Source organism: Saccostrea cucullata, unplaced genomic scaffold, assembly GCF_032062105.1.
Source record: "Saccostrea cucullata isolate Sc308-1 unplaced genomic scaffold, CSIRO_AGI_Scuc_v1 ctg942, whole genome shotgun sequence".
In the NCBI taxonomy this organism is placed as follows: Eukaryota; Metazoa; Mollusca; class Bivalvia; order Ostreida; family Ostreidae; genus Saccostrea; species Saccostrea cuccullata.
The window spans coordinates 382-71,873 of NW_026923157.1; the positions used below are offsets into that span (position 1 = coordinate 382).

General features: G+C 32.8%; 1 protein-coding gene and 1 long non-coding RNA gene across 2 annotated transcripts; one reads left to right on the plus strand and one right to left on the minus strand.

The window, feature by feature from the left end:
- Positions 1 to 7,545: 7,545 nt before the first annotated feature.
- LOC134263329 (heat shock 70 kDa protein 12B-like) lies at positions 7,546 to 16,958 on the plus strand. The gene is made up of 2 exons (XM_062745663.1): positions 7,546 to 7,845; positions 16,731 to 16,958. Exons 1-2 carry the CDS (start codon positions 7,546 to 7,548, stop codon positions 16,956 to 16,958), a joined length of 528 nt encoding a protein of 175 aa, XP_062601647.1.
- An 18,095-nt stretch (positions 16,959 to 35,053) lies between these two features.
- LOC134263328 (uncharacterized) lies at positions 35,054 to 35,748 on the minus strand. Its single transcript, XR_009991239.1, has 2 exons — positions 35,647 to 35,748; positions 35,054 to 35,349 (listed from the first exon to the last, which is right to left on the minus strand). It is a non-coding gene; the product is annotated as an uncharacterized LOC134263328 (long non-coding RNA).
- Positions 35,749 to 71,492: the final 35,744 nt, after the last annotated feature.

Below are 71,492 nucleotides of genomic sequence, written 5' to 3' on the forward strand. Positions count from 1 at the left end.
TCTGTTAACGAATATCTCAGTCAAAATCACATCTCATCTTATCGAGAAATTCAACGGAAGACCTGCTCGTTGCTCGCAACGAGATCTCATCTAGTTATTATTATTTTTCTTCTTCTTCCTGGGTACTTTTTTGTCCGGGAATGATCTTGTAAACTGTTCGTCCGAGGTAGGTAAAACCTTTTTAGGGTAAGTAGACATGTTATGCAGATTTGCGGAATCAAGGTCATTTTGCGCGCACGTGCTTGCAAGAGCGCGCACGTGCAACACTTGAAATAACCAATATAATAGATATAATCGGAACTTTTCTATTTTTTGATAAACTGCTTTGAAACTCATAATGTAAGGATACGTTAGTAGTATAGACAAGATGGCATGGTCAAAATAGCAAGATCTCACGCGCATGCACGTGCGCTTTGCTCTGATTGGCTGAAACTAAAGTCTCAATATCTTTCTTGTTTCTTGTCATAATCCTTTGAAATTTTGAACATAGTCCTACATTATGAATATCTACAGCATGATATAAAAGAATTTTCATGAAAGCATGCGCATGTGCGCGTGCTGTAATCTGATTGGCTGAAACTTTATATGGCTATATATCCTTTGTTTTTTGACGAAATTCTTTGAAATTTAAAATATAGTCATGTATTAGGATAACCTACAATATGGTATAGAAAAATATTCATGAAATCACACGTATGCACGTGTGCTGCAATCTGATTGGCTGAAACTTGAAATGGCTATAACTCTCTTGTTTTTCAACCAAACCGGATGGGATTTAGAACAGAGATAGATGTAAAGGACTCCTACAAGAAGGTATGGTCATCATGCACGTGCACGCACGTGCGTGCATTTAGAACGAGTATAATTAAAAATACACTTGAATGAGTGATTTTTATTTCTTTTGGACTGAATGCTTTAATATATACTATATTTAAATATAATAGTGTAGACAAGATGATATGATCTTAACGCACATGCATTCACATGCGATTGGATGCAAAGCTAAAATATGAATATAATTGGTATCCTTTTGGGAAAACGTTGTTAAAGTAAAAAATACACAGAATTTGTCTTATTTAATGAAGCTTACAGGGAATGTGGCACCAAAAGGGAGTTGGGGAGCGTTTGGGGAACATCTTAACGGTGCCCGTTACAATTAGCACTAGTTGCTTTTTACTTTTGTAACGTGAAGCGGTCACCCATCCAAGGGTTAAACAGGCTGACCGTTGCTTAACTAGCCTGAAATAGAGGGAGACTCTACCGCATCACCAGAAAAGCTAGCTCACTAGCGAGGCAGTATAAGTTCCCTAAATACTGTCCGCTACACTTTTGAACAAACTGACATTTAAAATAAAATATGTCCAGAGTTTAAAATCTATGAAAAAAAAAAATAAACCGATTTAATTGTTGATTTCAATTTTAAAAACAACCAAAACATGCTTGCGATCTTTTGTATGCTTCCTCAGTTGAGGTAGAAATGATATCTATTTATATTATTAGAAACCATAATTTTAAAATCTGAAATTAACATTTTGAAAGTACATGTATACAGTGCTCGAAGACGGGACTGGACGACTATTATTATGCAATATAAATAAGAAATGGCAGGTGTCAGTATTTATGCGTGGATCCGAATCCTGTAATAATTTACATACGTACACATGTGCGTATATGTATACCCCTCGGAAAACAGCCCTGAGGGTGAATCTTACAATAGATTTTCTATCCTCTGCATGTGTATCTATAGAGTGGTTCGAACATTCTCTGTGCGCCGAAGTAAACAATGGTTGAATATATGTGCCCCTCTATCGTACCTAATATATGCGATTTCCATGCATTAGCAATATGGGATTCAGATTATTTATACAGAATAAAATGTATAAAATTTATTCTATCGAATAGCAATGTAGCATGTTGTTATACCATCTGGCACAACACAAAACATTTGATAATTGATAGTTAAATCTTTCAATTAAAAAAAAAAATCATGGAAATAAAAAATAAATAAACTGATGTTTCAAGCACGTGGCATCGTTTTTCAAACGGGGAGTTAGACAATTGATTTTTATTTTTTACTTACGTGGACTGGAAAAGTTGACAAGCAAAAAAAAAAACAAAAAACAAAAAACAAAAAAAAAAAACATTGCCTAAACTCGAAAATCCTATTGGGGGGGGGGGGGTGTTAGAGGCCACTTTTTCAGATGCCAACTTCTTTCTGTACCATTTTTTTTGCATACCATTCTACATTTCCCGTATATTACTTTACCGTTGTATTAACAAGGGGGGGGGGGGTAACTGTACTTCAATGAACATTTTCAATAGAAAAAGAAACATATGCTTGTAACGGTAAATTAATCATGAGAAAAAAAATATTAAAATAAAAATAGACCAAATTGAGCAGTTAATATACATTTGATATAAGAAAATTTATAAAAATTCCAACCAAAATGAATAAATAAATCTACTGCAGTTGGGTTATCATCTATTCGGACTGAACGCTAGGTCAAAAGTCGGCCTTTTAGTGAACACTTGGTCAAAGTCAAATGAGCGCTTTACAAGAAGACCACCTGTCTGGATGTCATGGAAGTAAGAAGTTAACTTTATTTTAACAAGGGTTAATTCACGCAAGTTTTCAAATCAATTTGATTGATTTAGCGTGTGTGAATTACTCCATTTACATCATCCCCATGTCCATTGGAATTCTGCTGTCAGTCAGTGTCTGAAGAAAGTTTGTGTACGAAACTGATGAGTGATGTAAGTATTACTAGCCTATTACATATTTTCTTTAGAGAAGTGGACAGGCTTTCGCCTACATCCAGTCCACTTCTCTAAAGAGAATAGCCTATTACACTGTATTAGCATGCTATGAATTTAATTGGGGGTTATTTCTGGGAAAATGGAATCAGGGTGCTGTATGTGGTAGATATTACCACATAGAGACTGGAGATTTTTGGGGTGTATACATGGTCAAAAATGAAATTTTTATCACGTTTATTAGTTTACTGTCTTACCCAAGGGAGGAGAAATATGTTTTGGCATGGAATATTTTCCCCACAAGTTGCAACTTTGTCAAATGCAACTGAGATCTATCAGTTAGATCATAATGACACATTGTGCCTGTCTAAGGTTAATCAAGTTCAAGTTCATTGTATATTTATGAATTTAATAAAAGTCAGTCATTGGGAATAAATTCAAAAAAATTAAGCCCCAAATGGGAGAGGGGGATGTACTTTTATGGGGTACTCACAAGGGTGGATCTGTTCAACTGCTGCAGTGGTATGAATGTGAAATCTCTATTTTTCTTTTTTTTAAAAACTGTGTGAACCAAAAATTATCACATCAAAAACAAAGAACCAATCATACGATATGTATGGAAATACCTTATTATGGAATCTTAATTTATTTTTCTGTATCATGTGAATAATTCATACCTGGTGAGATGTTATTATAATAGTATTTGGATTAAATGATCAGGAATTTTGGTGCTCTCTGATTGGTATAGACACCATTTCCTGAGACGTACCTCGATCAGAGTGACTTCACCTCATATGTCTACATTCGGGGGGGGGTTGGTTATTCATGTTTTTTCCTCTTGATCAACCATAGATGTGTTTACAGTTTTTTGACCAATCAGATTGCGTGTTTTTAAGCATGTGTTGGTGTGAATGTAAACATGTCAGACGCCAGTACCAAGGAGATTAAACACTTTTGATAATAAAATAAAATGGTTGAGTATTGATTGTTTAATAATATTGTTTTCCATTTTTAGCTAGTAGTTGTTATAAGCTATTGAAGTATAACAACATGTGAAAGTTTTGTTACACTTTGCATTTTATTATGAGTGTTTTTATTTGATGTAGACAAGAACGAAAATGTCAAAAGTGTGGTAAAATTCCTGATCATTTAATAAAACGGTTATTGACTTCGGCCTCGGTCAACCAATACCTGACCAGGTCTGTATAGTCACGAGTAGACCTTATCAAAATTCAATAATTGTATAATATGACATATTACGTCAAATATGAAAGCCCTATCATATGTCATTGAAGAGTTAATTCAATGTAGCACCATTTTTTTAATTAGGTCAAACATGAAGGTAAATATCAAGGGGTCAGAAATCATAGCATGTTCAGAAATATAATGCCACAGTTAATGCACATGCATAATATGAAATCCCTATCTCTTCTAAATAAAAAGTACCATGGAAGACTGATTATTTTTGAAAAGTAGGTCATACTTCAAGGTCAAGGTATCATGGACAAAATCATAATTAAATACATACATGTACTAGTTCATTAAGAAAGGAATTGCCTCAGGTAATGCATGTATAATCTGAACATTTCGAAAGCCCTATCTCATCTCATTCAAAAGTTTTGACCAAGGTTTTAAGTTTTTGTGACAGATGAACAGACCAACAGACTTACAGATGACAGATGAATATTAAGATACAATTAATAAACTCTTTGTATTCGCTAAAGTGGAGGACAAAAATCAAGAGAACCATACACTAAAAGGGATTGACTGATCTTGACATGATGATGCAATGCTTTCTATAAAAATTTAGGTCTTCTTTTAATTAATTAACAATAATTTATATTTAGAAAGTCTAAGTAAATTCATAAGAAAAAAAAAATCAAGTTTGACATGCATGTAGATCTATTTCAATGAAAAAAGCGATATTGATCAATATCGCCTGACTGCACCATGCAGGATGAAAATTCAGTTTTCTTATAAGGTCATACCCAACATATTTTGTTTTGTTATATAGTTTGAACTTTATTAGGTTCTTCCCTGGAGTTTAAGAGTGAGTCTACACAAAAATGACTTTCATATATAAATGTAAATATAAATTCTAATATTAATTATAATGAACATAATTTATGTAAAACCTTAATTGATTTGTTATCCAATGTAGTTTTAATAGTCGAGCTGGTGGATGTGATCATGGTGATAAATTTCAAAAACTTACTAGTAGTAAATAAAGTACCGTAGTATATCTATGAATGCTTTTATAAAAATGTTGTCTTATTTCATCATGTTCATTGTACCTGTTTTTTGTTTGTTTGTTTTTTTTTGTTGCTGATATTAGAAACATACAGATGCAATTAAATTTCATTCTTATTGTTATTCTAATTCATTCTAATGATTATTGCAAATTTATTTCAAACATTTAGGTAATTTTTCTTTGTGTGATATAAAGTGATGGATCAAAGGCATGTATATTTTACCGATAAATGTTTTGATAGTTGTGGTGGATTCAAGGGGCGTGGATAGATATATTTTTAGATTTTTGTAATGAGTCAAAGGAATCAATAATGATCATGTGATGATTATGGTTAATTGATTTAAAACATTTAACTTATATTTTATATGTGATCAAAATCTAAACTTATAAGTGGTGGATCCAAGGGGGTGGATGTTAATCTTTTTAAAATATTTGTGGTGGATGCAGGATCAAATAATATTAATGATCAATGATTATGGTTAATTTATTTCAGACATCTAGCTTATATGTCATGTGTGATCATGATCTTAAATTTAAAGTGGTGGGTCCAAGGGGGGAGTGGATATTAATTAATGTTATATAATAGTTGTGGTTGATCCAAGGGGAGCTTCGAGTGGATATTACTTTTAAATATTTGTGGTGGGTAAAAGAATATTAATGATTATGGCTAATTGATTTCAAACATTAAGCTTTTATGTCATGTGTGATCGAGATCTAAACTTATAAGTGGTGGATCTATGGGGAGTGGATATTAATTTTATTTTGTTTAAATATTTGTTGTGGATCAAAGGATATACTGTAAATCATTATGGCTAATTGATTTCAACATTAAGCTTATATGTCATATGTGATCAAAATATAAACTTATAAGAGTTGGATCCTTGGGGAGTGGATATTAATTTTATTTTGTTTAAATTGTGGTGGATCAAAGAATATTAATGATTATGGCTCATATTGAGTTCAAACATTAGGCTCATAATTGTCATGTGTGATCGAGATCTAAACTTTTAAGTGGTGGATCCATGGGGAGTGTATATTAATTTTATTTTGTTTAAGTTTTTGTTGTGGATCAAAGGATATAAATGATTATGGGTAATTGATTTCAACATTAAGCTTACATATCATGTGTGATCAAGATCTAAAGTTATAAGTGGCGGATCCATGGGGAGTGGATATTTATTTTATTTTGTTTGAATTGTGGTGGATCAATTAAGGATATTAATAATTGAGTTTAAACATTAAGCTCATATGTCATGTGTGACAAAGATCTAAACTTGTAAGTGGTGGATCCATGGGGAGAATTTTAAACCCCACTGGGTTTTTGTGGGTTTTTTCATGGGGTAATTTTATGTACATGTTTCCCCATGGGGTTTTTATTTTCGACACTAAATATCTCAAACACTAGCAGAAAATGTTGCATTTTTTTATTTCAGAAATTCATTTAGGTAGAAAAATCCCACCATTTAAAAAAAATTCCTAGAGGATAGCTTCAAAGGAAAAGGGTGCACAAGTTCGGAAAAATGTCCATTCCGAAGTTGTCCGTCCCACTGTTCAATATTCATCTGTAAATTTTTTTTCAAAGTGATTCTTTCTTTGGACTATGTTGACACAATATAAGTTATATTGCTGATTTTTAGCTGTAGCTAAATGCAGTTGAATCAAATTCATATAGGAGAAGAAGAAATCCTATAGGAATTTAAAATTTCCTACAGGATATTTTTCTCCCTTAGGAGCAAGTAAATAATTCAAAAGTGAACAAATTTCCTACAGGAGTTTCTGACTGAAAAAGAGAATCCTACAGGAATTTAAGAAATCCTATGGGAAATATTTTTCCTAAGGGATTTTTTCTCTCTCCTATAGGAAATTGTATTCCTACAGGAGATTAAATTCTCCCATAGTAGTTTAATTTCCTGTAGGATTTCTTAAATATCCCACAGGAAATTAAGAAATCCTGCAGGATTTTGATAATATCCCTCAGGAATTTTATTTTTCCTATAGGAACTTTATTTTTCCCATGGGAATTTTTTGTTCAAAGGTGATTATCTCACCTGACAGGTGAGATTTACCTGTAACAAAGGTAGTTATGAACTCTGTGAGTGATGGTCTACCACTTGGTATACATGATTTTTATGTGAAATGAGGATTTGGCGGGCGCCAAAATGCCACTTTTGAAGTGGCATAATTATCCGGCACAGTGTTTATAGTTTACAAACGTGAATTATCAACAAATTCTGTTGTAAACGCTTTATTTTAGACAGATAAACTTAAATTAGCATTCGTAAACTATATTTAACAACCGTTAAAAATAGTTTTACAGATGAAAACTATATCATACGAATTGTTAACTATAGTTAACGGTTTGTAAACTATAGTTTACAGTCGATTAACCTAGTTCATCAACTGTGAAACTAGGTTTATCTCATTTTTGTCAATTTGGCGTGCCATAGGCATGATAGGTATCATTTTAAATTGTGAAACCGACATGATAATAACAAAGTGAATGTAGATTTTTTAATGTAGTGAATATTTGCACATAAATAATGGCGGATAATGATGACTGGCTGGTCGGGGCAGCATTAGATTTTGGAACCATGTACAGCGGATACGCATTTTCTTTCCGAGATTCTCCAAATGATATCCATACACCACAAACTTGGTATGCCGGATCTACCACGCTTGCCTCCTCGAAAACTCCAACTTGTCTACTTTTAAACCCAGACAAGACTTTCAACAGTTTTGGATATGAAGCACAGGACAAATATGCCGATTTGGCATCTGAGGAAAGACACAGAGAGTACCTTTACTTTGAACATTTCAAGATGACGCTGCACTACGAAAAAGTGAGCATTAATTTATATAAAGAAGAGGCAAAATGTGTATTATATATATATGTTACACTAAGTAACTGAGGGCTGTTCGGGAATTATTGAAACGCTGTGTATATTGAACGTCTAATGAATATCATTCGCTGAAGTTATGCATATACATGTACATTTGAAAAATATAAAGAATTTATAAAAGCAAGAAATAATTTACAAATATTAAATATCTTCTCTTCAATGGTATAGAAATATGTCAATGGTACGGATACTCTGCACAGTCACAAATTCAGATATTGAAAATATATATATTACGAACAATCTAAATGATGGACCCAAAATAATGAAAATAATTCAATTTATGTATTTGATTTTTTTAATTTTATTTTGACTTCATTTCGTGCAAGTTTGTTAGAATTCTGATCAGAAATACGGATATCATTTAAAAAAAAGATAGATTAATAAAGAAATCTAATAACGACGACGAATTTGACGTCAAGAGCAGCGAGAGACCTAAAATTTTGTTTAGCACTATGTAGAACTCTACCAGACTGAACAACCTGCTAAAACAATAAATACGAGTTTAAAACAATGTCTAACTAAGGGATCGTTATCTTATTGTTATTTTCGAACAGTTCTAGTATGTGAGATCAGAAATTTCATGTATTTCCTTAACCATTTAGTGAATACATATAATACTAATATAACTGGCTGTTCTAAGAAACATGTATAATAACTGAATAGACTAGGAATTTCATGTTTTTACTGAAAATTAAAGTTTAGTCAATTTTACTCGTTTTTACTATGCAGAATGACTATTTATGTTTTAAGATATTCCTTTTTATAGAAACCTGACACTCATCATTAATTATACCCCCCGCAAACGTATGTAGGAATCACCTTGTTCGTCTTCCGTCTGTCTGTCTAGCTGTCTGTCTGTCTGTGCAATCGTGTCCGGTCCATATCTTTCTTACAGAGGCACATTAGAATCTACTACTCCACACTAAGATTGCCCATGACCTAAGGGTGTGTCATTACCTTGACCCAAGGTCGTTTGGGTAAGTTCAAGGTCACTGGAAGAAAAATTTCATAATTCGTGTCCGGTCCATATCTTTCTTATGGATAAACTTGGTAGGTTCTCATTTCACACAGAGATTGCCCATGACCCAAGGGTGTGTCATGACCTTGACCCAAGGTCAATTGGGGAAGTTCAAGGTCACTGGAAGAAAAATTTCATAATTCGTGTCCGGTCCATATTTTTCTTATGGATAAACTTGGTAGGTTCTCATTTCACTCAAAGATTGCCCATGACCCAAGGGTGTGTCATGACCTTGACCAAAGGTCATTTGGGGAAATTCAAGGTCACTGGAAGAAAAATTTCATAATTTGTGTTTTATACATATCTTTATTAAGGAAAAACTTACTTCTGAAAAACCTAGCGGGGGTATTTTATCCCGTTAGGACAGTTCTAGTTTGTTTTTTTATGTAGAAAATTAATCAATTTGATGGTATTGTAACTAAGTGAAAAGACTAGATTGCTGTTTCTTCATTAAAACAGAAAAGAGATGTCGAAACAATTTTTTCCAAGTGCATTTATCATAATCTTTGGAGTAAAGTTTGCTCTCTAAATTTTTATTGTGTACAGCTTTGCATTTGATAGGTATTTTTCACAGCATCATCTAACATATTGAATTTGCCATTTCCTGTTCATTCTCGTTTTCCAATAATCATGTATTTAAGTGATTCACTTCAGTGTAAATTCGATGATTGTTCCATTTTTGTGTAAACAGCTAAATTGCAGTAAAACTTAAAGCTGTACACAGTGATTGTAGCATCTCATTTAAATATCAGTTCAAACTGAATTGTGCTTTTATCTGGAAATAAAAAATAGAACAGAACTGCCCATAATTCTTTGTATTCTACTTGATTTTTTTAATGCCCCTCTATGAATATTGCCGGGGCATATATTGTTTGTCATGTCCGTCTTCCGTCCTTCCGTCCTTCTGTCCTTCCGTCTTCCGTCACACTTTGCGTTTAGCTCCGTTCAAAGCTAAGTTTCAAAGAAACTATCCGAGATATTTTCATCAAACTTCATGTGCTGATAGATATTGATGAGAGCTATGCAACTGCATCAACATCAACATTTTTGACCCGACCTTTCCTTTGACCTTGATCTCACTTTATTTAAATTAGTGTTTAGCTCAGATTTAAACATACTTTTCAAGATGGTATTATCAAACTTCACATGTTGATACAAACATGCACAGATGTTGCATCTAGGGATGAACACTACCAGACTTGCTTCGGATGCTTGATCTGACCTACATTTTCCCTATGAGTGACCAGGTTAAAGTTTTTGGAGCAGGTCCATTCCTAAGGTACTATAAGCCCTACCCAAACCAAACTTGCATGGATGATGCATATAGAAATGGACACTACCAGACTTGCTTCGGATGCTGGATCTGACCTATATTTTCATTCCCAAGTAACTATAAACCCTGCGTAAACCAAACTTGCATGGATAATGCATCTAGGGATGGACACTACTAGACAGGCTTCAGATGCTGGATCTGACCTATATTTTCATTCCAAGTAACTATTAGCTCTGCCTGAACCAAACTTGCAAGGATGATGCATCTAGGGATGGACACTACCAGACTTGCTTCGGATGCTGGATCTGACCTATATTTTCATTCCCAAATAACTTTAAGCCCTACCTGAACCAAACTTGCATTGATGATGCATCTAGGGATGGACACTACCAGACTTGCTTCGGATGCTGGATCTGACCTATATTTTCATTCCCAAGTAACTATAAGCCCTACCTGAACCAAACTTGCAAGGATGATGCATCTAGGGATGGACACTACCAGACTTGCTTCAGATGCTGGATCTAATCTATATTTTCCAAACAAGCAATTCACCTGCATCACCATTCAAGATATTCTGATCAAATTTTATGCACATACAAATTTTCATGCTTTACTAATATATCCTCGGCGGGGCATTCATGTCCTATGGACATATTTCTAGTTGATTTTTGATTCTTGACCTCTTGACAAACTCGACCACTACACTGTCTTTCTAAATTTTCATTCTTTAAGCTAAGATTTCTTCTTCATTGAAGTACCAACATTAGATTCTTTACAATATACATTGTATATATTAAAGAGATATTTGGAAACAATAGATACAAAATCTTATGCGTGAAAAGAAGAAAACACTTGCTGTGGCCTTCAACTCGACATTTAGATATATCGACGACGTATTGTCAATTAATAATGATAATTTCCATTCCTACGTCGATACGATATATCCTGGTGAGCTTGAGATAAAAGATATCACAGAGTCCGACACTTCTGCTTCAAACTTGGATATTTTACTTGAAAAAGACACTAATGGTAATCTAACAACCAAGCTATATGATAAACGTGATGACTTTAAGTTTTCTATCGTCAACTTCCCTTATTTATGCAGCAATATACCTTCATCACCTGCATACGGAGTATATATATCTCAGTTGATTCGATACGCAAGAGCGTGCTCTACGTATGAACAATTTCTTAAACGAGGTAAATTATTGACAAGCAAGTTGATGAAACAATAATATCAACAGTCTCGTTTAAAGTCATCATTTCGTATATTCTATGGTCGATACAATGACCTTGTCAGCAAATGCAATTTATCATTGAGTCATATGCTGACTGACGTTTTTCATGCCAATTGTTAGTCCATTATTTATACACTGAATTGACGACGGATTTTTCCTGATTATGACAACGAGCACACGGCGGGTGTGACCGGTCGGCAGGGGATGCTCACTCCTCCATGGCACCTGATCCCACCTCTGATGTTTCAGAGGTCCGTGTTTGCTCTGCTCTTATTTTGTATATTGTTTGATGGACGTTGAGATTGAATACTGTTCGTTATCTCCATATCCTTCTTGTAAGATTCCAACGTGCGATGGGACTCCAAAGTCCGATGGTCACGCCAAAGTCCGATGATCTCCACCGAACCCCGATGGTTTGACACGCCAAAACTCGATGGTGCTGTTTGAAACAATTAAAATTTATGACGTCATAGTACTACTGCGCATAAATGCGATGCCGCGCCATGCCAAGGCCCGGTTGTTTTTTAAATTAAATAAATAAATAAAAATAAATATTAAATGCAAAGAATAACCCTAATTTTTGGATATAGGTGTAAGACTAACACTTATCAGTCGCAAAATGTATAACAACCATAAGCTAGATATCTTGGACTGGTGCAGGACTAACACAAGTCAGTCTGATAGTGTGATAGGACTAACCATAAAATCTCTCGGGTGAGTTTGAAGAAACACACCCTTATCAGTCGAATGGTGTACAAGGACTACCCTATTAGCTCTGGTGGTCGAAAACAATAATCAAAATCAGTAAAATTGTATGCGAGACAAATACTTAAATCAATGGATTTCGAATGCAGGACAACGTTATGACGTCGAACTACTGTGACATCATACACGTTGATTGTTCCTTCGCATCATCGGGCTTTGGCATATCAGACCATCACACTTAAGCGCAATGTGTCTCATAGGAAACGAGCCATCGTAGTTTGGCGTCTGTAAAGACAGTGAGCCATCAGACTTTGGAGTCTTACATTGTAATATATGAAAAATTTTATTTGTAAATGTTTTGATTTTGCTGTAAATAAATGGATAGTAGCACAGTGTGAATATATATGATAAACATGTAAAGAAAGAACTAAATGCGATATATTGCATATATTAGCCCCCACAAAAGTCAAATTTTGAAAAATTCTGGAAATGTGCTGAATTCTATAAATTGTATTAAAAAAATGAATGAACAGAACATATTATAATTTCAAAGTAGTTTATAGACTATTTTTGTTTTTATGACGTCACAAACTCGTCCGATTTTATAGCATTCGTTAGAAAAAGGACAAAATGGGCGAAATTTCAACAATTTTAGCTATAGAATTTGTAGAGCGCAAGTTTGTTCAGGAACGATATATCAAAATATTGATCCTGAACACACATGCGCTCGGTGATTTTTTCTCAAAAGATCGACGTAAAATATCTATTTTCTGTAGAAATAATGGAAATTTTAAATTTACGTCATTTTCGTGACGTCATTTGAAACATATGACGTCATTGCTGATGAAAATATTCAGTGCTTTGAAGTCAGCATATATCCCTCTGTGTTAGAACATAATTAGAAATTTATCTGTCTAAGTTTGATTTAGGGGTGGGGCAAAAATTGGTTATTTCCGAATAAAGTTCTTTCAGACTCGTGCGTGATTTTATTATATATATATATATATATATATATATATATATATATATATAGAAAGCACAGAGAAATTCACTTTTTACAAGGATACTCACTTCCGCCCCAGCCCGGGGTTGAACTCTCGACCTACGGAATCTGTCTCCTAGCAATGCAGAACAGCGCGTTAGACCGCTCGGCTATCTAGGCAAGTAAAAAAACTTGCTTTCGATGCCGATGGAATTCTCACAACGCTGCCCTACACTACACGGTCATTGAGAATGGAAGTGAGATACAGTTATTTGGACATTAGTTTTTAGAGGATTGTTACCAATACATGTTGTGATGAAATTAATTTTATTTATAAAGCACAAATTACAACAACTCTTAAACTAATATAACTGCCCTAAGTGAAGAAATATTAATATAGAAAGCACAGAGAAATTCACTTTTACAAGGATACTCACTTCCGCCCCAGCCCGGGGTTGAACTCTCGACCTACGGAATCTGTCTCCTAGCAATGCAGAACAGCGCGTTAGACCGCTCGGCTATCTAGGCAAGTTAAAAAACTTGCTTTCGATGCCGATGGAATTCTCACAACGCTGCCCTACACTACACGGTCATTGAGAATGGAAGTGAGATACAGTTATTTGGACATTGGTTTTTAGAGGATTGTTACCAATACATGTTGTGATGAAATTAATTTTATTTATAAAGCACAAATTACAACAACTCTTAAACTAATATAACTGCCCTAAGTGAAGAAATATTAATATAGAAAGCACAGAGAAATTCACTTTTACAAGGATACTCACTTCCGCCCCAGCCCGGGGTTGAACTCTCGACCTACGGAATCTGTCTCCTAGCAATGCAGAACAGCGCGTTAGACCGCTCGGCTATCTAGGCAAGTTAAAAAACTTGCTTTCGATGCCGATGGAATTCTCACAACGCTGCCCTACACTACACGGTCATTGAGAATGGAAGTGAGATACAGTTATTTGGACATTAGTTTTTAGAGGATTGTTACCAATACATGTTGTGATGAAATTAATTTTATTTATAAAGCACAAATTACAACAACTCTTAAACTAATATAACTGCCCTAAGTGAAGAAATATTAATATAGAAAGCACAGAGAAGTTCACCTTTTACAAGGATACTCACTTCCGCCCCAGCCCGGGGTTGAACTCTCGACCTACGGAATCTGTCTCCTAGCAATGTATAAATAAATAAATAAATAAATATATATATATATATTTTCACCCCATAATTATTTCAACAATCTTGGACTTTTATATATTAAAAACTTGCATTTCAGTTCAATTTTTTTTTACCTTGATACATGTATATATCTATTTCTTAATTATTAATGTATTTTATTTTAGTAAATAATTTTTTTTTTAAATGTTTAATGTTTTTCTGACCCTTTTGACATGTTTAAGATGCAGTGTATTCACAGTATATAGTACAAGTATGTAATTAGCAAATTAAAATCAAATTACATTCTCTGTGAAAAAAAAATGCAAAAAAGAGATGAAAAAGTCATTAAGAATAAATTAGAACTAATATTGAAAACTGAAACGATATTTCAAACGCATAAATTTTAAACATTCCTTAAATAAAACAAAATATAGCATACCTTCCTTATACTTCATTTTGCATTTAAAGTTTGACAGAAATATCATTTTGATACCAAGTAAAGAGCTTCTCAGTGAAAGCCTTCTTTTATCATTAACCATTTTGATTTAAAGTGAATCCATTAAACAAACAAGTTATCCTACTCGCTAGATTCCAATGAGTAAAGTAAATATTGAATTTATACTGTGAATCTGTTCATATATATCTCATTCATATTAACTGAAAACAGTAAATACAAGTATTTTCTAAGCAGTACTGTAAAAGAAATTCATGTACATGTATTTCCTTAAAGTCAGGAAATACACGATATTTCTGACATAGACATACACACATACTTTAGATGTGACATTTCGTTATATATTTATACATAAAATATTTTATATTTTCAATGCTTTGTTTTCTTACAATTAAGTTTTCATTGATGATCAATTAGATTTAGACATTTGTTAACAATTTTCAGCATTTGTCCAGAAAAACAACACTGGATGACATATTAGGGAAGACAATTCCAGCCATGGACGTTTTTTCCATGTCGATAAAATTCTTAAAAAATCATGTAATGAAGACCTTAATAGATAGATTACCTACTATAATTCTGTCTGATGTAAGATTTGTACTGACCGTACCAGCGATTTGGACGGATTCAGCAAAGGAGTTTATGCGTGAAGCTGCAGAAATGGTAAAATTTCAAATTAAATTATTTTTAAAATATTATCTTTTTCAATAGATTTATTTATTAAGTTTTTTTTATATGATTTCCCTTAATAGTAAGGGTTTGTATAACAATTTTTTAATCTATGTCGACTCCCTTTAGTTTTTTTTAAAGAAATATATAAAAGACAAGCGGGGCTTTTCGATCGTCAATACCGGTTTCTTACGAGTATGTTCTATGGGACTTGTTTTCCAATTAAATTGTGTGTTGTTTTCAGAAAATAACCATAGCTCGAATGATGTTGCATTTCCCGTTAGTCCTTGTCTAAAAGACTAATGTATGTAATCATTTGTGGACCTGTGTTATATTTTCATAGTTGCATGTTTCTTACATGACAATCATTTTACTTGTTCAATACTCTTATTATAAACAAGATTTTTAGAAAATTTTTAAAATACAACAAGCAAGCAGCTATGACTTTGGGTCATTTAAATACGGAGACGTTTATAACTGTTTTTCCCCGAGATACTTCCAAGGTATAATGTTGTATTTGTATTATCTATCTCTTACATTATTTATACATGTTTTATGAAATAAATAAAAGAAAACAGAGAAAAAATGCACAGAGAGAAAAAAATCAAAAATATTTATCATGCACTGTGAGACTCGAACTCACGATTATTATATCGACAATCCAGCAATCATACCACTACGCCACAAAGTCCTTGTAATCGTATGGATAAATTTTTAAAGACAGATTTTTAAAATTACAATTATTTAAATTTAGATTTAAGATGACACGAACATTGTAGCATGAACCCAGACAAGCACTTGAACTCTGATTGGCTTTAAAAAAAAATATCAATAGCTTTGTTTGTTTTTTGACAAAATTTATGGAATTAAACAAAATTGTCATTACGGAAGGATGTCCTATAATATGATATATATATATATTTTTTTTCATAAAATCGCGCACATGCAAATGTGCTGCGATCCGATTAAACTTTAAATGGCTATAACTCGCTCGCTCGGTTTTCAACGAAACAAGACGAAATGTAGAACAGAGATTGACATACTAGAATCCTTTGTTATGCTACTTTCAAATTGAATGCAAGAACATGCATGCACGTGCGCTGGCCTTGAATTGACTAATACTTATTTTTCCATATATCTCAAAGATTTCAACAAAAAAACTTTGAGATTTTACACATAAGTATCTATTTTATAATATATACTAACATATGTAAATTTGAAATATCAACAAACAAGGGACGCAAAATAGGATTGGCTACTATCCAAAGGAGTGTATAGGTGTTGAATTAAAATTATGTATGTTTATTGAACTACAGAATGGCCATGGGGGAGTTGGGGAGCGTCTGGGAAAATCTGAAAAGGTCCCGTTACAATTCTATCTATGCCTCAAATGTATTGAATGTGGGGCTTATTTTGGTCGAAGAACTAAAAATATTTTGAATACAGTACCAACCAGACCGAACCTGATAACCAAGCAGTCTCAGAAAGTAGTTCCTGATAGTGCTATATGGAACTGCTGTGGGACAACACTGAGAACCCTGTAGGACCTCTCTTGGACCGCTGTGAGACATTTCTGTTTGATTCACTCATGCATAAAAATTGTTCTATAAGGCATTATAGCTCTGTACTTCGTGCATCCTTAATTTGTAGCTTCCCTGTGCTAGTTTTGTTTACTTTCACCAGAGAGATTGTTAAGATTAAAAGAAAAATTAAAAAATAAGAATTGATAAGAAGAGATACTTACTGAAGAAAATAGAATATTGATGTACATGTTCATGTCTAACCGCCAACACTGGAAGCACGATGTGTTAATTCACACCGTCCATCAGGAAAAAAAAATGTGTGTTGTTTCGTAATTTTAAAGGTACTTGGACACAGATTTGAAGTTATTATTTTCTCTATGATATTACGACTAATATATTGTAATAGCATTTCACACAAAAATTAGTTAAAAATCTTATTTCGGTTGAAAGATATTGAAATTTCAAATTTTTCGGCGGGTTTGATTGACATATCGTTGCACTCTCACAAATTCAATTTTTTCTAATCCTTAGGAAAAGTGGCAATCTCGTTTTGTATAAATGAAAAATATTAATACTATAATCCAGAAAATTCAGAGTAGACACGTTCGAAAGCAAAACAAACACACAATATATTGTCAGTCCGTGCAGTTGTGGTAAGCAGACCGTGACGATTGAACGCATCCGGTGAATTCCAAATATAAACAATAACAGAACTCGAGCCCTGTTTACAAAAACTTTGTACATAACACGAGTGTGCTCGATTTGCTAAACTCTGCACGCATCTCTTAGTTCAGAAGGACGATAAAAGTTTTAATATTTCTCATTAAAATACATCAAAATTGCCATTTTTCCTAAGGATTAAGAATAAAGTAAAAATTTGTGAAAGTGCAAGGATGTGTCAATCAAATCCGCCAAAAAATTTAAAGTTTTAATAACTTTTAAATGAAATAAGATTTTTCAATTAATTTTTGTGTGAAATGCTATTAAAATATAAAATTCGTGATATTATACAGAAAAAATGAGAAAATATTAACTTCAAAACTGTGTCCAAGTACCTTTAAGTTAAAAAAGTGAAAGTCAGGAAATGGTTTCCCTGTGATTTTGTCCTATTACAAATATTTGAAATAAACTAATTTCTTTTATTTATTAATGCTTTCAATCGAGTACTCAAAGTCTGCATTGATAAATGTAGATGCATTAAATCACTTTATAATCACTTTATCTATGCAGAAGAGAATGGCACCATAAATATTTCAACCGCCTTTATTACAGTGAAATTGATTGTTGATAATCTCATTAAATAATCCTTTCCATTGGGACTGCTTTCATAAGCTTGGGTTGCAGGGACTGCTTTCTGGGACGGCTGGGACCACTCCGGGCTACTGCACTGGGAGCGCGGGGGGGGGGGGACTATCTTGTGACTTCCGTAAGACTGCGAGCGACTGCTCTAGCAGTCCAACAAAACAGTCCGTCCCTGGGACTGGTCTACGACTGCTTTCTGTCAGGTTGGGTCTACAGCTAGTCGGCGCTTCACTTTTTGGAAATACATGAACAAAAGGTCTACAGATAGACTGGCGGTCATTCTGAAAGGCGGGACGACAGACATGTTTATCTCGTCCTCTCCCTTTCCAACTGTTTATTAAGTAGTTTAGAAAAATCTTTGTAGCTTTGAAAAGAAATTAATCTGTATGATATCCATTATATTCATTAGGAATATACAATCATGAAAAATATTTCAGAAATCGATTTTTTAGGCTGGGATAGCATCAAACAGACTTATTCTAGCTCTGGAACCTGAAGCAGCATCAATATACTGTCAAGACATTCCAACTGAGAAACTCAGGAGTGGTGCAGGATTGTGTATTTCAGAAGTAGGGACCCAGTACCTAATCGCCGATATAGGAGGTAAAGTACTTGATTTTTTTTCTTGTAAAGAACTATTGAAAAATACATATACGATTTATACATCATTCAGCTTCTTACCCTTTACTGTGATACATGTATATAGTTTGACTTTTAAATATGTAACATATCAATGAAAAGGATGGAATAACCTAGCTTTTTTAATCTTAAAATAATCTTGAAAAAAAAATCTTGAATTTGAGACACCTCCCAGTCTCTGACAAATACTAAGAAACTCAGCAAGACATTTCTTTCAAAAAGGATTTTTTTGTCGAAAATACGAACATTTATTTTTCATTATTATTTTTTTTTTTTTTGTATTTTGATCAGGATAAACTTTCTTTGAATTTTTTCTCCTTAGACTTAGGGAATGAAATATTTTTCATTATCCACCAAAAAAGTACACAACTAAAGTAATCTTGGTAAAAATGTTATATTCTCATTCATTTACCCTTTGTTCTTCAAAAATAATTCTCCGAGTCGAAGGTTAGAAAAAATGCATGGTGTTTTTTTTTTTTACACAGTCTCTAAAATATACAACAATGACTGATGAAATAATTTGATACACGTGTATCTCATTATACAAGAGAAAAAGAAAGATTCATCACTTATCCTGCTAAAATGTTTTAGAGATTTTGATTGCTTTATGAAAAGCTAAAATTTGTGTTTGTTAAGTTTAGGTGGAACTGGTGATTTTACTGTTCACGAAAAGCTCGATAATGGAAAACTTAAGGATGTGAGCAAGGCAAGTGGTGGAGCATTTGGGGGAATAAATGTCGACAAAATGCTTTTCCAATTTTTTTCTAAACTCTTCGAAGAGGAAGCATTTCAGCAATTAAAATCAGACGAAATGTGCGATTACCTTGATATCTTTAGAGATTTTGAGAAAAAAAAGAGAAAAATTATGTTATAAGATTACCATCATCACTTCTGCAATTTGCATCGAACATTAATCCAGGTTTCAGAAAAAATGCCGAGAGTACCGATTTCAAGGGGCATGTCAATTTTTTGCGCGATAAACTAAAAATTGACTCAACTCTCATGAAGTCATTCTTTAAAGAATCCATACAGAATATAACGACATATATTGAAGGCATTTTGCAAGGTTTTCCTACGGTGAGGCAAATCCTTCTTGTTGGTGGATATGGAGAATGCATTATTTTGCAAATTGATATAAGAAAATGCTTTCCACAACAGGACTTAATCATTCCTCAAGAATGCGAACAAGCAATGGTTAAAGGAGCTGTCCTATTTGGACATGATTCAAATGTTATTTTTGAGCGTAAACTAAGGTATACTTACGGTACAAATTCACACACTAAATTTGTTCCAAGTATTCACTGTGAAGACAGGAAATACGTTGATGATTATGGAATCACGAGATGCAGGGGTTCCTTTTCAACTTTAGTAAAAGCGGGAGAAAAAATAGCATCAAAAGGGCACACCATTTCTAGGGCCATTTTTGCTTTGAGTAAAAACCAGTCGGAATTAGAATACAAGATATTTTACACGGAAAAAACAAATACAATTTATCTGGATGATGATTGCAAATTTCTCGGGAAAGTAATTATACCTCTAACTGGTGATAAGGATACAAATAGAATATGCAATGTTTCCTTTACATTTGGACTTACTGAAATCCGTTGCAAGGTGACAGAAAAGAGTTCGGAAGGGATATTGAGGCAACATTTAAAATGTTGGAGTGAATATAGAATGTCATTTTGAGGATAAATGTAAGAAATGTTGCGAACTTTCAATTTTAAACTCAATGAATAAACAATCAACTTAATGTTTAATAAAGTTACACTTCCTTTGAAAAAAAAAGGAGAAAACGTGACATTGAAAGGTTTAAAACTTGAACAGCATTTAAATCTTGGAAAGCTGTTGCATGATACTCAGGTGACCTATGAGGTCCCTGGGCCTCTTGTTCTTAAAAAAGACATGCATTTAAATAAGCTAGAGTATAAAATGATCATTGTGACTAGTTCTATGGTAATAAAAGTGCGTTTAACATACATGGAGTCTTGCTAATAAAATTTGAATTTGGTGTAAGGACCTTGCTTGCTGATTTTTTAAGTGCTGGTGATTGCAATTATTTTTCAGTGCAAGAGAGATTCATTATTACCTCAATAGAATTTTTCATACAACAATCGACAAATTGCGTTCGCATATCACTCAAAAATGACACCGTTATTATAATTGTGTTATGATTTTTTAGCTATATAAAAGATATTCAAACATTGGAAAGATAAGATAAACTCCGCCGTTGGCATTATTCAACCTACACTCTAGTGGCACATCACAAATTGAGAATTCCAGACAACAGAGATAAATTCTAATCAGTATATTGCATTGAATTACATCACAAAATCAAAACATGGAAGACTACATGTTAAAAGTATATGTATGTATAGGTGGTTTTGCTGCACATCCGTACTACTTTCTGTTTAGCATTGCTTTCTTTTAAAATCACTCCTTTTCTCCTTTTGTTTCTCTGAAATGACAAAACTGGAAAATAATCTCGTTGTGGTTTTCTGCATGTCTGAAATTTAAAGGTGCATAGACATAAATTTGAAGTTGACATTTTTTGTATAAAAGTACGAGTTTCCTTATATAATGTATTATCATTTCACAAGAACATATATTAAAAATTTTGTTTCATCTAAAAGATGTTGAAATTTTAAATTTTTGAATAGATTTGATTGACGCATCCTTGCAATTTCAAAAAAGTTTAATTTTATTTCTAATGCTTTAGAAAGTGGCAATCTCGTTGTGTATTAATGAAAAACATTAAAACTTTAAGCGTGGAATGCCGTTACTTGTAAAAGGGTTTGCTTTCGAACATTTCTACTCTTCTGAATATAATTATTTTTCTGGATTAAAGTTTTTATATTTTTCATTAATACATGTACACAACAAGATACCCTTCCTAAATTCCAATGTTATTGAAATTTTTGTTACTAACATAGTTCTTATTTAAGGACCCCATTGGAAATAACCCTCCCCCCTTTTTTTTTCTAAAAAAAAAGGCCTTTATAGGCATTCCTTAGGTACAATATATCATCTGTATATCATGCAACTTATTTAAGAAATAAGGTATCGGGCTTTATAATGAATTTAATCTCGTACCAACCCTTATCTATAGCCCGATAAATGTTTTAAAATGATACCTTATTACTTATATTTACATTTCTGACTTATTCATACTTTATATTTGCCTGAATGTGACTTTTAACATGTAAAATGCGTTATTTTTCAAACCCAACGGCATGTATGTATTCCACTGAACGTGTCGACCCTTTATGACGTCACAAAGAAATTACGTCGAACGTTTATCCATACGCACATCTATGACCTCTTGACCCCGTACCTGTATTTATACAGTTATAGATACGCATTGCTTTCAGTAGTGTTATATAAAGGAAAACATTTGCAAATGTAAATATCTAATAATAATTACATGTATTTGTTCAAATAGATCTTGAATAGATACTAAAGCTGTATCATGTTATTAGCCCAGTGGTTGGAACTTTGCCTTTTATGCCAAGCTAATGAAAAGTCCTATGAAGGGTGACATGCAGAAGTTCTTCCTCTGTAGCCTAGCTGTGTAGGTATCCATGTATAAGAGTGCCTACAAAATACAGGGGGCTTAATTAATACAATTAGTTGTTTCCCCGGTAGTTATTTAATGACTTTGATACAAGCATAAGGGATTTGCTTATTTGTTTGTAAAATAAAATTTAAAGAAATGTTAGTTATAATTAATTATTAAGTGTAAAAAATTACGTACCTAAAAAGACTGTCATTATCTGACGCTTTTTATTGAAGTCTATTATCAAAATTTTTGGTGGGCCCTGCGTCTCCATTATCCAGTTTGACGTAGTGGCTTATGGGACCAGCATTTTCCAATAGAAGGCGTTTGTCCTCAACCATTCCTACAGCGTGCACTATTGCCGTATTTATAACCCCACCAAATATTCTGAAGTTTGTAATGTGTATTTGTACCTGATGGTCCATTTCATCTGACAATAGAGTTCTACGACCTCGTTTTTTAGTTTGAATTTCTGTGACACGACACTCTCCCATTTAAGGGGGCCGACTGTAGTTTTCATTGCGCATTATTTCGTGCATCATAGTTAAATGAATCGTATTTACTGTTTTACTGTTTTTAAGCAATTTTTTTCTTAATTAACTAAATTAAAGCAAATTAAGAAATAATAGATTTAAAATGCAATTACAATTTTATATAACTGATTTTTAAACCGATTTTGCAATTGATAGGTAGGTTTACGTCGTTTCATTGTCTTTTTGACGTTATGATAAACTGAAGCACTTAAAGAAAGGGGTAATCAAAATGTTATTAAAGTAAAATTAATAAACGCACGCTCTTGAAATTAGAAACATAGAAATTTGAAAATATCTCCATTATTTTTAATATGTTTTCATATACATGTAAATCCTTTGTGCCAGTCATATTAAACAGTACTTTTTAAAAAACAGGAAAATTTGTTAATTTTTGGCATTTTGAGATGCCCCCATGGTACATGTAACAAGACGGTAGAATTTTGTATTTCTTAGATATAATTTGCAATATAGTATTACTCATTAAATATTATAGTTTAAACAAAAAACCTGTTGTAGTATTTGTATAATTTGCATAAGGTGCTGAAATTGGAATTTTCCTATATTATCCTATAGTAAATGTACCTGTATTTTGAGGCGGTCCCTTAAAATACCTGGACGGTAGATTTTCCCCAAACTTGGCATATACACTTAAGTTAATGTAAATTATATATGGTATAAAAATGAAGAGTTTTGCTTATGTTTGTTTTAACACAATAAAACCTCAGTCGGCCCCCTGAAGTCAAATTTTCTCTTTCGGTTTTGTGGGAGTTGAACTATGTTCAATCTCCTTTAGTCATCACACATTTAACATGCACAGTAATTTGTGTTTATTATATATAGCCGAAAGCGAGGCTTCTGTGTCGACCTATTTACTCCGATGATATTCACCAGAAAACGTTCATAAACATCCGCCACAAATAGTTCATGTTATTTTCTCCTGAATTGAATTTTTATAATTTGAAATGTAAGTAAATGTAATGATGAAGTAATCTTATTTTGAATATTAGAATTCGTTCAAAGTAAAACTAAATTATAAAGAACCTCAAAGGTTTTTCGTAATGGAACTCATTTGTAGTGTAGCGTCATCTATAAACACTGAAAGAGATATGAACGACAACTCTAAATACTGACGGCATGCGTTAACTCTAGTCGACGGTCCCGGATAATGGATTTTTAGCAATTTCTTTTTTACCGGTGCAAAGAATTTATTCAAACTTTTCAGGAACATTTTCTTGGTTTAAATTAATTCATTAATTAAGGCAGAAAATTTTTTGGAAACATGCGTATTTATTGCTAAATCAGCAGTATCACCTGCCAAAATGCGGTAAATCTAGCACTCTGTTATAAATGTGAAAACCAAAAACGGACACCAATGTTTTCGTAGAATCCCGATTAAAAACATCAAAATGAAGGGGTTTTTTTTTAAAGGAAAAGGAAAATCTCTTTTACATACCAGATAATTTGTACGCACACAAACTCTCACATATACCTCTGTTTTTATGTTTGGTCATTAAATATTTGTTTTTAACTTGGTATTGCTTTTTTCTTCACAATATTAAAAGAAATTAAGTTCTGACTCTACTCCATGTATAATGTTGACTTCGTGTATTTGAAAGACATTTATATTCACAGAGACGTTTTATATAACAAACCTGTTAGTTCTTAAAAAGATGCTGTATAAAATCCACATTTTATTAACGTTGATATTATTTCTATGAAACTGAAATTTTCATAACACATGGGTAAAGGTGCCAAGGAAAATTTTATAATAAATTTGAAAATCAACCGCCTCTAATATGAATATAATGGTAGTGTAAATGTTTTGCAATTGGAAACCCAAAATATGTGTAGGATGAAAATGTAATAGGTGCACAACGGAAATAGGTAATACAGATTCTATGAAAATTTCATTCAGTGGTGTAAGAGGAGTTGCGGATAAGAGTTGGGTATACCTAAAGCGTAACAAACAGAAGGACGGACATCCCGATTAATAATTACCCTCCTGCTTTTCAAGCAGGAGTATAAAAAAGGACTAATGTAGGCAGGAAAGCATTATGGCCCATGCATTTTTTTGCTATTCAATGTCTCTGAATGTCTTTCTTAAGATTGTTGCAACACAAAAATCTGAAACAGCTGTCTGTATTTGAAATAATGATATTGTTCACTCACTTAACCTCCCGATCGAAGATTTTATTTTACACCATGTTCAACTCCCATGAGTACTTTCAGTACTTTGATTAACTTAAGCTTGTAGAAATCTTGAAAATATCTGGTTGTGGACATTTTCAATTCAGGAAATTATAATTTTAATTTTCGAATGGCAGCTGCTGGTCCAATTTTTGCTCGCTCGCCGGGAGAGTATATCGTATATGGACCGTGTTTTTGTTTTTACTGGAATCTGATGCTGTGGATTTTTCAATAATTTTTAAAATTCGAGAATTGTATTCTTCTATTGATCTTGGTGACATACGTACCGATAGCTAGCCGTTTGGGTTTGTAAACACAATGAAAGGTTTCACAGACAAAAAATCATGAAAACGAAATACAAGTTCGTATAATCTTCTTGTAAATCTCCCATAACTTTGCAAATTTTTTGGGTCAAGGATTAGTTAGGCTAACAAATCAGTACGTTAAAATCTGAAATGAAATTCTTTTTGAAAAGTTGCAAAATATAATTATTTAACTGAGAAATGTTTATTCTACAAAAAGACAATCATTTAAATTAGCTAGATAAAAAGGTAATAATGGTGAATAAGGACATTTCTATCATATTAAAACCTCATTTCAGATATTCAGAGTCTTGCACCTAAAAACTGAAGTCGATGTAATGACCTTGCTTGCTTAATCTTTTCTAGTGTGTTCTTGATCGCAAAAACTTTTATCAGTACACAGAAATATATATTATCAGCTCAAAAATAATTCCCACGACAACTTGCGACATATTGTGTTTGCATATCATTCAAAAGGAAACTGTAATCATAACTGTGCAAAAATTTTGCAGATTATCAAATCTTTTAAACATTGGAAAGATAAGTTAACTACGCTACTTCAATTATTCAAACTACACTCTAAGGTTTTATCACGAATTGGTAATTCAAAACAATGCAGACGACCTTTTTATTCAGTGTACTGCATTGAATAACATCACAAAAAGATGGAAGGCTACACCGTAAAGAAGTAAGTGTATGCTGTTTACTTACTCATCCATGTTAATTTCTTCCATTCTAAAACTGCATTTTTACATAATCAATTTAAAAAAATTGTTTCTTTAGAATGACAAATTGGAAATTAGTTTGTGTTGTGGTTCTCTGTGTGTTCAAGATTCAAAGTGTTGTGTCTATTCACAAAGCTGTTGGATCCGTTCAAGAAGTGTATACAGGACTGGCAACATTCACTACTACATTGCAGAGCAATTACGATGTTCCGGAGCTGGAAGCAGTCGAAGATATTGCAACCAAACTCGTAGAGAAAGTTCCCGGCGTTGGTGAAGCAATATCATTCCTCTCTGATACCATTGATGCCAAGGTTAATTCGGAAATTTTGAAATCTCTTCGACACTTGGAAACAAGCTTAAACACTCTTTCTGTTCAATTAGATGTCGTCAAGAAAATTGTATCTTCAATTCCAAAAATAATTCAGATATCAATATTACAAAAGCAGGTAGCTGAGGACGGAAGAGAAATCGAAAATTGTTATCATAACTATTTATCATTTTTGAAAGATCCGCACTCAACAGTTTTTAAATATAGAATTTTAGAATGTTATGGAAAACTGCAATACCTCCTGGAAATTGGAGATATTTTGCACGGAAAGGCGATAACATTTGATCAGCAATCCCTTTTTGATGAAATTATATCAAAATCTGGAGTATGCAATGGAACTGAAATCACGTCCGTCTTCAAATACATTTTTGGTCTTTATATGAAAGGATGCGTTTCAATTTCGATGGCGGAAAGTATAAAGTTTACGAATGCTACGTCCGTAAGTGGGGAATGCAAAAATAAAACGTCGTTAATTTTCGGTCATTTAAAACGTGTATATTTACGCTGTCAAAATAAAGACTCTTGTGATCAGAATGAAGATGTGGACAGGATTTATTATATTGTTGGTGAAAACAACAATTTAAAATCAATTGCTAATCGTCTTAAGAAGGAATTTCCATGGTATTTTTTCACTTTAATAGCGACAGAAAAAGAAATACAGGGTAATATTACAGCATCCGGCAAACTTCCTTCTATGATGGTACTCAAACTTCAGGAAAAAAACTATGTCACTGTCATTTGGTTTCCTGAAAAAAGCAATTCATTGGTAAATGACTCTGATTCTTTTCTCTATAAACTAGAATTGCATCAACTGTTTCAACCAGAGAATGGCTTAGATTTGACCTTTTCTGCGTCAAGTGACTTTTCTAAACATTACACCACTATTTATGGAAAAGCTCATTTCAATTATAAATTCGCCAAGAACTTCATATCCTGTCGGTATAGTAAAATATTCATTCCCAGAACAACGACAGTGGCAGGAGAGGAAGAAGAATTATCTACGTGGGAAAATTTTAAAAAGCTACCCATGTGGCAACAAGTGTTAATTGGAGCTAGCATATGTGGTGGTTCTATTTTCTTTCTCGGTGTTGTGTATGAATCATTCCAAAAGTTAAAAAAGTGGTGTAAGGAGGACGACGAAAACAAATGAGCTTATGTATAGATGGTTGTAATTTTCTTTACGTATTCTAACATATTTTCTTCATTGACGTACATGTGTATTATTTTTTTTTCTAATTTATAATTGTTTATAATTGTTTTACTCAGAAATTTTCCTCATTACATTTAAAATGAAGTAGAATGTATGAGTCAGATTGTACATAGTAAGAAGGTATTGCGCAAATCATATTTTATGCATTTTACAAATTCAGCTAATATGTAGATAAGATTAATTTCTTTAATTTGTAGTGTACTGTCATCCTGTTTTATTGCTTTCCCCCAATGAGATATGACTTATCATGACTTTAGATTTTTTAGGGGGGAGGGGGATTTTGCATTGTTTATTCTTGTTGAAAAGGGATATCTTCTAGGAAGAGCGGAATATGTGGGTTTTCTTTTAGGATGTACTCTTTTTTGGTTTGTGACCCGATCAAATATTTAAAAATTTGCCTGTCTCTTTTAAACTAAGATGTAAGGGTTTGAAAGATTCAATCCGCCTTATAATTGAACAACTTTGAATGGAAATGATAATCTTGATTCCGTTATTTTTATGCTAAATTTACTAAAAGATTTCTTAAATGGTAACATGTATAAAATCATGAGTAAAATATTTTTTTTTTTAAAAAAACTTGTTTTAGACTAAGTATTAATTGTTGTTGTTATGTTTCAATTTCATTTACATTTCTTTTCAAATTTTTGAGGATTAATAGTTAAAAAAAGAGCTTACAATAGGTACTCCCTAGCCTGAGAGTGTACAAGATATGAAAGGAAATCTTCATGATTTTCTGGATAATAATGACATGACAAAATGCATAGTGTGTAGCAATTTAAAAGTTGTCAAAGTAGTAAAAACACTGTTTTGAATATGCTACAGCTGCGAATGAAACAGAGATATTTTTCTTCATTTTGCATCGTGCCTTGCAGCATAGCCTACTTTGTAGAAACCATTGGCTTTATCGCGTCCTTTAAGATCCAGGGTATCAACAAGTGGTTCATCTTGAGAGGCGGCGAGGCCTATATCATCATTTTGATGACAATAAATTGAAAAATAATCAAAATCCCTAGGGTAGAAATAAGTAGACTCGGCCTCGTTAAGATTAATTATTTATATCAAATTCATTTACGCCAAATCGGTAGTACATGTATCAACTATAGATACAATATGTTAACATCAGTTTATGTAAAAAGAAAATATTCAATCTTTTGTAAATTGGAGTTGACATCACATAGGTCATTGCCAACATTGTTTTTTAATACATGTATTGGATGATATTGACCTTCACCTGAATCTTGGTTCTAAAATAAATTGGTCGAATTAAATCTAATAAAATCAGTACTTAAGGTATGTTGTCTTTTTATCTGTGAAAAGAGGTAGGTTCATTTTATGCATGAAACATATGGGATAACGAATAGTAGTTTTATCTTTGTTTGTTTTGAACATATTTATTTGACAATATGTCAATATCAAACATCCATTAAACAATACAAAATATGAGTAGATCAGGTGCCAAGGAGGTCCCCTGCCGACTAGTCACACCCGCCGTGCACTCCTTGTCGTGATCGGGAAATGACGAAACAACTTGACAATTCAGTGTGTAAATTATGGATTAATAATTAGTATTAAAAACGTTAGTAAGTATTTGACTAAATGATCTATTGTATTTTATCAAAAAGTCATTGTATCGACCATATCACTTACGAAATGATTACTTTAAACGAAATTGCTGATATTCTTTTTTTTCAAAAACTTGTTTGTCAATAATTTACCTCCTTTTAGAAATCGTTAATACGCAAAGCATGCTTTTGCGTATCGAATCAACTGAGATATCAACTCCGTATGCACTGCATTAGTTAGGGAAGTTGAATATTGAAAAGTTGTAGTCAACCCGTTTATCACAAGGCTTGGTTGTTAGATTACCATTAACGTCATTCCAGTATCACTTGCATTTTATTGACTAACACTCAAATACGGTCTATCTTTCGAGCATTGTTTTTTCTTGAAAATGTCATGTAGAGTGCAACATCTGATCTAAAATAGCATTTTTTAAAAATTTTCCTAATATTCAAGAACATTGCAATTTCATACATGTTTTCCGATATCTAATTTTTTGGAAGAAAAATTTAACTCTCAGACACAGCTCTATAATTTAAAAATTGCCTATTTTAAATCAGATTGTTTATTAAGAAATGAATTTAATTTTTGAAGATTCATGAGGTTATGAACTACGACGCTTCACGCCGGTGTAAAGACGAATAATGACCCCCATCGAATAATGACCGGGGGGTCATTTTTCAACGACAAAAAATGACCCCCACCCGTAGAAAAAAATCATTTTTTGTAGAAAAAGGGTCCTAGGGGTCATTATTTTATATGTTAGTCCTATAAAATAATGACCCTCATTGAAAAATGACCCCCTTTAAAGTGATACAAAATATACACTCTTTGCTATCTTTTTTACAGCGAAACTAATTTTTACATTTTCTGTAACCAGAAAAATACAAAAAGTCGTATGAAATAATTAATAGATTCACGTAGTCTTTCAATGCTAAAATTGTGTTTGAAAAGAGATTCTTTAATTGTCAAGTAAATAAAATTTCTTTTTAGTATTCCTCCTTATAATGTTTGCTTAAAGAATGATATTCCACTTGTTTTTAGAAATCAAACCATGCAAAAATCAGGTTTAAATACTCTTTAATAGGAAAAATTAAATTGTCCGACGGGTCATTTCAACTTTGAGTTTGTTTAGGTTTGACAAATCCAATTTGACAATGAAAGAGGAGGAAATTTTTATCCCCCCCCCCCCCCCCCCCGAAAGAGGACATTACGTTAAATCAAAACAAAACAAAAGAAAATAAATGAAAAGCAAAAATATGAATAAAACTCTATACCTTTCAATAATTCTGAAAGAGGCTCTAGATAAAACATTGAAATGAAGTTAAGCCTTCACACAAGTACTATCATATCATAATTTACTTCGCCATGATTAAAGCATACTTTAAATGAGGTATACTTGAAAGTATTGTGGCAAAGTAACAGTTAAAAATCAGTAGAATAGTAGATTATTTTTAGCTTATTTTTAATTTCTTCTTATAGAAAAATTAAGGTAGGGTGTTTTTTTTTCCCTTTGTTCAATATCGACTTCCTACTAGATAAGAAAGGGGGTGGGGTAAGTATAAGACCTAGAAATATGCTCTGTAAAGCTATGGGCTAGTGTAAAATACACAGTCATTCTAATGCAAAAACTATACATGTAGACATAAACTTTTGATTTAGCACACAGTATTCATTACATTTCTTTTAACGAAGAACCTACTTCGTAACTGGTAAATGTGTTTAACCTGTGCTAACCCATTAATTCAATGCCACTTTTTCCCGTACTTGACAGCTTCAATAAAAATGGTAGAAAATACTGCATTTTGAAATTCACAGAATTCAATCATGCCAACATAATGTTAATTCAATTCATATATTTTTTGGTTTATAATGCTTAATGGCAATATATTTCTGGAATAAAAGAAAATATGTAGGCACCTTTTATTTACTAGATCTAGACCTGAAGTTGACAAACCCAAGACTATTTAGTGTAATGAAATTACAATGTACATACAACTTTCGTAATAATTTGAATGGTATGTAACCATTTTGAAGGAATGCATAAATCAAAAGAAATCTTTAGTTGCCAGCTATATAGTGTAATATCTTGATGAAATGTGTCTAAGTCAAAGATGTACGTGTTGTAGATCGTTTGATCGTGTGTACATTTTTGTGATATCTATAATGAAATGATGTGCATTCCTTTTAACAATTATTTGTTACCTATTCATATTCTTGGTGTTTTATTACAATTTTTCTATTAAATATGATCTTTTTAAAGTAAAAGTACAATTTCTGATAAATATTTAATCTGAAAGTAACCCCAAACAGTCATTTAATTATTTAATCCCGTGTAAGTGCAAAAAGGTCAAGAATATGAGTATCGGTATATAGCCTATCTTTCATTAGTTAGAGGTTAAAGGTATATATTTTAATCATGTTTTGTAATCATTTGGCTATGTTCTTCATCATATTGAAGATTGAAAACATTGTGACAAAGACTTCTAAAAAATATTTACAAATATAGGGTGAATAATTGACTAAAAATAATAGAGTTCATTTGACTATTTTTTTTAATGGTGGACTTATCTTTTATGTTAATTGAATAAAAAAAATTATTCTTGATAAAATATTGTTTAATATTATTCAGTTTAAAAAGTTTATAAACGACGATGTTTGAAGAAGTATTTTTGTGATTTTTCATATTCCCTTTATGACAACAGACAAGTACCCCTAAAAATATTTGAAAATGTGAAGTCGCAGTATGTAAATACCATACCAAGTTTCACAGCCTGTTCTAGATTAAAAAACATATCATGATATCTTAACTGATTGATAAGCAAGTACTAATTAATCATTTTGAAAAGTTTGAAAATCTTGTGACAAAGACTTTTCCGACATAGGTTCTACCTTAAGTTAATTCTTGTTTTACTCCAACCTTTTACTCAGTTCTGAGTATATTTTTCAGAGAATTTAATATAAAAATCAGAACAAACATTTTCATTGTTGTAACGTCTTCTTTATAATGTATATTAATATGACAAGTTAATTGAAGACCATTTCTTTTTATGTCCCCGTAATCGAAGATTCGGGGGGTATATAGTTTTATCGTGTTCGTCTGTATGTCCGTCTGTCTATCTGGCGGTTTGTTTGTCCGCAAAAACCTTAACCTTTACCATAACTTTTCATTTATTGGAGCTATGACTTTCATATTTAATATGTATATTCCTTGTGACAAGACCTTACTTTGGGTACCACCAAATTTGACCTTTTGACATTTACCTTGGAGTTTGTTCCATTTTACACAAAAATGCCAAATTTTTACTTTGGCCATAACTTTTAAACGGTAGATACTAGTACTCTCATACTTCAAATATGTAGTTTTTTGGCATTACCTTTCATTGGATACTAAAAACCTTGACCTTTTGACCTTGACCTTGGAGTTTTCCGTACTTATGATTTTTCTTTTTTCCTTGGCCATAACTTTTGAACGGTAAGGGCTAGGGTATTCATACTTAACATATGTAATCCTTGTTACATAAAACATTTTCTTAAGAAATCATCAACTTTGGCCTTTGAGTTTGACCTACCTTTCAAAAACTTATCCTTAACCATTACTTTTGAACAAGTGGTGCTAGGGCTTTTCTATTTTGCAGTTGTATTTCTTGTGAGAAGACCCTACTTTGGGTAACAATATATTTAAATTGCATTTAAGAAAAGTTTAATCTTCGCTTTGTTGCCATACAGGGGCAAAGCTGTTTCACAAACACATCTTTTTATATATGAGGATTTGCGGATAAGAGATGGATACCTCAAAGCGTAACAGACGGACGGACGGACATCTCGATCACTATATACCCTCCCGCTTTTCAAGCGGAGGATATAATAATATATAATACTGCTGATTTTTCTGTCAGTTCGATGATTTCCACCATCAAAAAACAATGTTTACCTAACACTTAAGGCTTGATAAATCTTTTACTTCTTTAGAATCAGAATCATTGCATTTACCTTAAAATATAGCTATAATTGTATAATGTTATGAGATCAACATATCATCAGTTTATTCCCAATAAGCTCAGGTGAGCATTTTGGCCAATATGCTTCTTTATCCATTTTTATTTTGCCCCCTAAAAATTTTAGCTTTAATCTACAGGGGGTCATTTTTCTACGGGGGTCATTTTTCTTCACGTGGGTTCTGCAAATTTTTAGGGAAGTGACACTTTTTCTACAGGCAAAAGGGTCATTTTTCTACGTCGAATAATGACCGGGGGTCATTTTTCGCTGTCGAAAAATGACCCCCGGTCATTATTCGATGGGGGTCATTATTCGTCTTTAAACCGGCATATTTCATGAAGCGCGTTAGCGCTTCATGATAAATATGCCGGCGTGAAGCGTTGTAGTTCATATATCTCATGAATCTTCAAAAAATTAAATTCATTTCTTATATTTACATTATTTTTCTGATGACTTGCTTTAAATTTACGCCGTTCAACTGTCATTTTTAAAACAAAACAGTGTGCACTATATTTTTGACGACAAGAGTGGTATTATGACGTAACAATGGAGATATTCATGCTTATTCGTGATACATATCTAATGTAGTTCATGAGAAAATATACTGCATTTTATTTTGTAAAGAATCATAGGGGAAATTTATTGGAAATGTAAATATTAAGGAATGCTTTTGAGTTTTCTGTGAGTTATTGGTGTTTGAATCACACAGACTTGCCACGTAGCAATATTTCGTGGAGCTCGCTAGAAATTTTATATTGACTGAACAAATAAAGTATCAAAGCATAATTTCTGAACATTTACATCACAATTGCAAAAGCCAATTCGGATAATATCTGTGAATAAAGTACCATTTTTCTGTTTCTTTCATTCGCAAGTTTTTTGCAAAAGATTCTAAAATTTTAAATAGGAATTACTCTGATAGAATGTAAGGAACGATCTTCATAAGTTTCAAAATAATTGCTTGCAAAGTTTGTGAAAATTGAACTTAATCATTTCTTACTTTTTTCTGTTTCCATGTTTACGATGGGTGGTTTGAACATTTTAAATGCCATTTGCTTATCTAAATCACTGTCTATATGTAAAATTACTATAAAGATTCATCACGATTGTGTAGGGGATCAGCGAGAACACTTCTGGACGATTTTCTTCACTTTTTACGTTTCCATGAAAACCGTAGCTATATTCCCAGATAGCAAGACATAATTGGGCCAACGTTGGCCCACTGTTGGTAACCTTACGTTGGCCCACGGTAATTTTGCTCATCGGCCCAACGTTGGTCCAACATGTTGGCATATTGTTGGGCCAACGTAGGTTTAATTGTATGACAACTAACAGCCAACCTTAACAACTGGTTGGTTAGGTTGGCCCAACGTTGGCCCTTTGTTGAAATATGAGATGGCATATTGTTGGGCCAACGTAGATATAAGTGTATGCCAACTAGCAGCCAACCTTAACAACTGTTTGGTTAAGTTGGCCCAACGTTGGCCCTATGTTGAAATGTCAGATGGCATATTGTTGGGCCAACGTAGGTTTTAGTGTTTGCCAACTAACAGCCAACCTTAACAACTGGTTGGTTAGGTTGGCCCAATGTTGATCCTTTTTTACAATGTCAGATGGCAAATTGTTTGGCCAAGTAGTTATTACATAGAAACATTTGCAATTGGTTAAGTGATGTTTCACATAAACCTATTTTATGACTATTTAAAAAAATTAATACACAATTCAATCTGCATTCATAATGCATACATGGACATGTTCAATGAAAACATTACTAATGATTCACTGTGAAAATATTTTATATACATCAATTCAATCATAATTTACAAAATAAATTTTAAAATAGACAATAGAGGTAAATTATGAAAAGTTATCAATTCAAAGTTCTTAATCAGGGCTCACTTCCTTTATTACTGTCCTTTTGTTGTATTCCCGCTCTTTTTCCGTCCCTTCGTCGCCTCCCGTTTTCTTCATCTTGATCTTTGTCATACGTACTCGTACTTTATACACATCTTAATGCATTGTCTTCGATTTCATTGTTATTTACCGCCACATTTGTTTTCCTTTCAGTCTCTGACTGAAAATACAAAATAGTTTGATATTAAAAACAATACATGCAATTACTGGTCCAACTTATGAATAAATATTACTTAAATTAAATCTTTTAATAAAGAGAATGATGTATTATACTATTAGTACACCTTAATTTCCTTGTTACAATCGTGTCAGTGTAATAGACAGTTAAGAATTAGATGGAAACAAGTTAAAAGATGTTATTTAACACTTACAGAGCTCGTGTGCAAAAAAATGAAAAGGATGAATTCCGAATCAATTTTAACAGTTAATCTGAATAAATAAGAATAAATATACTTACATCGCTTCTAAATGCAGCTATAGCAAGTGTATAATCCACAAATTTAAATTTCACTTCTTCTTGCTTGCCCTGCATCACACCCTGTGAGCAATTGAATCTGACAACTCACTCCACAGTTTGGTGTAATTTGATTCCCGCGCGACTCTCCTATCTTCAGCGAACGCTTAACTTTTGTTTTTAATTATAAAGCTGTGTCATTTTGATTTATGTATATGCAGGCTTCATTCACATCCTGTTCCTGAGAACTTATTCAGTCTTCTCTAAATTCTCATGAATACAACGCTCATGAAAAAAAATTCATTATTTCAAGGGTTTTATTTCAAATAAATAAGCATGCATGTGCACAATTCAAAAAATATAATATAACACTCTTTGGTGCTGTGATCACTTAAGTTCAAAGTTAAAATATTGAAAATATCAGATCTAAAAACAAAAAAGTCATCCAATTAAAAGCATGGACATAGAATGTCCTCTTAATTATTGCAGAATGTGCAGCTAAATTAAAACTTAATTAGAACCAATGTTGTCCCAACGTTAAACTCAGCAGCTAAAAATGACACCATCATTTACTTAGTAGCTGGCAGTATAAAAATTGGGCCAGCGTTAGCCCAATATAAATAACCCATCTTTGAAACACCTAAACGAAAGAACACTCGTGCTTACATCAGGCCAACGTCGGGCCAACATACTACTACCAACTTGATAAGACACTTTCTTTAAGGGTGTATTACAAACATCGGGCCAACGTTGGGCCAACATACTACTACCAACTTTAAAAGACACTTTCTTTAAGGGTGTATTACAAACATTGGGCCAACGTTGGGCCAACATACTAATACCAACTTTAAAAGACACTTTCTTTAAGGGTGTATTAAAAACATTGGGCCAATGTTGGGCCAACACATTAATACCAACTTTAAAAGACACTTTCTTTAAGGGTGTATTACAAACATTGGGCCAACGTTGGGCCAACATACTACTACAATCTTTAAAAAACACTTTCTTTAAGGGTGTATTACAAACATTGGGCCAACGTTGGGCCAACATACTACTACCAACTTTAAAAGACACTTTATTTAAGGGTGTATTACAAACATTGGGCCAACGTTGGGCCAACATTCTACTACCATCTTTAAAAAACACTTTCTTTAAGGGTGTATTACAAACAGTGGACCAACGTTGGGCCAACATCAACATCCCTCCTTCCTTGGGAAGTAAAAGTGAATGGAATTAGCTAACGTTGGACCAACGTTGGGCCAAAATAGAAATTCTGCCATGGTCGAGAAGGTTGGCATGGTGACATTGGTCCAACGTTGACCCAACGTTGTTCCCCCAACGCCAACCATACAACCTTTTGCCAATGTTGGCCCAACATAGTCTTGCTATCTGGGTTGAAACAAATATTTTCTGCACAAATACAGCTGCATGATATCATTATGAAAAGTTAAGCAACATTGCCCCAGCCATTTGCGAGAATGTCCCCAGACATCGTTTTCGTGCGTGCAATACCAATATGTCCACCGACTGCGCATTACTACGCATGCATGCGTACTAATTAGTTTTCGTTTGTTTGTTTGTTGTTTTAACTCCTATGGAGACAAGACCACGTACTTGCCGATCCAGAGAGCTAAACATTTTGACCTATATTCAGCATTCAGCGTTATTGAGCAGCAAGAGATCTTTTTTTTTGCCAGCACCTGCTGAAGCAAGGGACATCGGCTTACACGGCCTCAACCCTTTTTCACGTCCCAGAGTGGGATTTGAGCCCGCGAGGTAAGAATCAGAGGCTCTTGATCAAACGGCTTTACCACTGCGCCTCGCAGGGATGACAAAATTAGTATCTTACGGATTATATTCAAACATAAGGAAGTTGATTGTGGTCGAGATATTTTCAACATCAATACATAAAAATGTGAAGCTTTACAACAAAAATGAATAATTTTCAATGCGAATGTACACGACACTAGGTATTGTCGTGGTTACTTTTATCCCGATAACTACTTTATTTTAAAAATTCTACAAATAATTGTAGTGGAAAAAGACTGCTGATTTTAGAAATTTACAAATGGAAAGATGATATAGTTAAAATACTTTTTTGATGCTTTTTTTTAATCTTATCCCATCTTAAATCATAAAATCCAATACAATAAAAATTCACAGAAAACCTATATTTTGATTTTAGATATTTCTTTCAATTTTCCAAAGTTAATGACTTGCAAAAATAGTTATTTATTATTCAAATAAACTATATAATAAGCCATAATTCGTATAGAAAATATAACTCCTAATTTTTTTTTATTTTTTGCGTGAAAAATCGTGCGTTTTTTCAAGCCTAACGTTAAATATAAAGTTTTTATTTGAGCAGTTTCAAGGCATTGTATGATGTGTATGTGGGGGGGGGGGGTCGCATATCTACTGCATTTTTATGTAAATCAATTTCTAAGTTTACGCATTCATTTAAGTGTTCATAGGGATAAATAAGAAATGCCTCCAAAAATGTCCGTGGTCGTACGTCGTCCGTCGTCAGTCGTACGTCGGTCGTAAACTTTTAAACATTTTTAGCTTCTCTAAAACCACTGACCAATTTTAAACCATATATGGTATATGGTATCTATGGGTAAAGGGAATAATATTTATGAATTTCATGGTCGCTGTCCCCCTGGGGCCTGAGGGATGGGACTAAATTCTATATTAATCTATTAAAAATATTCATTTTCACTCTTGAACATCAAGCAATCAAACTGTTGGCAAACTGTTAAGTAGTGATCCCTCTATTAGTTTTGTGAAATTCATGAACCCTGGTGTTAGGGTGGGGCTATATAGATCATATAGTGAAATTGCATTATTTCACTTAAAATCTTTTCCTCTGCTCCTGGATATTAAACAAATTAACTGAATGTATGGTTATGATGACCAGGAATGTCTCTTCCGAAATTGCGATTTTCATGGCTCCTGGGTCAAGTGGTGTTAGGGCAGGACTCTTTTGATTATATAGTGAAAAAAACTTAATTCTTTGAAAATCTTCTCCTCTGCTCTTGGGTATTTGATAAACTAAACAATATAATATATAGTCATAAGAAGGCTGCCTCTTCCAAAATTGTGACCCCAGCGTCAGGGTCTCTGGTGTTAGGGTGAGGCTCTATTGATTTTATAGTGAAAATGCATAATTTCTTTGAAACTCTATTTCTCTGCTCCTCGGTATTAAACCAATGAACTATATACATAGTTAATGTGAGGATGGATGTTTCTTTCAAATTGTGATTTTCATGGCCCGTGGTCAGGGGTTATGGTGTTAGGGGTGGGGCTCTATTGATTATATAGTAAAAACGCATAAATTCTGTAAAAATATTCTGATCTGTTAATGGGTATTGAACCAATAAACTATGTACATGGTTATTGTGAGAAATGATGTCTCTTCTAAAATTGTGAATTTCATGACCTCTGGATCAGGAGTTCTGGTGTTAGGACGGGGCTCAACCGATAATATATTGAAAATGCATAAATTCTTTGAAAATACTTCCCTTTCTTCTTGGCATTATGCAAATGTGCAAATGATCTAAGTATATATATATATATATATATATATATATATATATATATATATATATATATATATATATATATATATATATATATATATATATATATATATATGTATATATGTCAACGAGTACCCGGTTAACCGGGTACTCGATCGAACGTCCGAGTATCGAATACTAAAATCGGTACTCGGTTACTCGGATGTATATTTTTGAATATTTCTAAGCTTATTTATTAATGCATTAAACAATCTGTTTTAAAACGTAAAATACTCATTGCACTTGTACATACAGTAATTAGGGTTTACTACGACTCTAAATGACCGTTATTGCCTGTGGCAGTGTTTATACAGTAATTATCGTGACCGAGCACCTGGGGTACCTGGCTTTTCTCACCTTCGCTGCCTTCTTCCTTAATTTTTGTTTGACTTTAATTATTTGTTTTCACTTAACATCGTTTAAGATCCATTATGTTTAATGAATTAGATAATTTTGTAAATTCTCCGAGAAGCCGTAAATTCTCGGGAAAAGAGCGGATGATATTACACGTGCGATTGTTGATATGGTTGTGTTTGATTACATGCCAATACAACTGGTTAAAGGCAAAGGCTTACAAAAAAACTGATGTCCATCGTTGCACCAAACTACAAAATACCGTCCCGTAATATTATAAAAATCTAGGATCGAAAAAGTGTACGAAAATCGTAAATCCGCTCTGTTAGGAGAACTTGATCAAGTTCTTGAAAGTTGATACCGTGCACGTGTAGCTCTGACGACTGATACCTGGTCGTCAAACGCGACAAAAAGTTACATTACAATTACGGAGCAGATTATTTTTTTTAAACAAAAACACTGTGAACAACTTATGAATTTATTTCTTGTGTTTATTTGATAAATAAATTGAATTAAAAAAAAATGTTATATTAAATTTTGTCGGGCACGAAGTGCTTATCATTATTACAACCACAGGTACTTGGGTCGTGGTTTATAAATATTTATAATGTACCTTATTGATATGTAAAAAAAGTATCAATAAGGTACATTATAAATATTTATAAACAACGACCCAAGTACATGTACCTGTGATTACAACAGAAATACATTTACGGATAAGCCTCCTATCAGTGCATCTGGTTTTATTTCTACAAGAGTTTACAATGTTTTACAGTCTTCAATTTACTTGTTCATATTTATTTACACTTTTACCGAGTACCCGGGTACTCGATCGGAAAAACGTCCGAGTAACCGAGTATTGAAAATTGACCGATTTGACATCCCTAATATATATATTTTTTTTGACTTGCCTAGATAGCCGAGTGGTCTAGCGCGCTGTTCCTGCTCTGCTAGGAGACAGATTTCGAAGGTCGAGAGTTCAACCCCGGGCCGGGGCGGAAGTGGGTATCCATGTAAAAGTGAATTTCTTTATGCTTTCTATATTAATATTTCTTCACTTAGGGCAGTTATGTTAGTTTAAGAGTTGTTGTAAAATGTGCTTTATAAATAATAATTAATTTCAATACAACATGTATTGGTAACAATCCTCTGTTCAAACTAATGTCCAAATAACTGTATCTCATTTCTATTCTCAATGACCGTGTAGTGTAGGACAGCGCCGCGAGAATTCCATCGGCATCGAAAGAAAGTTTTTTTGACTTGCCTAGATAAAATTGAATTTCTTTGTGCTTTCTATATTAATATTTCTTCACTTAGGGTAGTTATGTTAGTTTAAGAGTTGTTGTAAAATGTGCTTTATATATATATATATATATATATATATATATATATATATATATATATATATATATATATATATATATATATATATATATATATATATATATATATATATATATATAGGAGGAAAGGTGCATCTAGCAAAATGGTAAATTTCAGGGCCCTGGGTCAGGGGTAACGGGGGGGGGTAGGTAATCTGAAAATAATTTAATGCTTTGAAATCTGGTTTTTGGTATTAATCAACTATTTATAATGGAATAATCTTTTTGATATAATTTTGAAATATGTAGCCCGAGGGTCAGTGGTTCATGTGGGATGTGGGGCACAACTGAAACCTTATAAAGTGGAAACGCATTTAATTTCTCTTTGTTACTCTGATCAACCTCTTGATATTAAGTAACCAAAGTAAGCATGCTAACTGTATAATTTTGGTAAGCAATGGTGCCTCTTTCAAAATTGTGAATTCCATGGCTTCTGGGTTTTAAGCACGAACCAAATTTTATTGTTGGAAAGTTGTTACATGATACTCAGGTCACCTATAAAACCCGTGGGCCTCTTGTTATACATGCAGTATGTATACATAAAATGTCTTTGATGATGTCTACCATCACAGAAAAAACTATATATTCTGGATAAGATACTGGATTCCATCTCTCTCACACCTATCACTGGGGAGGGGGGTGGGGGGAGGGTGTTGACAGTAGACTCAGGTGACCTATTGCTATCTCTTTTCGTCCGTCGTCGTCAGTCGTACGTCGTACGTCGGTCGTAAACTTTTGAACATTTTTAGCTTCTTCTCTGCAACCACTGAACCAATTTCAACCAAATTTGGTACAAAGCATTTATGGGTAAAGGAGAACAAAAATTGTGAATTTCATGACCCCTGCCCCCCTGGGGCCTAAGGGGTGGGGCCAAAACCACTAAAATTAGTGCAATTTTTTAAAATCTTCTTCTTTACTCCTGGACATCAAGCAGTCAAACTGTTTGCATGATTGTAATCTGCATTGCGTCCTCTACCAAAATTGTTAAATTAATGGCCCCAGGGTCAGGGGTTCTAGTGCTAGGGTGGGGCTAAAACGTATATATAGTGAAAATGCATTATTTTTTTGAAAATCTTCTTCTCTGCTCCTGGGAAATAAATAAACTAACTAAATGCATAGTTATGATGAGCAAGAGTGCCTCTACCAAAATTGTGAATTTTATGGCCCCAGGGTCAGTAGTTCAGGTGTAAGGGCGGGGCTCTCTATAGATTTTATAGTGAAAATACATGAATTCTTTGAAAATCTTCTTCTCTGCTTCTGGGTATTAAATAAACTAATTAAGCACATAGTTATGATGAGCAAGAGTGCCTCTACCAAAATTGTGAATTTTATGGCCCCAGGGTCAGGGGTTCTGGTGTTAGGGTGGGGCTCTCTATAAATTATATAGTGAAAATACATCAATTCTTTGAAAATTTTCTTCTCTGCTCCTGGGTATTAAATAAACTAATTTAGTACATAGTTATGATGACCAAAAGGGCCTTTTCCAGAATTGTGAATTTTAAGGCCCCAGGAATAGGGGTTCTGGTGTTAAGGTGGGGCTGTATTGATTATATAGTGAAAATACATGTACATGAATGTACATGAATGCTTTGAAAATGTTCTTCTCTTCTACAGGTTATTAAGCAGATGAACTACTTATATAGTTATGATGAGCAAGAGCCCTTCTTCCAGAATTTTGAATTTCACGGCCCATGGTCAGGTGTACCATGAGGGGGGGGGGGGGGGGGCTTCTGCTCTTATATACTGAAAATGAATTGTTTGAAATCTGTTAGTTTGTACTAATCAAATATTTTTAATAAGCAAGGGTGCCTTTTAAAAAATTTTGCAATGTGTGGACCTAGGGTCAGGGGTTCATAGGGGCACTACTGATTATTGCTGAATATTACTGATTGGTTGAAATGCATTTTTTGCTCCCCTACCTTGCCTATGGGTATTAAGTAACCAAACTAAGCAATTGTTAAGTATATACATGTAGTTATGACTAGCAATGGTGCCTCTTTCAAAATTGTGAATGCCATAGCATCTGGCTTAAAATATGAACCGAGTTCAATCACTGGAAAGTTGTTGCATGATGCTCAGGTGACCTATAAGGCCTATGGGGCTCTTGTATTCTTTTTTCACTGTTTTGGGATCGTTGTGGACAGTGGATTGTTGTGTGGATATCTTATGCAAGGTATTGAGTAATGATCGAGGGAGTTTTTCATCAGACATCCAGAGGAATACACAAAACCTCCGACTCGCAACAGCGATTGAGGGTATAAATCTTCATAAGTTTGAAGTTATTTTCTATAAGAAGCGATGAAATATTTTCATTAATATTTTCATTTAAACGTACTTGGACACAGATTTGAAGTTAATATTTTCTCTATAATATTACGATTTATATAGTAATTAAAACTTCAAATTTTTTAGCAGGTTTGATTGACACATCCTTGCACTGTCACAATTTTAATTTTATTCTTAGTACTTAGGAAAATGCGTATAAATGAAAAATATTAATACTATAATCCAGAAAATTCAGAATAGACATGTTCGAAAGCAAAACAAACATATATTGTTAGTCCGTGCAGTTGTGGTGAGCAGACTTTGACGATTGAACGAACCCGGTGAATCGTAAACATCAACAATAACAGATCCCGTGCCCTGTTTACAAAAAACTGTGTATATAACACGAGTGTGATCGATTTGCTTAACTCTGTACACAACACTTGGAATGACGATGCTTGTGAAGGAGTTTTGCTTTCTAAAATTCCTACTCTGAACAAAATTATTTTTCCGGATTAAAGTTTTAAAATTTTCAAACATGACATCAATATACTTCTTGAAACTTAGAAAGGTACTGATCCTAATATTTCTATACCACAATATAATATTTTGCAAAAGTGTAGAAAGAAGAAAAAAGATCTAAGAGATCTAGTGGTTGTATTATCATTGCATATAAATCTATATTACATAAAGGGATAACTGAAATTAAAGATGCAACATCTTCAGAAAACAGATTATGGTTGAAACTAGACAAAACTTTTTTTTAATTTTTCAAGAGATCTCTATATGTGTGCTTGTTATATTCCACCTGTAAACTGTGTCTACTACAATGATGATTTTTCTGAACTTGAAATTGAAGTATCCAAAATTTTGTCTAAAAATATTTGCAATATTCTTATCCTTGGAGATTTAAACGCTAGAATTTCAGATCAAAATGATTGTATTGTTAACGATAATTGCTTATCCACAAATTTAGAAGATTTACTACCAGATAACTATAATGTTGATCATGATGTTCCTAGATACTCAGTGGACAAAGTCTTTAATGCTCAGGGTAGACAATTACTAGATTTTTGCATTGCCTCCCAAGTTCGTATTTTGAATGGTCCATTTGTTGGTGATTCTGTTGGTAATTTTACTTGTTACAAACCTAATGGGGCTAGTACTGTTTACTATGCTTTGGCCGATGTGGACCTTTTCAATAATATAATTTTTTTTTCAAGTATCTGATCACACATATTTGTCAGATCACGCACAAATATCTGTATATATTCAGTGTAATAAGTCTAATAGTGAAATTATTTCTAACTCAAGAGCTTTGAAGTCTAATATTTTGAAATGCTCTTATAAATGGGAAAATATTTCAAAATCTAGATTATTAGATGCTCTTTCTGATCCAAAAGTATTAGAACAAATTTTATCCTATGAAAATACAAATTATGAGCAAAATACACAAGGTATAGATAAAGCTACAGAAGCACTCAATTCAATTTTACAAGACTTGGCAATGAAATCATGTAAAGTCATCCACTGTAGGGAAAAAAGGCAAAGAAAAAAAAACCTGGTTTGAAAATCAGCTTAGGGATTTGAAAAAAAAATGTGTTAATGTTAGGAACTAAGATGAAAAATGAACCCTTTAGTAAGAAAATTAGATGTGATTATTTTACTCACTGCAAAAAAAAAAAAAAAAAAAATGAACAAAAATGGTAAAACAAAAAAAGTATTTTTTTGAAAAAGAATTATTTGATAAATTATTGAATTGGAAAGAAACAAACCCCAAACAATACTTGGAAGTTCTTAATTCTTTTAAAAGAGATAAAAGCTTAAATAATACAGCAGATATACTAGTAAATGTTAATAAAGTTATAAACCATTGCAAGACACAAGGTTTAGGTAAAAACAATAATAAAGATTTTAAGGGAAGGATTGAAGATCACGTAACTCAGTATAAAACTTTTTTAGAAGAAAATCTAATTACTGACCAACCACTTACTATCAATGAAGTTAAGAAATTAATTCATAAGCTTAAAACTAATAAAAGTGCAGGGCCAGATCTTATTCCAAATGAAATATTAAAACATAGCTCAGTGGTTATTTGTAAATCTATAGTTAAACTATTTAACTTAATATTGAATACTGGAGAATACCCATCTGCATGGAGAAAATCATTCATTCTCATCTATAAATCTGGGGATAAAAATGACCTAAATAATTATAGAGGTATTTCACTGCAGAACTCAATAGCAAAACTTTTTAGTGCTACATTTAATAAAAGATTAATGCTACATTATGATAAATTATTCTCAAAACAGCAATTTGGCTTTAGAACAGAACACAGAACAACAGACAGCCTTTTTGTACTTTAGAGTTAAAACTATATTGTTCGAAATAAGACAAAAATATATGCATGCTTTGTAGATCTGCGCAAAGCATTTGACACAGTTTGGCATAGGGGCCTTTTATACAAATTAATGAACAATCAAATTGGCCAAAAATTCTTTAATGTTATTCAAAGTATGTACAGTTCATGAAGCCCTGTTTTATAACCCCTGTTTTATATTATGATAATCACCCTTTTGAAGAAGTAAAAGAATATAATTTTCTGGGAACAATAATTGACCATAAAGGAAGTTTACACGAAGGAATACAAGAATTGTCTAAGAAGGGCTTAAAAGTAATATTCTCCTCAAGAAAAATTTTCAACAAATTTACACAACTACCTGTAAATTTGTCTTGTAAATTATTTGACACTCTTGTTTGTCCTATTTTATGCTTTGATAGTGAAATATGGTTTATGGATGATTATCTTCATTCATACAGAGCAATGCTCCGAGCTATGAAGAATATCAGTTCATGTGATACACTCGCTTTACAAGAAAAATCAGTTTATGAAAAAGTACATGCTAGATATTGTAAAACAGTTCTAGGACTCAATAAGACAGCATGCAATATTTCAACTTTGTGTGAACTAGGCAGACTTCCAGTTTCTTCTTTTATTAAAACTCAAGTCATGATGTACATTGTACGGCTAAACTCTCAAAATGTAAACCTCTTGATTAAAGACTCATATAATATTAATATATCTATGCATGAAGAAGGACTTTACTCCTGGCATACCCTTGCAATGTCTATATTTGAAGAAAATAATTTAAGTAGCAATGACTACAACAAAAAGATGAAAAATTTGTCAAAATTAGAAATTCAGTTAAAAAGAAGTTGAAGAAAATTGTACTAGATAATAAAAAAAAAACTATGGAAAAAATATCTAAATTTACAGAAAATTCAAAACTATGCTTGTACAGTAAAATAAAACATAATGTCGATATGGAAGAGTATCTTACGCTTGAAAATAGTTTTAAGAATAGACAATTGCTAACTAAATTTCGAACAAGTGACCACTGCCTAATGATAGAAACTGGATAGTCGTATGAAAATACCTCGAGAACAAAGATTATGTTCTTCATGTAATACTATTGATGATGAATCACATTTTTTCCTACAGTGTAGCTTGAATATACTTATAAAAGCTATGTTAGATAATTGTTCTTCATTCTACCTCAAATCACCTACTCAGAAACTTGAATATATACTATGTCCAAAACTTGAAGTTATACCGGCTGTTTGCACTTTTATAAAACAATCATTAGAATTGAGAACTAAAAGGTACACATCGGTGTAACATTTAGGGAATAAATTTCTATATGGATATTGTATATAAAATTCATTGTTCTCATTGATTTTTGTATTGCTTGACCCATATTGGTGTAATATGCAATAAAGATTATTATTATTAATTTTCAACAAGATTACCACTTTTCCTAAGGATTAAGAATGAGGTTAAAATTTCTGAAATTACAAGGATGTGTTAATCACAATTTAATAATTTTTAAATGAAATAAGATTTGTTTATTAATTTTTGTGTGAAATGATATTAAGATATATAATTCGTGATATTATACAGAAAATATTAACCTCAAATCTGTGTCCAAGTACCTTTAAAACCGGACAAATTTTCCATTTAGAACAGTGTATGTCATTAGTTTTTGTCGAGAATGAAGAACAACAATGCAGTTTATAAATAAATCGAGGTCGTCAGTGTGTATGAAGAAGCATACCTTTCAGTTTGAGTGTAAATCTTTTTTCTAGAATTCCGATTATTTCCCAGAATGCAGTTTTATCCCAACGTTACTTAAGTCAGCCAGGGGGCTGACTAAACAGTGAGGCGTAGGCTTACCCCCCCCCCCCCCCCCGGGTTCAACAGGCACATGATGCAGTTTAGTAAAAAAACAAGATGTGTTTGTGAAACACTATGCACCCGGCGGCAAGGATATTCTGATAAAGCTATTTTAAGCACATATGTCACAGTCAGGGTCATTGACCTTGGTGTTATTTGAAAGAAATTGATTATTTATGTATGGATAATGATTATGAAGTCTCTATCTCTTGTGGTTCAAAAGTTATGGCAAAGATACGAAAAAAACTAGTTTAAACATAAAGGTTACAATCAAGGTCAAGGTCACAAATTCATTGACCTTGGTTTCATTAAAAAGAGATAAATTAGTGGAATATGCATACAAAATACGCAGTCTCTATCTTCTATGGTTCGAAAGTAATGGCAAACGTACGAAAAAAACTATTTTTAGCATACAGGTCACAGTCAAGGTCACAAGGTCATTGACTTTGGGTTCTTTGAAAGAGCTTTATTAGTGGAGTACGTATACTAGATATGAAGTCTCTCTCTTTCATGGTTTAAAAGTTATGGTGAAGGTTAAAACTTGCAGATAAAAGGAATGTTTTGCATATAAGTCACAGTCAAGGTTACAAGGCCATTGTCTTTCATGTCATTTGAAAGAGCTTAATTAGTGAAGTATGCATACCAAATATGAAATCTCCATCTTTCATGGTTCAAAAGTTGTGGCGAAGGTTAAAGGTTGCAGACAAACATACAAACAAGCAAACAGACAAACAGACAGACAGACAGGACAAAAACAATATACGTCCTGGATCTATCAATCGGGCGCATAAAAAGTGAGAACTTTGAGAATAAATAGGTACTGTAAGAAGATAAGTTTGATTCTAACCCTTTATCAGAAAAAGCAAAGAACAGAGGATAGGTAAAGTCTACTGAACTTTATGGTTTTTTTTCTATCCTGATAAGCAGAACAGGGCGGGTGCGACTGATTTTAAGGGGATGCTTACTCCTCCATGGACCTGATCCAACCACTTATTAATGTAGAGGTCCGTAATTTGCTCTGCTGTTTTCTCTGTTTTTGTTAATAAATTGATTTGCTTAACTTTTCATTGCACGCGCTTGAAAATACCTAAATATTCCTCGTTGTAATACAAGAGTGGTTTATCAAGTCGAGCACAAAAACAAAGTCATTTTTTTCGAAATGACTTCCATAGTCTTTATCTATCAAAATGATGCCATCAAAGCCCCATTCAGAGTGAATGACATTTATAATGGCTACCCTGAATTTAAGTGAAGTAGCTAGATTTAAAACAAATCTGTGTCACGAGCAATTTAAACAAACAAGAACGAATCTGTTACTCGCACACAACAGGTGGGTAGATATCATAAACTCACAATGTTCAGTGCACTTGATATGTGTTTCTATGTAAGCTACAAAGAGCAGCCATAAGTGCAACTTTAAAGACTGTATTTATTATTTGGTTGAATTTAAATAATTCCGTATATTGCATTGATCTACCAATTAACAAAGCATAGGTCAGAAAGCAATTACATGTATTTTTTGTTTAAAAAAAGTAATTGCTTGAACAGTTCACTCCTTATTACAATTAAAAATTAAATGTAAGCTTTAATAATTAAAACATAAACCAAATATTCTGGCTTGCCATTGAACATGAAAAACCTTTGAATTCAGAAGAAGTTCGACAAGCTGTGCTTGACGTTTGATATAAAAAGTTTGAAACTAACATAATTTTGTTTGTCACATTTACAGTGTTCCATTGTTAATATTTCCTGTAGATTATTTTACATTTATTGTGATTATTGTTCTAACTTTGTTAACCTACCGGTATTCTGGATCTCTTATTCGAATACCCTTCTTGTTACCCCTCACCCGAGTTTAGGCTTCCGTCTTTCAAAAAACCGGCTTTCGGACATAGTTTCACGGGCTCTGAATGACCAGTTAATTCTCCCTCGTAAAGTTTTGTCAAGATTAAGTACAATGAAGCGCATTGAAGTTTTAAAATTTTCCGTTCGAATGGAACGTTAAAATAAGTCTTTAGAGCTTTTATTGTCATCTTATGGCACGCCCTATTCTTTAGAAATGGATAAAACGGTCAATTTGTTTATTCGAATACCTGTAGAACAGGTTTTCCATAAATATAATAGCCAATGAAATTGACGGTCTAAATAAATACCGAGTAAACACGTGTTCGACCGAAACATGTGTTGTGGTAACTTCAATAGACATGATAAGTTAAAAAATATCTACATATTCGTTGCAATTTGTGTTTTAGAGAAGCGAAGAGTCTCTAACTCTCTCTTCTAATGTTTTTTAAGCTTCATTTCAATGTAACTCATATTGCTTGTCGCGAAGAATAGGGTGTCCTAAAACATTACGACGGATATTTCTTATTCGTTTCTAAAAACATGGGCGGTGTTATTATGTTGTAATTGGCGTTAAAACATGACTCAGAACATTTCATTCAAACGGAAAATGTTACCACTTCAATGCGCTTAATTGTATTTTATAGTATAATTATAGACATTGACTTCTGAGGAGAGTAAAATGACTATTTTATTTACACTTTCTTCTTTGTTTCCCCCGTGGGGATCCGGGTTAGAATAGGTCCTCAGTACCCCCTTGCTTGTCGTAAAAGGCGACTAAATGGGGCGGTCCTTCGGATAAGACCGTATAAACCGAGGCCCCGTGTCACAGCAGGTGTGGCACGATAAAGATCCCTCCCTGCTCAAAGGCCCTGAGTGCCGAGCATGACCTAGATTTGCAGCCCTTCACCGGCAATGGTGACGTCTCCATATCAGTGAAATATTCTGGAGAGGGACGTTAAACAGTATACAATCAATCAATCAATCATCTTCTTTGTTTTGTTTACCTGGGTATTTTACGGTCCTGGAATAACTGTTATTTCAACGTCTTTTAATTTTAGCTTACTCTGTTTGAATGTTCGTTTGTTTGTATAGTTTGTTCTATAATTATCGTGAGTAGTATTTATCATAGGCGTCGGAACCGGGGGGCCTGGGGGAGGCATAACCCCCTTTTTTGTAAATAGATACGTTATATAGGCAATGAAAATTGGGATTTACCTTTTTTTGATGGTTTAGCCCCCCCCCCCCCCCTTTTTTTCATTTGATTCCGACGCCTATGATTATTAATTGATAATATCGGCTCTTGAATCTGTATTCCTGATGACAACATTTAGTTTCATTTTGGTTCTAAACGGTAAAGTACATGTACAGTATTACATTATTTTTAAAATAGTAGAATTCAGTGAATTTAAAACTAACAGTGCAGACTGGACACAACCTAGCAGAAAGCGAATCCGGAGCGCGCCTGAATCTAACTCGTTGCGGACAAGGAGCGAACGCCGAAACCAAACCACAAATCTAGTATAGCAGTCCCAGAAAGCGAACGCGTATTCTGTTTTACATAACAGAGCTGTCATTTAGGATTAGCGGTTAACCAATCAGAGTGTCGACCATGCAATCAAAATGGCAAACTGATATGTCAATTGAGATAAAAGATCAAATACGTTGACCAGTCGGCGCGTCAACCAATCGCCCAGTTTGTTATAAATCTATGCAGTGTACCTGTACAAGCAAAGCGTGTTGATGTAAGGTGCAAATCTATAATACTTTCATTTTGATATATTTTATTTCTCCGGCAACATGATATTTTAATATATTTGTAGGACTCCGAAGTACGATTCCAAAGTGCGATAGGATTCAAAGTCCAATGGTCAAGCCAAAGTCCGATGGTCTGGGCCAAGTCCCGGTGGACTGACACGCCAAAACGAAAACAATTAACGTTTATGACGTCATAGTACTGTTGCGCCAAACGTCAATGCCGCGCCTGACCAAGGTCTTAAAAATAATTATATTTAAATATCTTTATGCAAAAATTAAGTCCAATTTCTCAGATAGGTAAGAAACTAACCCTAATCATTCAAAAAGTATTTAACAACTATAATCTTGATATCTTAATTTGATGGATCCCTATACACATGAAGTGATTTAATACACAGTGAAATACTCAGATGTCAAACTTTACCTGTGTTTGGGATTTTGAGACAATTTTAAATTTGTAGTAAAAATGTTTCTCAATTATCTATATTATTGATTTATTTTGAATGTTTGAAAACACACCTACTCATTAAAAAAATATTAACAAATAATGTTATCCTAATATAAATTCAAATATTAAAACAAAGACTATCTAAAATCTTAGTGTATATGTTAATTTTAAAGAAAATAAAAAAAGCCGTGTTAACTACATTTCATTGAAATATCTAGGTTTATTCTAATCTTAATAAGGCTTTGTCACTATGAAACATGATAAAAAAAATATTACTTGTAAATTGTTATTTGAATTAAAAAAAGAAAATGTAAATGTCCCATGATTTAAAGTTTTAAATTGAATTCCGTCAGACAGTGCTGCTCTGAACTTTATCAACAACATTTCCACTTTAGCTTTACCATTTAGCAATTTAAAATTAGTACCGAAATTTCATTCGAAAAAAAATTTTATGTACTATCTAGAGATTATTTATTTTTAAAATGCATATTATGTTATATAATCTTTTGAAATACTATAGGTATATTCAATTGATATATTAGCAACCTAAAAACTTTTTTAGTTATAGATTTTCTCTATAATGCTTTACCATGTTCGGTAAACTTCAAAGGATCAAAAGTTAATTTGAAGGTCCCCATGAGTCCCAACACGGTGTACAGAGTATGCACAGGGACCATTAAGTAAATGTCAATCAAGTTCCAGCATCCACTGATGGACCTTCAGGCACTTGATTGACAGGACTACTTAGACCAGGTATTTAAGAAGGCGTTATCTAACATCTCTGCCTTTAATCACTCAATTAGTGGTCGACAGGGTTCGAGTTGTGATGCGCCATTGACACTTATTGCGAATTTTTCTTCAAAAGTAGCGAAATGAAATTCAAAAGCGGCAAAAATGATTTTTTTTTTAGATATACCATACAAAAGTATGGGAGTCCTGGCAAACTACTATGTTTATTCAATATAAACATACAAGTCCCTTTGTCTATTTAATGCAGCAGAGGTGTGAAAACTAAAACCTCTATGTAAGAAATCCAGTCGCTTGAAGCTGACTATGTAACTACCCGAACAGTAAAGGGATATAAAATTGCTTACAATAATATAATGTGGATAAAACAAGGGTGGAAAAAGTATTATTAGGAGATAAAGTTAGTAAGTAAGATTATAATTAACAAAATCTGGATTTATACAGATCGTTTTTATAAAACCGAAAGTAGGAAAACATATCGAAAATTGTAAAGCATGGCTTCTAATTTTTTTGATTAAATTGAAAAGTAATCTATGTACATTATACCATAAACTGACGCAGAGAGAAGTTGAAATTGATTTGGAAACAAAATTATCTTTGTAAATTATACTGAAATATTTCAATTATATAAGCCTGAACAAACTCATTAACCCAGTCTCCAACAATGTGGGTATGTTAAGGAAGCATATAAATCATTTCTCGGGAAATTTAGACTTTTAAGTAAAATTAAGTTTGATAATTTACCAACACTACTGATAAACCTGAACTATTATTAACAGTTATAGAAAGATAACAGTGTATAAATTAAAGACGGGCCCCACTACCACGGCATCACGTGTCTTCTTTTAATAGCGAAATGGTCCGTAATAAAAGAAAAAAGCTAACAGAACAACAATCCCTCGAAATTTAAAAAAATTCTTTGAAAAAAAATATAGTTGAAAAACATCTATTTGGCGTTAAAAGTGATGCTAGAATCTCACTGTCCTGTCAGTAAAATAATTATTCAACACATTCGCACGAAAGCTTACCCGATGTTTTGAATTGTTATACATATGAACCGAGATTTTTCATAAATCCATGCTTAACTCGGGATACTAGCGGCATTGTCTAAGTATTTTAGAAAGAACAATTTCCAATTGTTCAAATCTTATGTTTTGAAATATCAAGCTTATTGTTGTTCTGTTGCATTATTTTTGTCACAAATGACAGAGAAAAGTTCGACCGTGATACATATATAGCTGACTGTCTTCGAAAGAGAATATAATCGATTAAAATAAATTAGCATACCTTTTTAATTCACTGAAATGAATATGAATTTCACATAATATTCAGGATATTTTCTTGTAAACTCCATTTTACGTATCTTAATTTTTGTACATGCCGTCTTAAGTAGCCAAATTCTCTTTACACGACATGATCAATTCCCAAGTTACTCGATGTACACATATGTCGTCATCGGTGGTAGATTTTAATCAAATTGACAGAAAATGCATAACAAAATAAAGACATTTTATTTTTGTTAAAGTTTACACTTTCTCTTCATTTCGTAGATTCGAATTACATATCTAAAAACAAATATTACGAAATCTTGTGTTCTAAAATTGACGATATCTCGCCTACTATGTCATAATGTTTTCACTGGTTTAGTCAAGGTAGAATATATTTCCTTATTACCCCTGCAGAAATAAAGTGTATTTTCCGACAAGTGTTTACTGATATCAATTCAACATCCAGTTCAAGGTATAAATTTAGAAATAATTTTATTTAAGAGCCAGTCCGCGAGAAAACCATGCAATATTCAAAAAATCGTCCAAATGGAAGGTTGCAACTTGGGAATTTTTAGTGGCTTAAAATTTTCTACATAAAGGTAGAAGTCAGAATATCCACAAAAAAATTGTCGAACCCTGCATCTATTTTAAGTAACAGCTCATTTGCATATTTGTCGAAAATCGCACAAAATTTAATGGAAAATGTATACAAATTGATCAAGTCAAAAATTTACCTTTTGTCATCAGTTTATTTTCAAATTTTGTTTTATTTTCAAAGCCATGGTCCAATTAACACAATCAATGAGGAAAAACTTAATTCAAATGAATATTTTATTTCTTACACATCTATTTATAGATCCTAAACAAATGAGTATGAATTTTTAGCCATTTTTAGATGCTCGTTTCTCTCAAGACCAAGGTTGAAATAATCAATTGTTACTTTAAGAATGATCTAAGGTCTACTCTGTATTAAAATATTGAGCTTGGGAAATAATATCTACATGCTGTAAATTAACTTTGAAATACCATGTTTTGCTACAATTTCACATATTTTAAATAACAGTCTTTTACCATATTTTTAGATTATTTCTACGGTATTTAAAGAAAAAGAGAAGATTCTTAATCTAATATATTTTTTAGAAGAAGAAAAACTGAATTGGACACTTCATATAACTTTCTTTTGCTTATTTTACCCCCTTGTTACCAATTTGCTGGAGTTAAATTGTTATCTCCCCTTGTTGGAACTCTTTTGTATTATTGGGTAAAAAGTGACAGGTATGTCAATATGGAAAGAAGAAAGTCATATGTATGATCATTTTTTCTTCACCTAGGGAGTTGTTGTGGAGCATTATTTCACTATGAAAGAGGGAAAACTTATTTTAAGATATTTGAATGTAAAAAATAACAATTTAGCTTGAATAAACAAATATCTGTAACAGGCCCATAGGAAGCAATTTCAGTGTGGGGGAGGGGGGACAACCTACATTATCAACTATAAAAAAAATACCAAGAATTCCATAGAAAGTAAAAAAAAAAAATAAAAGGTCATCAGATGTTTTTTTTTTATTTGGGGCATATACATGTAGTACCGTAGGTATGTTTTCTAAAGGGTTCTGTCCTCGGGGAATCTACATGTATTTCATGGTAATTAACAGATACAAAATTTTTCCTAACAAGTACAATTAAATAGGAAATTAAATCAGATAATAACATTTTTAATCAAAATATACATTTGATATTTTGTTTAAGGCACCTGGCCCCGTTCAAGTTCAAGATCATTTTATTCACTCAAACCATTTCAGGTACATGATGACAATTAAGAATATTTACAACATATAAATTCAGGTCAGAGGACAAGTATATGATATACATAATCAGAATATGAAAAGGAAAAGAAAAACACAATGTCAAATAAACGAGGGGAAAAATCATGGAGAAATGACTAACTAAAATCATATTTTCAATATAAACGCACGTAGTTTTCTTAGTGTCTTAGCAACTTGTTTTGTCATCATTTGAGAAAATATACGAATACAAACAGGTATTTGATTGCATACTCTCAACAAATTCAAAAATAATCTGTAATTTCAATCTACATGTAAATTGTTTAGGTTTCATAAATTTAGTGTGTTTTTGAGTTAACCAAACACCGTCATTCCTAGGAATATTGTTAATATTACATTACATACTTTAAAACTACTGTGTTTCGTAACATTCATATATTGATAAAGTCAGACCTCACATTAAAAATCATCAGCTCAAAAGGAGATGCCACCAACTTAGGTACCCCACCGATATAGGACCCTCCACGATAAATATTGGCAAAATTATTCGGGGGAGGGTACTATCCCCCCCCCCCCCCCAAAGAAAATATGAGTCGTTGCTGCAGCCAAAACTTTGCTAGTTTGCAGTACAAACTTTATATATGTAGCTCTATATATTGATAAAGTCAGACCTCACATTAACAATCATCAGCTCAAAAGGAGATGCTACCAATTTAGGTACCCCACCGATAAAGGACCCTCCACGATAAATATTGGCAAAATTATTTGGGGGAGGGTTAATTTTACATTACATACTTTACTACTGTGTTACGTAACATTCATTTATCCCCCCCCCCCCCCCCCCCCACCAAAGAAAATATGAGTCGTTACTGCAGCCAAAACTTTGCTAGTTTGCAGTACAAACTGTATATATGTAGCTCTATCAAATTTTGCCAAAGTTATTTTCAAAACATTATTAATAAAATTGTATAAGGCTGTGTAAATTAATATTTGATACTTTTTCTAAGTAACCCTCATGGTATTATTAATACATGTACCATTGCAGACAGAGATAAATTGTTTTTTTTTAAATGTTATATGTATCCACTGAAAACAGTTGGGGGAGGGGGCGTGTCAGTCGATCAAAGTCAGGATATTAAATATACGAGTGTATCTAGTACCCAATCGTTTAACCCCATCCACCTCTCCACAATTTACATACTAATATTGAAATGTATAAAATAATGAAAAATGATAAGGGTTCTAAAGGGGTGTTGCTAAAACGAGGAACGGAAAACGTATCGTATTTTTTTAATTTTAGATTAAATCACCTTTAATAAACAAATTTATAAACAATATTTATTTTAGAAATTCAATCCCCCATTATTTAAATAAAGTTGATTTATTAATGTTCATAAAATCTCTTATTCACAAAAATTGCAGTCATAGCAGTGACGTAGAAACGATTTTGAAAGGGTCGCGGGGTGGGGGGGGGGTAAAATTAAACTTACCTGAAAAGAATTTGCCAAGCGAAAAAAGAAGACAATTGTTTGATTCGGGAGGTGGGATAAGAGTAAACTCCAGCATCTTTCATTTTCTTAAACTCTTTTATGGAGCTTTTTGTATAATATCCCCTGTCAGTATTTTTATAAGATTGTACCAATTTAAAATTGGTAGAAAGCAAACACCTAGCTGCAGAACTGTAGCTCTCCGAAAAAAAATATTTTGATAGACCGGAGAACTACAGTGTCACCCATTGAAAAAAACTGTATATTTATTGCGCACAAAAAAAAATGCGCTGTTTCTCGATTGATTTCTCCGTGTTCTTAAAACTGTCATCTCAAATTTCACAGGTGCTTGAGGACAGGACCCCCCCCCCCCCCTTCGATATAGACCCCTAGGCTTTTTCAATTTTTTTCTCATAAAATATCTTTCATTGCCATATTTGTGATAAGATCTATACCAGCAAATCGAAAAATTACCTAAAACAAACGTTCTATTAAATCTACCTATTAAATCTACCCTATATTCTCTATATAAAAAATCATATAGAGAGGGTAGATATTTTTATAAAATGTAAGTTTAAGCAAATTTTCTGAATTGATAGGATAGATTATATCACAAATGTGTCATCCATATATAATTTATGTGAAAAAATTCTAACAGGCCCGGGGGTCTATATTGGGGGGGGGGGGGTTCCTGTCCTCAAGCACCTGTGATGTAAACCATGCCGTTAATTGATAAAGGAGTAAGGACTTTATTGAAATCTAGCCGTTTTTGCGATTGAGGTAAGAATTTGGAAGAATTAATCCAGAACCAAGCGCATAATTTATGCACAATAAATATACAGGTGGCACTGTAGCCCTCCGGTCTATCAATATATATTTTTTCGGAGAGCTACAGTTCTGCAGCTAGCAAACAACTTACTGAAGGCTCAAATTTTATATGTTCAAATCTCAAAATTTATATGAATGATACTGAGTCCATTTGAATTTAAATACTTGTAATTTCCCTTTTATTAATTATAAAGAAACTAACTTACAAAATGTAAGGAACATATATATTCATATGATTGTTGAAAAATTGCAAGTAAGCCAATACAATTTATTATGGTTTTTTTCATTTCTAAACAATTGGCAAAATGCTAATCCTCATATTAGGGGTATTTTCTGACAATTTAGTTTTATTTAATTTTTAATTTTAATATTTTTCACTCTTGATAATTATTTCAAAGAAAATTTTTACATGTTTCAATATCTAACAACAATTGTTTATAATTTAAAGTACTGTGTTTGACTTTGTAACCCATTTGAGTTTGAGCAATTTTTTTCGAAAATTGGCAATTTGCAAATCCCCATATCTCAATTATATATTATTTCCCAAGCTCAATATTTGGCAAAGATAATGTTTAGAGTTATATTTGTACAATAAAATCAAAAAAATTAATTTCAAAGATTGGTCTTGGAAGATTTTGGGCATTAAATTTGTAATACTTTTGGCAATTCTTGAAAATTGGCATCGTGCCAATTTTCAAGAGTTGTCTGCCCTTTGATATATTGCATATTTGATTATGATAAATGTCAATTTTGAAAGAACATAGTCTTTTGTTATTCAAAATACCTTAATGGAAATGCAAATTTAATTTCGAGTAAAATAAATCAAATGTGAATTTTACCATTTTTCTTGAATTTTTTAAGTGCATTTGCACTTAAATGTGCAAAAAGGAGGTGGCGCTGCCTACGGCTGCCATGTTGAATGATGGGATTTTTTTGGTCATTTTTTAATAACATATTATAAAGTCTAACTACCCACCAAATTTCATTAAGAAATGACAACCTTCGATTTGGACAGTTCTGCATGGTTTTCTCGCGGACTGGCTCTTAAATGGATATTATTATCTTTAAGCTTTAAACATTGCAATATAAAAACAATGTCTACCATAAACATAAATAAAAAAAAAACAAATTTGAATAACATATAGGGCATAGCATATACACTTGTCGAAAACAAGATCTAAGAAGGCATTTACGTTTATAACAAAAAGAGGTGACAAATATTTTCGCTCCAGGGAGCCCTGGTGGGTGAAGACTAACCCTAAATCTCTCGAGTTGGTGCAAAGAGAGATTTAGGGTTAGTCCCCGCACACTAGTCGAGCGACTGGGGTTAGTCTTGCACCCACCCAAGATATCTTGGTTATATTAGTTACATAGTTTTCAGTGACAGGGTACGCGATGATACCTTTTTTAGTAAATTTCATACCTTGCGACGAACACTTAACAACTTTCGAACACGCTTTTATTTAAGTCAAGGAATCGCTGTCTAGTTCGTTGAGTATGACAGGTCATTAATGATAATAATTTTGCTTGGTGAAATTTACATTTCATTTCATTATCATGAAATCAACTCGCTTAACATTAACACTAAATATTTTCTCGTTTATTTCTTAAGAAAATTCATTGCGTTAATCGCTGCATGAACTACATTAGGCATATTCGCCTGTACAGATTTCTTGATCAGTGGCTGTTCCATCAATGAAACGTATAAAGACGTTTGCATCATTAATACAATAATTAATCTTTTTAATCCTACTTTAAATGATTATTTAAACAGATATAAATATAAACAATAAAATGTCTTTCTTTGTTTGTTATTACTGGAATTAACGGTCGCAGCTATTGCAGAAAAAAATTACATAACCCGCTTACGTGGGTTATTTTTTTTCTGCAACGACTGTCTCCGTTAATTCCAGTAATAACAAACAAAGAAAGCCTTTTATTGTTTAAATATAAGAGAAAACAAAGAAATAAAAATATTGTTAAAGGACAGATGATACAAATTAAATGTTGCAAAAATTATTATTTTTGAAATAGCAATTTGGATCATGTTTTAAGGCTTTTGATTTCTAATTTGACCATTTTTTTAACCTTTAATGTCCGTCAAGAACAATACACTGATATTAAATTAAAGCATTTTAGAGTACAAAAGGATTGTCCGCGAGAAAGCTTAAAAATTTCAATAATCAAGCAGTAATTATTCAACAAAGATTGCACTGAAGTCTTTTAGGAAAGCTTTTTTTAAAAATAAAAATCCAAATAATTTGAATATCAATAAATACTGTGGTGAAAAGATGTATTTAAACATCAAAGTGTAAAAGTTGTCACTGTTGTTAACTTTAATAAAATGTGGTTAATCAAAATCAACTGTTGTTTTTTTCAAAGGGATATGACATTGCAGGTTTCATTTATATGCATTTGAATGTAGAACTGTAAAAAAAAAAAAGATACAATATTGTCAACTATTTATATTTAATATCAGAAAGAAGTTAGTCTATTGAGTTAGAAATGAAAAAAAATATGTGGAATCTTTCACTTTTCGGAACAAGTATTTATAACGGTTCCCTTGTGTTGGGTTGTTCCCAAAGACAATGACAGTACATATATGATTGAAATTCTCTTTCACCTTTCATCAGACCATAGTTCCACTATATGGTATATGCCTATCAAGAGATAACCTGATTTTCGAATCCCCGGATCAGCTTACACGTATATAACCTGGAAAGCTCTTTATTTAAAGGGAACATTTAATTCAAATTCTATCCGTTTCAAAAGAAACTTGGATTTTCAACTTATCTCAGAACTGTTTTTTGAAATTAATTTATAACACGTAACAATGAAATGCTGCTGTATAATAATATTGGCAGTGAATGTTCTGTTGCCAAGCATTCGAGGAAGTGGAGTTGGTTCTAGCCGTGTTAAAACTGTACAAAACTTTATTTCTAAATTTGGATATATTTCAAAATCTATGACGAAAACATATCATCAATCGGAACTGGAAATTGTCAAGGATACTACAATTGAAATTCTTGAAAACATTCCAGTGGTTGGAGACATTCTTTCAGCTCTTCCTTCATCTCCAGGAAATGATAATTCTGGAAATGCAGAAATCTTAGGTAGTCTGCAAAAATTAACATTAAACTTAAATGCTTTAACAAAGCAACTTGCAACTATCAAAGATCTCTTGGCCTCAATGCCTCATATAATAAGTATCTCGCTGATACAAAAAGAAGTAGCGGAGGATAGAAGAGAAATAGACAACTGTTACAATAGCTATGTTGCATACGTTAGGAATCCACAAGATTCAGCAGCAACGTTTAGACTTTCTGAGTGTTATGAAAAACTACAGTTTCTCAGGGAACTGGGGAAAATTTTGACTGGAGAAAGTATAACTTTTAATCAGAAACCAATCTTCCAGGAGATTATATCAAAATCTGGGTTTTGCAATGGAACTGAGCTGGTCAATCCATTCAAATATATTTATGGGGTTTATGTTCAAGGATGTGTTTCAATGGCTATGTCTGAACATCTGAAATTTGCGAAGACGAAATCTGTTAGCAGGTATTGTCAGTCAACGATGACCAAAATATTTTCTCATTTTGAAACAGTTTATCAAAGATGCCAAAATAGTTACTCGTGCAAGAAGAATAAAGAGCCAGACTCAATATATAATATTGTAGGAGGAATGACAAATTTAATTGAAATTGACAATGTTTTGAGAAATCAATTTCCATGGTATTACTTTACATTGCTTGCAACCGAGAAAGAAATAATGCATAATATAACAGGCACAGATATATTTCCATCTATGATGTCCTTGAAGATATCTACTTCAAAATATGTAACTATTCTTTGGTTTCCAGAAAGAAGCAGTCTAAATTCAAATGATTCTAATTCTTTCTCATATAGGCTAGACATTAGTCAATTGTATCGCTCAGAAAATGGATTACAATTGTCATTCAATGAATCGGCTGACTACGCAAAGCCATATACAAGTATTTATGGGCGGTTTTCTCGGAATAAAAGCTTTATAAAATCATTCAAACCTTGTCGATTCAGTAAAATATACATTCAAAAGTCAAAAAAAGTATCTCCGTTAAAATCACAATCAACAGTATCAAATGTTCCTAAAATAATAGGTGGCATTTTTGGATTTTTAATACTTATAGCAATGATTATTGGATATTTTTATATCAAAAATAAACGTCGTGAGGAAAAAAGAAATGCAGAGGTGGCGAAGCAGCAGGCTGCAAATCCAGAAGAAACAAGTCGATGGGAAAAACTTAAAAAAGGATTTCATTTTCGAGGGAACTAGTTTCATAAACACCAAACATGAACACTTTTTCATGAACTTACTATTTGTTGCTAGATTTCTTAATGTTCAGATTCCTGAAACACATACATGTACATAAAGTATACTGAGGCTAGGTACATTTCATATTATCATCTATAAATGATATGTTTCTTGTGTATATGTCTTTCTAAGAATAATACAAATAAAAAGGAATCGAAAAAAATGCTTGCTTGATTTTTAATATAATTATTAATTTTAAATGTTATGAAAAATCAAAGAAAATTAATTTGCAAAATTTTAAATGATGGAAAGAATGTAGGAAAAAATTATTATAAGAGAAATGGTATAAATTACTTAATGTTGTATACTGGACAAAGAAAGTTAAGGATCACCAAGTAAAATATGTTTTGCAAATACTGTATCACAGAAAACAGAATGCAGTTTTAATTTTAGTATCATATTTTATATTTAAAAAGTGAAAATTAAACATTGGATGTGATAAATTTGTTTGAACACACGATACAAATTCTTCATTAAGGTCAGTTTAGAATTCGGCATGTTGGGGGTAGACCTGAAAATGAGATTTTTTTCCGAAGAGTTAAATTACGTCACTAAAGTGATTGCCAGCATTTTGTATGACCTCCCCGCAAGGCCCTGCAGCGCAGACCCATGATGCCCGTCAGCCGTCCAAGGCTAGCCTGAGGGATCTTTTGCCATTCCTCCTGCAATGCTGTCTGAAGCTCCCGTCGATTTTGGGGAAGTGTAAGACGAACTGAAATGCGTTGCTAAAGAATGTTCCAGGCATGTTCAATTAACTTCAGGTCTAGAAAACGACTTGGCGGGTCCATACGCTAAGTTGTTTCACTTTCCATGTACTCGTTTACGATTCGGACTCTATGAGGTCGAGCATTATCGTCCATTAAGATGAAACCCTCCCCCAGAATACATGCAATACGTCTAACAATAGGATGAAGAATATCATTTAGGCATTTTAAACCTGTCAGGTTGCCTTCCAAAATGTTCAGATCAGTTCTGCAGTCAATACTTATGCCTGCCAAAATCATCACCAAACCTCCATTTACTCTGTATTGCTCAGAAATGACACAATCAGCATATCTTTCCCCATTTGCAATCAAAACAAGTCTTCTGTCATCATGGATGTCAAAAAATAAATCGTGACTCATCTGAGAAGAGAACAGAACACCAATGACGTTATTGCCAAATTTTTGTGTTCTGTTACCCACTGTAGTCAATTTCTGCGGCACTCTAATTTTAATACAGGACGTGTGGCTGGTCGGCAAGCTTTGGGATTTCCTTTCTGAAGTCTGTTTCCAACTGTTTGAGTAGAAATCCGTCTGTCCGTTGCTCTCTGATGCCCAGCTTTAAGCTTAAGAGCACTTTTAAAGCGGTGCGTCTCAGCAAAATTGGCCAAATAACGATCCTCACGAAATGTCGTACACCTTGGAGGTCCCGATTTTAGCCTTTTTTGACAATTTTCTGCCTGTAAATATCGGTTCCATAACGGTTAATTCCGCTTTTGGAAAGATAAAGTCTCTCTACTAAGTGACGTTGCGTTTTGCCAGCTTTCAGCATCCATTCTGCCATGGAGTGTTCGTCCATACTCATATGCCTCATAATAGCGTCTTATCACCAGTTCTGGCCAGATATGCTGAAATTTTCTTATGCTCACTAAAGAAAACCCTCTTTGATAATTTTCTGCTCCCATTGTTCCACTTACTTTTTTAACGCCACGTACTTTCTTGACCATTATGTCCCAAAACCCAATAAACACGTGTGATTTGAGTATCGAATCATGTTAATGACATGTTTTTAAAACTACTTAAGCCTTGTTGTCACATAAATTCATGGATATGAAAAAATCATTCTTGTGTAAAAATATGATCCCTAACTTTTTTTGCCCAGTATATATAAATACATTTATCTAATCGTCCTCCAAATAATTTATTGTTTCCATCGATAAGTGTACTTGTATTAAATAATTTAACCAAATACGAACGAGTTTCTAAAGGCCTTTAATGAATATATTCCTTTTAAGGATAGTGATAAACATAATCAAAATTATTACAGAATTGAATTCAAAAATTCGTAAAGAACAAATTCGATAATCTTCTTTAAAATGCACCAAAAATTTGTTAAAAACTAATACGTTGTAGACATGTACCCAGCTACATAAAAGACAACTAAGCAATAAAAACAAAAATTCTCAAGCTTTTCTGTAGAACTTTGCCAACCTTGCTCCAGCTTCTCTTTTGTAAACTACAGGTTAATTCAAATATCTGTTTATCTTCTTTTATCTAATATCAGCCTCGTTTGCATCAATATATGAGGTATTGTATTTATTGAATTTACAAATACATATGTAGTAATGGATTTTATAGAGGTCAGAGAAACTGATAATTACCAAAACCAACATAATCGAATGGGAATACAACATTGAAGGTTCTCAATATTTGAAAACTGCGTTTAAGATAAAATACCATCATTCACAAGATTTCTTCTTTTGTCCTATACTCGACGCTTGGGGCAATTGAGCAGCGAGGGATCTTTTTCGTGCTAGAATGGACACATAAAGCAACTTTGATCCAATAAAATACTATAATTTTCCATAACATAAAAGAAGAGACTCAGTACATTATAAAATAAGATTGCGAATAAAAACTGCAAATTTGCATTCATTTTTAAGATTTAAGGACAGATGATACAAACAAATTTTTTCTTTGAAAAAGATTAAATATCATGTCACAAGTTTAGAAAAGTGGATGGTTCTTAGAATTTTTTCTCCTAAGAACTGGAATATGAAAAAGACTTGGAAAATATTAGTTATATTTCAATGAAAAAAATATATAGACAAATCACATTCAGTAAAGGTTTACAGGTGAAAACAAATTTCAGAATATATTACCTTGGTGCTAAAAGTGTTATATAAACTTTAGAAAAATATACCACGCCAGGTGAATTGTAAGAGGAATATCAAAATGACAAAAAATTAGCAATATCACATAGGCTGATTTTTGCCATTTATAGCTTTTCCTAATAAAATTCACCTGGGTTAGTATATTTTCCTTAAGTTTATATTATACTTTAAGCACCATGGTAACATATTCTGAAATTTGTTTTCACCTGTAAACCTTTACTGAATACGATTTGTCTATATTTGTTTTTTCATTGAAATATTAGTAATATTTTCCAAGTCTTTTTCATATTCCAGTTCTTAGGAGGAAAACTTCTAAGAACCATCCACTTTTCCAAATTTGTGACATGATATTTAATCTTTTTTAAAGAAAAAAATTGTTTATATCATCTGTCCTTAAGAGCAGCAGACGACTCCAACCGTTTTCAGAATTCTTACGTGCAGTATAGAGTGTTCAAGGTGTGTCTATTAATTCTAATAATTGTCGTTGGACTCTCATTCACAAAAAATTATCAAATAGTTAAACACTAAGTCAACTAATGTAGTTTTTTATGAATTAAAAGAACATTATTTTTATTTCAATCATGAGTAGAATAGTCTTTACTTGCATAGTGACTGACACCCTTTTTAAAAAAAATATTAGTACGACTTTTATCTCTCGCAAATTTTTACAGAATTGCAATTCAAAAATCTTCACCTAAAATCAAAAAGGAGCAACAGCTGTTACATCTTAATGGTTCAATTTAAATTGATCATAACCTTTGTAGTTTGAGTGAAATCCCTAAACAGATAACGTTCTTTTGTATTCAAGCACGTTCTGATAAAAAGATGGTCTTTGGTCATATTTTTCGTACACTTATAAAATGTCCCGATCATGTAAACTAGGTTGCAATCACACCCCCATGGTTGTTAATTTTGTTTCTGAATGCACAATAAATGGGGGTTTTGACAGCATTTCCTGTGTCAATCAATATGTCAATGGCATAAAAGTAAGGTCTTTTTTGTAAGGCGGTGTACTGGTATACTTATTGATCATGCTGGTTTTGAAACAAAAGTGGATAATATAGTGAAAAGAAGCATAATCCATCAATATTTTAAATATTTAAAAGGAATTTGGATTTCAAATTCGATGACAAAGCTAAAGTAGTTACGGGATTGCAGAAAAAGTTAAAGGCGCTCAACTAAGATATTTGTGGATTAAACTTTGCTCCGTCTTTTAAGAACATCTCTACGCGCTTTTCCCTCTAGATCTTTGATTTTATTGTGTTTCTTTTATTCCATTTTTGTTGTTTCATAAGATTCGGCTTAATTCAATGTTCCTTTAATGTATGAAAAGATTCATATGTTTTTTTTAAAAAAGATGCATGTAATTGCATGTATTGTGCTTCTTTTATACCATTTTTCTTTTGTTTCATAAGATTGGGCTTAATTCAACGTTCCTTTAATGTTTGAAAAGATTCATAGGTTTTAAAAAAGGTGCATGTAATTGCATGTATCGTGTAGCTACATGTAACTAAACACGAAACTCTCCAATAAACATTTTTTACTTTGATTAATCTTTCTAATTGAATTAATTAAAAACAAAATACACGTACTCACTACGAGTCATCAGAAAATTACAAAGTCGACTCCGAGCAAGTTTTGCAATAGGTTGGGGTTGTCAATCTTGACAAAGATGGCGTTACTCGGAAAGGCCAGTAACAGTTACATGAAATATCATCAAGCCTAATAAACAGCGATGATGTAGCTTTGTATACTACAATTAAGTGTCCGTGGAAGGTAAAAAATTCACATTGCGTTTGTACATAGATTGGAAAAGAAATCGTATTAAAGATATGAGTTTTGTATATGGAATGGACAGTTAGTTAACGATGGATTCAAATTTCACAAGTGAAACAGGAGTATTTCAATATTACAGTAAAGGATGATGTGACATAACTACCATCTGGGGCCCCTTTTTCCACGACGAATTATATTTAATTAACAACAATGTTGGTTGTTTTCAAACATGAGTGAATAAATGCGACGCCTTTTGAAAAGTTTCAATAGTTCAGACACATTTTAATTATAAAGAATACTGCTTTATCTTTGATCTTGTAGACCCTATTACAGCTAGAGTCGTTAAGGTTTCCGAGAAAATATTCTTTTGTGGCAAGAGAATGGGCGGGTCGAATTATATGATAGAGGGATGTGTTTGTTCGAGAAGATCTTATATGGTTATTGTCCCCCGCTTTCGCGAAAGCGAGGGGACATTAAATCTCATTCGTCTGTCCGTCAGTCTGTCAGTCTGTAAGTCTGTCAGTCTGTCCGTCACAAAAACTTTAACCTTGCCCATAACTTTTGATTTAGTGGAGCTATGACTTTCATATTATACATGTGTATTCCTTGTGACAAGAACTTTCTTTGGGCACTACCAAATTTGACTGTTTGACCTTGACCTTGGAGTTTAACCCACTTTTACACAAAAATTCCAAACTTTTACTTTGGCCATAACTTTTGAATTGTAAGTACTAGGACTTTCATATTTCACATATGTATTTCCTGTGGCAAGACCTTTCATTGGATACCCACAATCTTGACCTTTTGACCTTGACATGGAGTTTCACGTACTTATGAAAAAACTTTAACCATGACCATAACTTTTGAACGGTGAAGACTAAGGCTTTCGTACTTCACATATGTAATTCTTGTGAAAAAACCTTTCACTGGAAACCAACAACTTTTACCCTTTGACCTTGACCTTGGAGTTTTAACTACTTTTTAAACTTTAACCTTGGTCACAACTTTAAACAGTAGAGACTAGGACTTTTATTTTTCACATATGTATTTTCTGAGTCAAGACCTTTCATTGGATACCAACAACCTTTACCTTTTGACCTTGACCTTTGAGATTTACGAACTTATGTATAAACTTTAACCTTGACCATAACTTTTTAACGGTGAGAGCTAGGGCTTTTGTACTTCACATATGTAATTCTTGTGAGAAGACCTTTCATTGGATACCAACAACTTTCACCCTTTGACCTTGACATTGGAGTTTTAACTACTTTTAAAAAACTTTAACTTTGGTCACAACTTTTGAACGATAGATACTAGGACTTTCATATTTCACATATATATTCTTTGTGGCAGGAGCTTTAATTGGATATCAACAACTTTGACCTTGACCGTAAAGATTTACTTACTTATGAATAAACTTTAACCTTGACCATAACTTTTGAACGGTAAGGGCTAGGACTTTCATACATCACATACGTAATCCTTGTGAGAAGACCTTTCATTGGATATCAACAACTTTGACCCTTTGATCTTGACCTTGGAGTTGACGTACTTTTAAAAACTTTCACTTTGGCCATAAGTTTTTTAACGGTCAAGGTTAGGGTTTTCATCCTTCAAAAAAATCAACTTCAATGATAATTTCTAAATAAATGACATATGATAGGGTTTTCATATTAGACACAATATGTCATAAAAATAACATCTCACTCACAAAGACACCGAAAGCGGGGGACCACAATTTTTTGAATTTGCTTGTTGTTATTATTTCGCAGATAGTTATTGTCCAATCCGATGACAGAACAACAAAACATGCTGGTTTATTACGTTTACATTTTATCAAAGACACGTTGTTTAGGTCAATTTACCTGTTATGGTTTTCTCAATTTCAAACTATCATAATAGTTAGCCAAGGCTGTTTATAGATTAATAATACGCATGGATTTTCAACATTCACGGTTTTTAGGACAAGAAGTGCACACAAAACTTGTATGTAATGGTTATAAGCCGAAAACTGTCCATTATGTCAGATATTAGACGACCCGAGGCGCGTTAGCGCTGAGGAGAGTCTAATATCTGACATTATGGTCAGTTTGAAGCTTATAACTTAATTAAAACATTTCACCATTGTCGAACACTTCCATTGTTAACTTACTGGACAGCTACAGGTAAGGTCTCGTTCTGCTTGGATGACTACCTGGCACTGTTCATCAATTTAGGCCAAAGAAAACCAGTTTTGGATTTTCTTCTGTCGTTATTAATAGTAGGAATCATCGACAGGTGTTTTATATCGATAAATATGAACATTAACTTTGTTTAGTCTTATTTATCCGCATTGCGACATTTTTTCTATATACTACGCATGCGTAAAAGTCAGTTCTACTAAATTCCTTACAATTTATTCATTTAACAACACAACGACCACGGGTGATGACGTACATTTTAATTTTGAAAAAAAAGACCTCCAGAATCGGGTGTTTTGACGATGCCATTTATTGATTACACCAAGATGCCTCAGTTCAAGTTTTTTCTGTGAAATCCGGATTTATATTCTTATGTTTCGGAATTTGCAAGAAACAGTTTCCGTTGACAGGTAATTTTTGAAAAGCATTAGGATTTGAAGGATTTTACTAAAACAACTGTTTAAGCATTTTATATGAAATTGGGAGATTATTTTTAAAGTACTTTTTTAAAAATGCAACACTTTCTTTTTTGTATGCAGGTTTCGAACTCAGAAGGATTTTACTCCAGTCACTCCTTAAAACAACGACAGATACTCGCTCAAACGACGCAGGACTAAGTGGACAACTGGTCATAAATCACTGAACAAAGTTACAGATTCTGTTGGAATTTCGTGAGCTAAATTTTGTGCTAAATGCAGAAAAAATGGATATTTCAATAAACCAAAAGTCCAAGGTTGTGCGTAAGAAAACGCATGCTTCTCATTCATCTTTTGTGTCCATTGGATTCTTTATATGTTCCGTGGATCAATCATTGTGAAATGAATCTACTATATAACAATGAACTGTGAATTTAGAAAATTTATGATCGGAGCCTAGGATGCGTCTACAATAATGAATCTGAGACATTCAATTCACTGGATTTTTTGTTCCATTTTCAATAGGATTTTTTGTGAAATATTAACATATAACGCTACTAATTTCCTACATAGTTCATATTAAATTGTTTGATTTGTCATTGCCTTTTTAGTGGTGTTTTCTTATTTGCCTCGCCCTTTGTTCTCATTTTAACGTTACCTGTACCTGTCCAATAAGTTGAATCTAAATGAACACCTACAGGTAACTTATTGGAGGGGTGCAGGACAATAACAAATTTATTAAACCAGGTTTAACAAAAGATGACGTCACAAAAATGTTTTAATCACTGATACTCGGGAATACGTGAAGACCTAGCGAATTGCTCAGCAAACACGCTGCAAAACTTTGAACGAAAATATACTTATCAATTGTTTGTAACTGTATATAAATTTTACTGTGATCTCGGAAATTGTACATAATTATGTAGATCTGTGTCTAATCTGTGACTCTAACGCATAAAAAATTATCGGAAAGCAGTAAAATTTCAAGCATGTTTCCATAGTTTTTTTGTTGTACTCACTCGTAATGAATTTCATTTACATGTAGCTGATTTGTCAGTAGAAAGTATCGCCAGTGCCTCGATTAGCATATGAATTTATTCTTACGTCAGAAAATCTAGTTTCGTCGATCTGTTCATTATGGGAAAGGCCAGCTAGATTTTTACAATTTTTTAAATAATAGAATGTGAGCGCAGTCAGGTACAATTGTCTCCTTTCAGTTCAATAAAATACAGTGACAATCTAAAGGGGAAAATTGTACGTACCTGCGCTCGTATATTTTATGGGCTTCAAAGAGTGGGGCGAGGTTAAAATGCAATGGGAATTAGATGTAAACATAATACCTCTACCCCAATTAAAGATCTATATCTTTCAAATCACTTTTATATTTTTGCTAAAAATAGTATTCTATAAAGGTACACATATCTGTGATTTGTTGCATAAAAAATGAGTAAAATTTAGACATTTAACTTTTTGTCAATTTCGTGGGGGCCGCAAGCCACCTCATCCGTAGTCGATTGACATCTGTAGGTAAATTATCGCCCTTGTGTTAATATTAGTTAGAGCGTCTGCTCTAGAATCGCGAAGTCAGAGGCTGATCCTTACGTCGCAGGTTGGAATCCCACTGTGGCGCGTGAAGACCGCTTGACTTTTTGCATTATTTATTGAAAAAAAAAAAAAACCTGTAGCCAACATTTTAAAAATCTTAATTTACAAGATTTATTTCACAATGATATATCAATATAAGGAATCACTGTCTAGTGTGTTGGGTATCCCAGGGACATCAAAGACAGTTGGAAACGTGAGGTAGTTTATGCATTACGGGTATCTTTGATGCCCTGGCATACCCAATTAACTAAATAGTGATTCCTTAAATAAAACAAATGCATGAAAAATTATTTTATAGATCTGTCTGATTTTTATTATGATAAAACAGCAAAACATCCTTACCGCGTTACATCACGGAAACGATTCACTATATGACAAAAATATCAATGGTATGAACTGAACAGTTTTTCATGCTATTCCTCTGTTGACTTTCATATTCATATTTCAAGACAGTGTTGACGTTTAAATAACCGATAAACATACTAGACGTACTGCATATACATCCTTACTTTAGTAGCAAATATAAAATATTTGAATAATTTGTCAAGAGTTTGCATGTTTTGCAAAAAAAGATAGAAATGGCATCCGCTTTTACAAAGCAGGATTAAAGTGAGACAAAAACAGACAAAAATGAAAAAAAAAAATTATTGACAAATACAGTTCACATA

Bases quoted from the DNA above. Each gene is read 5' to 3' on its own strand.
- LOC134263329 (XM_062745663.1), top strand. From the start codon at position 7,546: ATGGCGGATAATGATGACTGGCTGGTCGGGGCAGCATTAGATTTTGGA. The intron at 7,846-16,730 runs GTGAGCATTAAT...ATTGAACTACAG, and splicing joins TGACGCTGCACTACGAAAAA to AATGGCCATGGGGGAGTTGG.